Source organism: Strix uralensis, chromosome 4 (genome assembly GCF_047716275.1).
Source record: "Strix uralensis isolate ZFMK-TIS-50842 chromosome 4, bStrUra1, whole genome shotgun sequence".
NCBI classification, from domain to species: domain Eukaryota; kingdom Metazoa; phylum Chordata; class Aves; order Strigiformes; family Strigidae; genus Strix; species Strix uralensis.
This window is the reverse complement of record NC_133975.1, coordinates 31,172,860-31,244,948: the sequence shown is the minus strand read 5'-3', so window position 1 is coordinate 31,244,948 and position 72,089 is coordinate 31,172,860. Positions and strand designations below refer to the sequence as shown.

General features: G+C 42.6%; 1 protein-coding gene across 1 annotated transcript; it reads right to left on the bottom strand.

Annotated features, from left to right (window-relative positions):
- Positions 1-13,352: 13,352 nt before the first annotated feature.
- Positions 13,353-70,726, bottom strand: KIT (KIT proto-oncogene, receptor tyrosine kinase). The gene is made up of 21 exons (XM_074866208.1): positions 70,605-70,726; positions 51,759-51,998; positions 47,894-48,172; positions 44,282-44,418; positions 41,428-41,587; positions 38,401-38,590; positions 37,818-37,933; positions 32,301-32,415; positions 30,901-31,094; positions 29,719-29,825; positions 29,500-29,626; positions 29,134-29,238; positions 28,936-29,046; positions 27,145-27,295; positions 25,249-25,337; positions 24,779-24,906; positions 21,085-21,207; positions 17,718-17,829; positions 17,521-17,620; positions 16,765-16,870; positions 13,353-15,607 (listed from the first exon to the last, which is right to left on the bottom strand). The coding sequence occupies exons 1-21, from the start codon at positions 70,669-70,671 to the stop codon at positions 15,482-15,484; spliced, it is 2,883 nt and encodes a 960-aa protein (XP_074722309.1). The 5' UTR covers positions 70,672-70,726; the 3' UTR covers positions 13,353-15,481.
- Between the last annotated feature and the right edge of the window lie 1,363 nt (positions 70,727-72,089).

Genomic DNA, 72,089 nt, shown 5'->3' with positions numbered 1-72,089 from the left:
GCTTTTGAAGACGGGAATTAGTTTGTAAAGTCACAACAGCCCAGAACATCAAAGGTCAATGAGCACCTCACTTGGGCTCTTTTCCCAGTTCTGAAAATGTTCTCTCTGCATCACATGAAACTCTGGTGCTCAGTGAAAAATGCCTGCCCGGTTATATATCCGAACTTGTGAATACAATGTCCTGTACATAGCACAGTGCACTATACTGTTTGCATTCATTCAATCCTTTTCCACTGGAAAATTGACTCTCTGGCTTGGGATATGCATGACACATAGGAAGGATGTCTGCGATCACTTACACAAATGTCCATATCCTTCTGTTTTTCCTGCTCCCTCCTTACTGTCTCTCATCCTCAACCAAATTGCGTCTTAAACTGGGAAATTACAAGCCACGAAGTATTTTCCATCAGTTAGAATTACATTTGGGTCTCGAGTATCATAAAAGCCAGAAAAAAAGGCATTTACTAAAACCTTTTTCTCTAAAAATGTATTAATAATGCATGATCATACTTTGTAGATAATGCAATAATTGCTTGCTTGATTATGTAGCCAAAATAATCATTTTCAGAGATGTTTGATTTTTGCCTGGTGACTACATTTTGTATCATTTTCAGGGCAACAGATGCTCATCTATTTGTTCTGGTTCAAAAAACAGCTCTAAACTGAAAGTGAATTACTGTAAACCTTCCACAGGCATCTAATTTTAATTTAAAAATACATGCAGCCTAAATGGGCTTATACTCAGGAGGGAAAAATCCACACATAAAGTCCATGTTCAGAGAAATCAGTGCACTACAATTAGCTTCACACCCTGCCAAAACGGAAAAATTACACACCCAGAGAATATGCATTCGCACACATGTGCAAAAACATGTGCTGTCTTTCAAATCTGTTTTTTAAATGGTGAGTCTGCTTCTTTGCCCCAGCATGTCAATATTTTATGTTTTTCAAGTACATGACTATTTCACTAACTAAATGAAAGTAAATAAATAAACTGAACAAATAAATAAATAAGTATAAATAAATAAATATAAGTAAATACATAACTAAATAAAAGCTAATAAATATAAGTTGTGATCTTGACTAGGCCAAAATGTATTTGAAAACCTGTTTGGGTAATTATCTGGAAAGTAATGAACTATGCAAAGAGGACCAATACAAGCATACACGTAGGGATAAAAAAGTACTTAAAAAAAAAAAAGAGAAAAAAAATTATTATATTTCCCTAAAGAAAAGGGAAAAATCCAACACTAGAAAGCAGGGCAAAGCTGCAGCTGGTTAACTTATCCGCTTCACTTTTTGGGTTGTTATAAAGATACTCTACCTAAGGTTTTCAAAATTCATCACCTTTGAACTGACCAACCTTGTCCAGACCAGCCTTCTTTTTAAGTGTGTAGATGTGTTTTCACTGCTCGAATCCAAGGGCAAAGCTCTCTGCAGAAGAAGTTTTCCACTCATGACCTGATGCTGTGCAGCAAGAGCATCAAGGAGAACACTCTGCCATTGGGTAAAACCCACCCAGAGAGGATATCCATCCTCACACTGGGTACACTGGCACAGCCAGTACATCATCTGGTGAAGCTAAGCCTCTGATACGGGCATTGCTGCCCCAAGCAAGAGGCTGTTTGGAAATCAGATTACAGCATGGACTGTTGATTTTTTATCCTGCTTGGTTCTTTTTAAACAATGGAAAAAGTGCTTTATTTTTTGCGTAGATATGGGTACATTGTTTTCTAGTTGTCTTCTCCCTTATTCAAGTGTATTTTCACCATGTCCAGGCCTGAGGTAGGAAGCAATTTAGGGCTTGGAGAGCTGCGACCAGATGTAGCCAGCAGTGTAAATGGGCTCCCTTCCACTCAACCCCACTTATTAGATCTTCATTTAGGGTGTTGCAATTAGATGAAGTAATGTCTGAGACTAAAAGATGGAGAATGACCTGTTCTAGAAATTATTTTGTAAATAAATGAGAACAAAGCAATATCGCACTGGAGAGGAAAACACAACAAAGAAGTGGCTGATCTGGTTAGTGAGAGGCTACTTAAAATCTGTTTCTAAACAGGAACTTGGTATGGAAAAGGAGAAGGAAACACCCCAAAAGGCACGGTCGGTCATGGCATGCAGACTAAAGATAAGAGCATCAAAAAGGGAATCATTAGAATCTTTGTGTGGCAGGTGGAAGAGGTCAATGCTCAGAAATGACCTTGTGTGGTGGTTTAGCCCCTGCCGGGGTCTGAGACCACGCGGCCGCTGCCCCTCCCCCACAAAGGGAGTGAAATACAAAGCCCCAAGACTGAAATAAGGAAAGGTTTAATACAACAGTGCAATAGCAACACAACAAGCAACAGCAATAACAATAACAGTAATAGTGATAGCAATGAACAGAGCAAAATAGCTACCAAATACAGCAGTTTGAAGCACGATGTACAAGACCACGAGTGCACCGCGCTCCGCGCCAGGAAAATGTGACCTGCCAGGATGTGACGTCCGCATGGTATCTGAATAACCCGGCTAGAGCTCCCCCCCACTGCTGGGGAAACTTAACCCTATCCTGGTTAAACCAGGACATCTTGTACATTTTAGGTGGGAGGCAAGGAGGAGCCGCTCTCCCCTCTGCTCCTGTGGGCGTTTCTCCCAGCCTTTCTGCACCACAGTGCCTCCTCCTTGTCCTGCCTCTGCCCAGTCCCCTGAGACCATAAGAAAGATTTCATTAAAAATGCTAAATCCTGGGAGACAAGTTTAAAGAAAATTAAGAAAAAATAGTTGCAATCTATGCAGTTATTAACCAGCTGATTTAAGAGGTGATTTTTGCAGTCATTATCTACATGATTTCCATTTTTAGAATATAATGAAATATGGTTTAAAAAATTTCTTAAATGATCTGCCTCCAGTCACAGCCACAGGTTGCTGTTCTCTGAACAGCAAGCAAATATAGGTTAAGAAACAAAGTAGAAGTCAAGAGCTATGATGCTTGATTTCAACTGGTTCTTCATATGATGCAGCACAAAATCCTACCTGCTAAAGGAACAGATGCTGGTTTGTGTTGTGTCTAAGCATGAATTGAAACCTTCTTTAAACAAAATGTAATGGGAACTACCTCTGTTTCAACAAGTCCCTTAATGGAATGGTACAGGCATCACAATTAGGCCTGTTTTTATTTAATATATTTCATTATTCATGGTCTAGAATTTTACAAAGAAGTCAATTAATTACAGTTGCAGAAAAAACAAAACTGGAAGGTGCATTACTATGCTGCTGCCAGTAGTTAAAGTCAACTGTTTCTTTTCCAGGAAGATTCTTTTCCTTCCAGCCTAAATTATCAGTGCAATTACCCCAAATCACTCTGTCTCCTTGCCCCCAGAGCAACTCCTTCTGGTGGTGGAGGAGGGTGCCATCAACCCCATGAGGTGCCTCCCAAGGGAATCATATGTCTGATGGTGATGCCTGTCTCAGGAGCTGTGTGACTGTTCTTCGAGCTTGCTTGCTCAGGCTGCGCAGACAAAATAGTACAGAATCTGTGCCTCCCAAGCCTTCAGCACATCTATCCTATCTACATTTATCCTTTCTGTATACTTCTTCCCACATACTCCTGGGGCAGGCATGGAGGAAAAGAGAAGCAGCTGTGCTGGAAAGCACTGGTGGGGACATAATGAAGACGATGCTTTGGCAGGAGCCATCCTAGTAACAGTGAGCATCCTCAGGGGCAACTGGTTAGTTTAGCAAGTTGTATCTGTGGACAGTTGGTAAAACAGTTCTCTTGACAGAGTTCTTAAAAATAATCACATCTTTTTTTCATGACAAAAGGCCTCTGGACAGCAGGATGAAAAATACTGCACAAAGGCTAGGTAGAAGAATAATGTGAATTCTGAAGTATTTCTTCTTCTTGTAGAGTCTCCATGGTAAGTCTATCATGCATAGTCATGTCATAATATGCATAATATGCATAAGTCATCATGCATAGACTTATAGCTGGCTGTCATAGCAGCCCTGTACAGCCCACTTTCTATACTTGGGCTGAAATGCTAAAATCTACTGGAAAAGACTTATATTGAGTGTGTCTGCTTGGAAGTGATAGACTTCTTGAAGCCGTACTAATGTTCAGGAATGGTCTTTTCAAGTTCAGCATATACTTAGCTGGGAGAGAGGATTTGGACATTATTAGACAAAATGAACCATATTCATATGGTGTTTATAAAATACATTTGGTTGTTACTTCCCACTGCAGCAGATGGTACCCAAAATAAGAAATGACCTGGAACATCATTACCAACTGCATAAAGTCTGCACAAAACTGCTCATGGAAGTAGGTAAATATTTGACTCATTTTCATTTGAAGAAGACTTTGCTTACTCTCATTCTCTTAGAAAAAAAAGTTTGTGGAAGATATTAATCACAAATATCCACCGTGACACTGGGCAGGATGGAAAGTTAGAATAAATACCGAGTCTTATGCTGCAGCGTACCAACCACCAGTCACTGCTTTGGGTTAAGAAGACACATCCCTGCCATGAGGCAGCTATTCCCGAGGTGCGTGTGATGGATGACTTGTTTCCAGTCTCCCCTGAAGCAGCTGATGGGACCATTTCCCAAGACTGCAACACTAAATGCCACCATTCATTTCCCAGGGAAAATGGCTGAAGTCTGACATGTCACTAGATAAGTGTCCTGGTGTCATAGGATGTGACCATCCCACCTTCCCAGCCATGAGGGCTCTTGAGGGATGCAGATAAGGATAATTATACAAAGATCCAACATTTGAGGGGGTGTCCATCTCTAATACTTCCCTATTTTTGGTATCATGCATCATAGATTGCTGGAATTAGCAGCCAAACGTGCAATCTCCCATTTCCATTGGCTTCTGCCACTGTCATGAGTTATGGAGGACAAGGACAAGGACAAAGCACAGGACTGATGTGGTGTCAAGCCCAGTGCAAAGAGCAGTAGGATGCAGCTAGGGAAGAAGCCTGAGCCCTTGCAGCAGCTCTTGAATCTGAAGCTTCTAGTGACCATCTGCAGCTGTGTTTGCACATATAAATGTCCAATGCAGACTTGCCTGGTTTTACTTCATTTGCTCTTACTGGTTGACCCTTGATGGTGACTGCCCTGAAGGATAGCAGCTGCTGTCAGCAGGGGCTGATCCAGCAGTGCCCAGGGCACGGGAGCCCTGACTTTCTCCCAGATTCTGGGAAAGCCTTTTCTCTTCCGTCTAAGTTTGCTCCCTCTCCCGCGATTGCTGTAACCTGTCTATATAGATGATAAGCTTTGAGGCTGGATCTCCCCATGCTTTGGGTCTTTGTTGGGTGTTGTGACACCACAGACTCCGTTCTCATTACATCTCTTACAACTCAGCCTTCACTCCTTCACTCCTGCAAACTGCTGCTGTGTTGGTTTCCCTTTCCACATGAGTTCATAAGAAGTCTGCCCCTACTTCCCCACTGGGTGGGAAGGACCTTCAGCTACACTGGGTTTCATGGGAGGCACAACCACTTGCCCGTGTACTGGCTGCTTGTCTGGCTGGCCAGCTGTCCACCCCCTGGGAAGGATCCTTGCTGCCCTCTCAGGCAGACTCAGCCCAGCCCAGCTAGTCAGCTCCAATGTTGTGAAGTTTGGCTTTCCTCCCTCCTCTTCTTCCCACTTCCTGATGCCTTGTGCAATTTCATATTTTGATAAGAATTTGAGCCTAGACAAATGTGTGCCAGTGTGTAATTCAAGTTTCATCTGCCACCAGAAAAATTACTCTTTTTCATTTAAAATAACCATCTATCTAATGGTCGAGCTCTTTAGTAGTTATAACTGGAGAAAGAGCCATCCCAGAGAATAATAATACTTCAGTGCAGGAAAGCTGTTTTTAGCCTGTTTTCTAAAACTTCCACTGAGCCCAGAGGCTGTTTTTTTGTCACAGAGGAGAAACAAAACAGTTTTTGTTCAAGTTCCTTGTGCAAAGGAGCAGAGACATTTCCTTCTCCAGCTGATATGTTGTAGATCAGCTTTAACCATATTTGCAGGTATCGCTGCGGTTAGGCTTGTACGTAACCACAGATTACAGTTCGGGTGCCAATCTAGATAGCTCATCATATGACTGTAACGATCTCATGGTGCAGCTCAAGTGGTGTCCATGGTTTTCTGTGCCATCTTCTTTGCTTTTGCACTGGCTGCACAAAAGTATAAAACTGCAACTTCTACGTATCTGTTCTTCCATTGGAAGGAGAAGGCTTGGGTGAGCAAGCAAGGTCCACTGGTACTCGTTCGCAGTCCTAATTTGTGCATACCTGTAGGCTTGGGTGAAAATTAGGCTCTGATCCAGAGAGGCTTTTGATATCAGAAGAAGTCTTGAAAAGATGACGAATCTGCACATACTCTCTGGGTTGGTGACAGCGGCTAGGTGTTTCTCTGGCAGGCATCAGGCCAGAAAATATCCTTGGTGATACTGTGATGCTATTTCTGAAGATATTTCTCTTCTAATATAAGTGATTTAAGATATTTCTCATGTAATATAAAAGTGGCTCCTTGGACTGTCCAGATACTTGATGGTAGATGAAGGGGTTGAAATTCTTACTTTCCAACTGCTTAACAGATATTTTCTTCATTATTTGTAATTACATTACTAACAGCCCTGCACTTTACAATGCAAAATACTTTGATCTTCTATCAGAACTGTCGCTTTTCTGTCCCCAACTCTGAACTAAAGGTAATGTGTGAGGAAGCAGGTGTGATATATTTAGTCCTAAATAATTTTCTGCTATGAAAAATGTGACAAAACACAGTTCCCCTTCAGCCTTCCCTCTCCCTCCCCTCCTTTCCTTCAGGGAGTGATGTTTTTAATGCTCTTTGCTTTGAATAGACAACGCGAGCAGGTCCAAACCACCATCATGTGGTCATTTGCACAGGCGTTGCTCAGGACAGAGCTGACAGTGCTGCTCTGATCCCTAGGAGGTAGATCCGTCTATTACTTGTGATTAGAAAAGTGTTGGGGTGGTGATCGGCACCCATGACCATCACACGGCCTGGAGATACTACGTAGTTGCAACAACAGCTTACGAAGATGATTAAAAGGAGATTTGTTCCTAAAGCGGTTTAAAGCAGATGCCAGAGGTGCTTGTGTCAAACAGCGCCGCCTGCCTCAGCAGCATGTTCGTGTGCAGGACAGTGCTTTCTGCTGCTCCCCTACACTAACAAACACACATACACAGAACCCAAGGAGCGAGCTGGAGCCTCCCTGATGCTACAAGGGCCTTGGGCAGTTTGCCTAAAAACAGGATCTTCCCCAATGTTGTACTGCTAGGCCTTCATAGAAAAATAAAAAATATTAAACACAGCAAGAGCCAAGGTTGGTGAGGCAACTTTATTAAGGAGCAATTAAAAAAAGCAAAGAAGCATTAAATATCGTAAAATATTTTTCTTTCTTCCCAGCTCTTTGGGACAGAGGCTTTAAGGAAGCAGGTAGTTGCTTCCTGCTGGAATCAACTCACAGAATAACAGCAGCCACCTGGGAGGCAAATCCTCTGAGTTAACTCCTACCACTCCTAGGCAAATTCGTGTCCCCTGTCAAGTGCTGGTGGTTTCTCTGCAAGGAACTGGTGAAATATAGTGCAGATGTTCTCCTTGACCCTTGAAATGTCATACATGGCCCCAAAGAAAAGCTGTCTGGTGAGCCCAGGGCCAGCACTGCTGGGGATGCTTATCCCTGTGCTGGGATCTCAGTACTCCTGCTGCCCTGGGTCCTGCTGATGCATCCCTGAAGGGGCCGTGCAGCAGAGTGCAGGCAGCACAGTGTGACATGCAGTCGCTGGAGGGATCTTGCAATAATATTTTTATGATAAAAAATAGTTTTGTTTTGTTTTTCCACTTAACTGGCCAAAATCAGCTTGGCTCTTTTTGCTGCAACTTTACAAGTGAAACCCAAACAACTGCTGCCATTCAAAGGAGCCTGAGAAATACTAGGCGGTCTCTAATGAGTTGACAGGCAAGGGCTGGAGGGGACGCAGAAAGGCGATGGTCAGCCCTGTCCGCCGGGCTGCTTCTAGAGCTACCTCCTTGTAACCCAGGGCTCTACTTCAGCACAGAGGCTCCCCATTGCCAGGCTCAGGCACTCCTCATTGCCACTCTGAAATCTCCAGTGGCATAACCATGAGCTTTTGAAAAGTAGTTATAATCGTGGGATTCTATTAATTTCCTTGGGAGATTTTTGCCAGTACTGCTCATCTCATATTTGTATACTTTCTCCATGCCCCCAAATGCCAGAAGCTCTAAAAGAAAAGAATGGAACTTCCAAAATGAGTTATATAACTAATTGTAGTGAAGCAATTTGATTTTATCCTGCTTAATTAGTTTCATCAAGATAGTTCAAAGGATGCTGACAAACACGCTCTACAAACATTTGTTTCTGTTATTAAAAGAAAAGGTATTCTAAAACATACTTAATTTTTCCCCCTTTTAGTATCTTACTTCTCTCAGATTGAATAACTAAAATGTAATTACACCAGTAATTTCCTTCTCTTCCCTCAAAACAACATCACTTGTGAACACCAGGATGAGTGAGGACACCTTTGAAGGCCTGAGTTATGAAGGGATAAAGCCCATGTTTCTTCCTCTGCTGCTGCTAGGCTTGGCCGTGTGCTGGTACCCAGCCCAAGAGGCTCGTTGCATTTCTTCTGGTCTTAGCAATGCAGCAACTCAAGGCTGTCCTCAGGCAGGCAGGGGACTGTGACACTATTTACTGCTTTTGGTGGAGCAATTGCCATTTTCGATCTGTTGTTTCTGGTCCAAGGAGAAGTCTTTCCCTTGGTGCTTTTGTTCAGAGACATCCTGTCTAACAGAGTGAGTTGAAACCCAAAACATGTTGCACAAGAACTCTGGATATTTCCAGATAATACTAATCTCTGAAACAACATGACTAGCTAATGTTTGGTCCCAGCAAAAGAAGAAAAATGCAAACAGCTTTTGAATGAAAAATGACTTAATGTATAAATACAGAAATGTTTTCATACCATAGATGAGTTTGGGAGGTTGCTGCTGCCCTTCTAATATTTTCTTTTAATGCACTGAATGGGCTGGAGACTTAAGGAATGTCTTTCACTCCTTTCCTCCCTGGCCCACCAGGCAGCTTAGACCTGGGTCGGCTGACCTGCTCAGCAGCCCTCTCCGCCCACGCTGAGCAGGCAAGTCAGATGCCGCATGTTATTTCAGTAACCAAAACTGAGTACTCAGATGTGCCACTAAGCCAACTTCTTTTTTGATGACCACACCAAAAACCCCCACAACCACATATTAAGAGCAAGACCCCCTGCCTGGTAACAATACTCAGACCAGCCAAAAGCACGTGCAGTGTAATCCACAGAAGAAGTGCAGCCAGCCACTTGTGCTGGTACTTCTCAAAATGTACATATTTAGGGGAAGTCAAAGATTATTTTGCACCTTCAGCAGCTGGAGAAAGTATGGGGGCAATTTGCAGTACACACTGATGCATATTGATCTATAGGGGAGGCTAGACACTGTGCCTTCCCATGTGGCGACCTGATGGTTGGATAGCGTTAAACCTGCCACGTGAACCCCTTATCTGATGCTGCTGACATTGCTTAACAAGGAGCACAGGCTCAAAGCCCAATGGGCCCTTCAGGGTCAGATGGCTTCTACTGCCTGTCACAACCTAGCTAAAATGATTTCCAGAGCACAGACAGAAAAATCAAGTCACTGGAGCTATCTCTTCTAGTAAATCACCTCTGCTGCCTGGTTGGCAGCTGACAGATAATAGTGATTACCAAAAAGAGTGACCGATAATCAATTTATGAAATATGGTCGATCTTTCAGAAAACATAGTTTCAGAGCAATTTTTGGACATAAACTTATTAGCTACGGAGTAATCTTTTAAGGAATTAGTGCTCAGGAAACATGGCAACTGAAGGTCATCTGTAACCATTATTTATATTTACAGAAGTTTCTGGAGCTTCCAGAGAACTGCTGAGTATTTTTTCATATTTTTGTTATAGCTTCAGTTCTAAACTAGGGGCTAAAAGGTCTATGCAACTGCTCCTTGTCTTCTGTTGAGACTCAGACCTCCCCAGACGACAAGTAGGAAGTTTCCTAATCCATGTACAGGAAGAGCAAAACATTTCATTCTCTTGGTTTCAGCCTGCAGCTCAGTAGAATAAAGGATGCTGTTGTCTGCCCTCTCCAGTGATTGCTGTGAACGTTTCGGTCCAGGGTGTGACTGGTCATTCCCTGGTGACTTGGCCAGGCACACCGTGTCTCCATTTACAGACAACCTCCCCAAAGACCTATACAGCATACAGATGTGAAGGAGAACCTGGAACAAAAAAATCTGGTGGTAGTGCTGCATGTGATACTGGTCACTAACTCCATGTATACTGTTGTGTTTCCATGATTTTTCTTATTCTCTCTCACAGAGCCTACAAGTATTTTCTTCTCTAGCTAGTAAAGAGAACGGAGGAAGAATCATTCTGTAGTGTTCAGTACAAGGGTGGGATTTTCTTTTCTACTTCTGGCCAAATGAATGTTACAGATGAGATTTTTCCAAAGTGCCCTTGCTGATTGCAGAATCACGGAAGTGTTGAGGTTGGAAGGCACCTCTGGAGGTCATATGGGCCAACACCCCTGATCAAGCAGGGCCACATAGAGCCTATTGCCCAGGACCATGTCCGGATGGCTTTTTAGCATCTTCAAGGATAGAGACTCCACAACCTCTGGGCAACCTGTGCCAGCGCTCAGTCACCCTCACAGTAAAAAAAGCGTTTCCCGATGTTCAGAGGGTGTGTTTCAGTTTGTGCCCATTGACTCTGGTCCTGTCACTGGGCAGCACTGAAAAGAGCCTGACTCCTTCCTCTTTGCACCCTCCCTTCAGGTATTGGTCCATGATAGTCCATGGTCCATGCTGGTAACATGGTGCTCGCTTTTCTTTATATCTGGGTACAATAATGCTTTGAAGGACAGCTAAAATACATCTTAAATGCCTTCCTGATGTGTTTTTCTATGTAAGCTATTGCTTAGAACTGGCACAAGAAAATAATTTGGGGGGAAATGTTCCACGTGACCATGAACAGGAATAGAGATGGTAATCATTGTGAGCTTTGTAATAAGAAAATAGGAGAAAGATTTTTTCAGAAAGCAGAGATGTTGTATTCTAGGTTGCTTCAGAAGGGGAAACATTTCAGGAAAATAAAATTAATTATGTGCTAACTGAATAAATATATAAAATAGCTCCTTTATCTATGCTAAATGAGAATTCATGAATTATTTGTACCAATTCAGATACTGGGATGCCTCAGTGTGAAGTCTCCTTTGCTTGAATAGGAGGGTGGACAAGACAAGAGAAAAAATGGTTCAAAATCAGCCACTATCTTGGTATCTTCTGAAGCATTATTAGAAAATGATGGCAATGCTAACTACGGCAAAGCTTGCACCTCCTGGAAGCTTTTATTAGTTTTTAATTTCCTTAATTAGTTTGAACAAACAAAGCCAAGACCTGGTGGAAGAAAAAAAGAAAAAAAAAAAAAAAAGCTGTTTTTAAAAGGAAACTCTGAAAGAGGGAAGATCTTCAAGAAGGTCATCTGTTGACAGAACTGAAATGTTTACAGATCAGAACAGTCGAGGTCTGTGTCTCATATGAGTTAGTAGGAGGTTTTGGTAGGATAGTTCTAGAAACTTTGGCTTGCATGCTCTGTACCTACTATTAACCACACACTAACCATGCTGATGCAAAGCCTTATGCAGCAGAGGAACAAGTGTGAGCAGGTGAGTCACAGATTTCAAACCTAGAGTAATTAAAGCAGAGGGTCTCCCATTGAGATGTGTACCTGCTCAGCAAGGGAAGTATTACATTTTCTCTTTATGACTACCCAACCCAGGCAGCACTCGGTATCTCATGCTGCTGCTGGTGTGCAGGAGGGAACAAGAGTGTGTGTGCATGTGTTTGAGTGAACATCAGCGTTTGAGTGGCTCCAACTGCCTCTGCAACCATACCCTTAATAACACTGAGATATTTTTGTTCATTTTTAAATACTGTTCATGATATATAGAGTGCATCAACAGTCTACAGGATCAATCTTCTAGTTGCAGTTTTTTCCAGAATAAAGCTGCATCCAAGTTTCTAAGTATCTGTCCCATATATTCACAGGTAAAGATGTTTCATAACAAATAAACATTAAGGTTTTGTGGTGGGTTGACCTTGGCTGGATGTCAGGTGCTCACCAAAGCTGCTCAAAGCCCCTCCTCAACTGGACAGGGGAGAAAAAAATGAACGAAAGGTTCATGGGTGGGCGGAGACAAGAACTGGGAGAGATCACTCACTGATTACCATCATGGGCAAAACAGACTCAACTTGGAAAAAGTAACTTGATTTATTGCCAATCAAATCAGAGTAGGGTAATGAGAAATAAATCTTAAAACACCTTCTCCCTACCCCTCCCTTCTTTCTGGGCTTAACTTTACTCCCAATTTTCTCTATGTCCTCCCCCAAGCAGTGCAGGGGATGGGGAATGGGGGTTGTGGTCAGTTCATCGCTTGTTCCTTCTCAGGGGAAGGACTCCTCACACTTCCCTGCTCCAGCGCAGGGTCCCTCCCACAGGAGACACTTCTGCATGAACTTCTCCAACCTGACTCCTTCCCACAGGCTGCAGTTCTTCATGAACTACAAGTCCTGCCAGCAAACCTGCTCCAGCGTGGTCTCCTCTCTCCACAGGTCCACAGGTCCTGCCAGGAGCCTGCTCCAGCACCGGCTCTCCATGGGGTCACAGCCTCCTTCACGCACATCCACCTGCTCTGGCATGGGGTCCTCCCCGGGCTGCAGGTGGAGATCTGCTCCACCGTTAACCCCCATGGGCTGCAGGGCACAGCCTGCCTCACCATGGGCTGCACCACGGGCTGCAGGGGAATCTCTGCTCCGGTGACTGGAGCACCTCCTCCCCCTCCTTCTTCACTGACCTTGGTGTCTGCAGAGGTGTTTCTCTCACATATTCTGACTCCTCTGGCTGCAGTTGCACTCCCACTGTTTTTTCTCCCTTTTCTTAAATATATTATCACAGAAGTGCTACAACCATCACTGATGGGCTTGGCTTGGCCAGCAGTGGGTCCATCTTGGAGCTGGCTGGCATTGGCTCTATCAGACATGGGAAGCTTCTAGCAGCTTCTCACAGCAGCCATGCCTGTAGCCGCCCCACTACCAAAACCTTATCACACAAACCCAATACAGGTTTTCTGGCACACATTTGCAAAAATGTTTCAGAATGCCAAACTTGACCTCTGTGTGGCCAGACACTGAGATTTTCCTTCAACCCATTAATTTATTAAGACTTACATGAAAATACTCCATCTTAACATAGTACACATTGGTAGCATTTGAATACGTATTTACAGATTTATTTGAACTTTTCTGAACTGCAATTCTACAACTGATCAACATATCCATAAGTGTTTCATAAACTTTCAAACACTTACATATTTATACATATAGTTTTTGCATATATATATATAAAAAAATATTTTTGAGACTCAAGGACTGAGAATAGTCAAAAGGACATTATTGCTACATTTCCATATTTACAAAAACAATGCATAAACCCATTTAAAACACCAAGCCATTGCAAAATAAGTTTCAAAAATCCCCAAATTATAAAAATATAAATTTCAAGAACGAAAAAACCCAAACCTCTTTCAGCTAAGTGTCCGTAAAGTACCGAGACATCTATAATTATAACAACTAGTTTGTCTACAGTTGCTCTGAAAGCCAACACGTTACAAAAGAGCTTTTATAGCATTAAACTGAAAATGCTCAACAATAAGTATGCATGAGTGCCTCCAAACAACTGGCTAACTTTGGAAAGGTGCAACAGCCTAAGTAAGTTCAGTGCAAATGGCTAATTTTTGACTTAACTCTGAAAGACAGATTCCTGTAACAACCAAATGCACAGTCACAGAAGGAGCGTGGTATTCAACATAACGCAAAATATACTACCAGTGTGTGTATTTACAATTACCTTGCATTTGGGCAGTTCGTTACACATTTAAATTGCATGTAAACTCAACCAAAATCCTGGTAAAGTATAACTTACAGAGTGCTTAAGTGCATTGTAAATAAATAGGTGCTCAGCTAGTACTCTGCCTCTGACAAATGCTTCTCTCAATGCCTTTACTAATTTCTAGGTGACAGAAACAAAAGAAGAAGAACTAGCAGTTTTACCAATGGGAAGAAGAGGGGTTAGAAGATACCTGAGCACAACCCTGGGCTCAACAGATACCGACCCCAAAGCCTCATGTCTGTCAAACAAGACTGAAGGGATTCTTTCTTTTATCCCATTTATAAATTCAGCACTTCCCAGTTAGGCTCTTCTTCATTATGATCTCTGGACTACTACAGGAAGATGGAACAACTTGGGGCAGGGCAAAACAGCCCTTTCCAGTTAGCACTATCCAAGCCTGCCTGTGGGAAAGATTCACCTGGGTAGGGCAACATAAAGAAAGGGCCCCCCAGGAAAGAGTATTTTGCTTCTGCTCTTGCTTAGATAAGATGACTCGTTAAACGGCCTCTCTTCCAGACACACAGTTTACTGGCAACAGCCCTCCTCCTCTATTCTGACCAACTTGGCAGGGCCCACCCATCTTTGGTGAACACTTTTGGACATAAGTATTAGCAAACAAGCTGAAGCCCTTGGGCTCCCAAGGCAGGGCGGCACAGGAGTGGTCAGACTCCATGGTGGTGTGATACCCAGCGATGAGCAGCTCCATCCCTGGTGGGGAACAGGCCAGTGGGAAGTAGTGCATATACCCATGGAAACCTTGTGACCGGTTTGCAAGGCTGACAGCACAGGTGGGAAATAAAGACAAAGATCCACACTTTTCTCCCCTCCTCTGGTTCAAACCCCAGAGCTCCCAGGAGGGTTGCTGCTGTGCAGACCAACTATGGAAGGGACTCAGACCCTTCACCTCTCTTGCTCAGGTAGATACAGCACCCTCGCTGGCCTCCAACCTATGATACCTGACTGGGAAAGCTTTGCAGGCTTGGCTGGACATGGAAAGGGGTTTGCAAAGCCATTAGGTTCATATTAGTTTATTTCTTAAATTCAGCAAAACACTATTAACTAGAAAATGACTGTATGCCTCCCAGGCACAGATCCAGAGAAGGATCACTGCAGATTTGGTTTAATATGCAGTCATCTCGTTCCACACCCTGGCTCAGGATTTCTTTTGTTGGTTTTTTTTTTTCTTCAGATCTGGCTCTTTACTGCAAATACACACAATATAGCAAAATATATATACAGCTTCAGTTAACATTGCAATGATGCCTGTAACCGTGCTCAGCAGATTAAGTTTATGTGTAACAGTGTGTGGTAAAGGACAGTATTACAACAACGTTTCAGCTACACAGTGGTAGTAGTGAGTAAAAGTAAAAGAAATTATTGAAATTGTCCCTCTCTCACCCCCTGCACAATACAAACAGTTAATACATCTGGGCTCCTCTTCTTCCAGATGCCACTCAAACATCTTCGCGTACCAGGAGAGGCTGAGTAGATGAAGCACTGCTACCCACCGAGTTAATCCTCACTGAGTGATCTGGAGCGTTTCCTTGACTGGAAGGTGGACTTGAGAAGTTCGCATAAACCTGCGGAAGCCAAAGACCAGTGTCAATACTCTGCAGACCGCTCCTTCACGCATACTTGAAGAGCTCTCCTTTCCTAGCTTTTTCCCACTGTGTACCACACACCACAGTGGAAGGGTTCTAACACAGGTGTTTCTTTGAAAACCTAAAGAGAGTTTCAAAAGGTCTTGGGCATAACTACTCTTTTAAAGAATCAAGAACCTCAATCTCAGTTATTAACAACACCACAGCTTCCAACCACATGCCAAATTTCAACGGAGCTTGAAAAAATGCAGCTCAGGTTATTACTAAACTCCCCCAGAAACCTCACTAATACTTCCTTCACATTCTTGCTGTTGTTTCAGTAATGTCTCCACCTGCCAAAAATACGCTGCAGGATGCAATCGAGCACCAGCAGCTTTCAGTTTCCTCTTTTCTCAAATTGTCAGGAAGCCATGTACTCTGTGCCCAAACAAGGCATCCAGAAGGTAAAAGGAAGCTTTATTTTTACAGCAGGTTTTAAATTTACTTTTTTAAACCACACTAACACACAATGTTATTGCGAGATAAAATCCACGTTTCTGATATGCCTCCAATTTTTCTTTGGACTGTCTTGTCCAGTTACCCTCTCAGTAAAAGCTTTTACTAGGGAACGGTTGAAAGCGCAGTTAATAGTTTGTCACGACATACCTCCAAGGTCATATAAACAGAGCTAGGGGAAGCAAGTGAGAAGAGGCAGAAGAACACTGAAAGCTCAGACCCTTTATCCAGAAAGCTTTTCTAATAAAAGCTAAATATACTTCAGTTCTGAGATTTTTCCCAGATTAGTAAAATTTTTCATAGTTTACAATAGGATGAATTTATGTGGTACCATTGCATTTTGTGACATCAAAATTGCTGTTCCAGGTCTATTTTGAGTAAGATACATTAACATGCAAAGAATCTTCTCCAGCTGGTACATTTTGGGTATGGGCTTAGACAGCTACTGTCTAACGGCACAACTAAGCAGAAGTGAGTAGCTCTACCACTACTAGCCCTACCACCCAAACTGACAGTGCAAAGCTACATAAATAATAGTGGAAAATTAATTAAGTGCCTGGGCTCCTTTCTTCTCACAGCTCTAGTCTAAAATCTTGCTTGAAACTGCTTTAACTCCAAAAACCTGATAACCCATAACTTACCCGGGGGGCATTATCTGAAAGCTGCTGCTCTATCAGCTGTACAATTTGCTTAAATGTGGGTCTCTGTAAAGGATCAGCATCCCAGCAACTCTTCATTATGTCATACCTGCAAAGATACTGAAATTAAGTACCGCTCATGAGGAAATTCTTAGAGCTCTTACCTTGCCTCCATTATTATTTGAAAGAAAAGTGTGACCCACTCCCACAGTTTACCTTCTTTAAAGCACTTTTAAGAATAGAAATAGTGCTGCTAACACCTGTGCTTGTGACAACAAAGAACTCAATACTAATAAGAGGCTCTGGACACAGTTTTTGACAGCTTGCTAAGTGCCAATCCATTTACAAAACAGTCAATTAAGGATGGCTCATAAAGAAGATCAGTAGCCAGTCCTCTTGCTGTCAGGAAGTACAGCACAAATGCAGATGCTGTACAGTCTGGTGATACATCTCAGTGACTGCTTTATCTGAATTAAAAATGTTTAATTACGTTCTGTGATCTGTCAATAATTTATTGACACAGAGCAGATGCCATGACAAAGTGATCAGATGGCGCAAGGCATGAGTGTATTTCATTGCTTGTAACAACACAGGCATGTATTCTGTTAGTTAGAGTACATGAATTATTTAAAATGTGAAAAGAACTTCGAAAAAAAGACAATGGAGCAGTGCAGTGAGCCTTAATGTATGAATGGAAGCTTCTCTTCTTTTGCATCGTTGATGATGTTTGGTGATTATAGGTGCTGGTTGCTCACTTACATTTCAGGTGGTGCACACTCAGGGCTGAACATCCGGTATCCCTCCTTGATCATTTTATAGAACTTGGAATCCACAGGCATCCCTGGATATGGGCTGCTTCCTGTTGAGAGACCGTATGAGCAACATGATTTCTGCATCCGCAGTAAAACCAAGATGAAACAGAAATACCCTGAAGTACAGATCTTGAAGGAGTTTACCTAAAGAAAAGAGCTCCCACAGCAATATCCCGTAAGACCAGACGTCACTCTCAAAGGTGTAGACGCAATTGAAAATACTTTCAGGTGCCATCCACTTCACAGGAAGACGAGCCTTTCCAGGGAAAAGGGAATAAATTAAGACAATGGACATAAGGCATACAAAATTTACAAGATAAAATTAACCTTTTCTACTATTTATGTGCTTTAAATACTCATTAAATCAAGAAATAGAAGTATCCAACCAAAAATGGAAATCTCAGCATTTTAAAGTCTCCAAGTGATCTGTCTTTCTGTGGATCTACCAAACTCATGCAGTTCCTTGCACTCTGATTTTCTGTATATGGTGTGATTCCCTTGGTCGTGTTTATAAGGGATGGCAGGAAGTCAGAGCAAAATAATACCTATGACCATGGCATGGTTCCTTATGCAAACATGCAAGTCTGCTTCCATGGACTGGCTACCACAGGCACACAAATGAGATTCACATAGTCAAGATGCTTCAAGGCTTTAATCAACAGTTAAGACATTTGCTTTAGCTCCTCAGTGTATCAGAAAAAAAATGAAAATTCACGTGAAGGATGTATCTATATATTGACATACATATTTTGGGCAGGAGTGTTTATCTGCTTGAGGGAAGGAAGGCTCTGCAGAGGGATCCTGACAGACTGGATTGATGGGCCAAGGCCAACTGTATAAAGTTCGACAAGGCTAAGTGCCAGGTCCTGCACTTGGGTCACAACAACCCCATGCAACACTACAAGCTTGGGGAAGAGTGGCTGGAGAGCTGCCTGGCGGAAAAGGACCTGGGGGTTTTGGTTGACAGCTGGCTCAATATGAGCCGGCAGTGTGCCCATGTGGCCAAGAAGGCCAATAGCATCATGGCTTGTATCAGAAATAGTGTGGCCAGCAGGACTAGGGAAGTGATCGTTCCCCTGTACTCAGCACTGGTGAGGCTGCAGCTTGAATACCGTGTTTGGTTTTGGGCCCCTCACTACCAGGAAGACATTGACGTGCTGGAGTGTGTCCGAAGAGCCACGAGGCTGGTGAAGGGTCTAGGGAACAAGTCTTACGAGGAGCGGCTGAGGGAACTGGGGTTGCTTAGCCTGGAGAAAAGGAGGCTCAGGGAAAACTCTACCACTCTTCACAACTACCTGAAAGGAGGTTGTAGCAAGGGGGGTGTTGGTCTCTTCTCCCAAGTAAAAAGTGATAGGACAAGAGGAAACAGCCTCAAGTTGCACCAGGGGAGGTTTAGACTGGATATTAGGAAATATTTCTTCAAGGGAGGTTTAGACTGGATATTAGGAAAAATTTCTTCACTGAAAGGGTTGTCAAGCATTGGAACAGGCTTCCCAGGGAAGTGGTGAAGTCACCATCGCTGGAGGCATTTAAAAGACATGTAGATGTGGTGCTTAGGGACACGGTTTAGTAGTGGACTTGGCAGTGCTAGGTTAACAGTTGGACTTGATCTTAAAGGTCTTTTCCAACCTAAACAATTCTATGATTTTTCGTAAGTTTGTGTGGGGACAGGCATCCCTTGGGAATGCTTACTGGAGCAGAAGAAAGGGCACAGAAATCCTTTGGATTTGCTTCCACCTTCCTCTCCCTGCTTTGCCCTTTCCTTGTCTGACTGTAGGACTCTGTAAGGCTTCTGTCCTAAGCATCTGTCCTGCTGTGGGAGAAACCAGATCTCTTCCTCTTAAGTGGTCTTGCAAAAATGTGTCCGAAGATATATTTCAACCATACTATAAAGAAAAGCCTTGATGTTTTCTAAGGAAAGGAGACCCAACAGAAAATGAGATAAACAGAAAGGAAAAGAAATGAAGTGGAGGAAAGGCAGCATGGGCTGGCTCACCAGAGAGACAGCCAGAGTTATTTATTTCCTGAACAGCACAGACATCACACACTCTTCCTGGCCAAGCCCCCAGCTGCTGTCAGCAGCATGGCCTCCCAGCAGTGTCCATGGCCAGTGATGCCCCAGTGCTCCTGATAAGCTTTAAGATCAGGCCAGATGCAACTAGACACCTCCTGCAGCCACTGCTGCCTCTCTCCCCAGGCAGCTGCAGCCTATCCTCCTCTGACCCTTTCAGGCTACGTAAAATCCTGTTCTCAGGCAACTCAGGAAATTTAAAGGGTAGCCTAGACAAGTAAAACTTAATTACTTACTGCCCACTTTCCTCCTAAACTGCTGGTCTGCACTTCCCACTCCCAGGAGCCTTGTCTGATCAAGCAGCTCTTGACCTGACCGTGAGCCTGAAAGCAGTTTTCTTACACTAAATGCCACTCAGTATTTTGCCAGGTCAGCCATTCCTGAATTATTTCAGCTCTTATTGTTCCCTAATCTCAAATTCTAGGCACCCAGTGGTGGCATCAACATTGGTTTTGAAAACAAGCAATAAACCCAACTCTCCCATAGCCTAAAATAGGGATGCTCTAGGTACCTGGGACATCAGGGACTGCTGAATGACAGCAGAACAGTGGAGATATCTCAGATACCTGAGGTGCCATGGACTGACTGAGGTTAACTGAGCATGGCAAACCACTTCAGTGAGAAATACTCAGGTGTGGGACTTTCCCTCTTCGTCAGTTTGCCCAAAGCCAGGATGGGCAAGCTTCAGATCATGTGTTGTCAAGTCCCTAACTAACAACCAGCCCCTGACCATGAGGCACTCAACTGGGCTGGGGAAAAGGGCTGCCTTGTTGAACATGGATCTTCTCTCCCCATTACAGGGTTTGAACTATAGGTTAAAGCTGTATTTGTTATACATACAAGGTTAAAATCTGTATACTGAATCAGAGAAACCAAGGCTTTTTTGCCTCCCACTATACCCTGATCAATAAATTTACATTTCAGAATTCAGTTTCCATTGTCTGAGTGATGCTTTATAGCAAACAACAGGATGCAAACCCCTGATTATTTAGGTATTTTTAAAATAAACTATTTCAGTAATTGACAAATATAACAATGGCCAGAGAAAAAAAGTTTCAAAATAATTGTATGTAGGATTGGGCTACCAGAATATTCCAATGGCAAAACTTGCAATTACTCACAGAGCTGCAACTTTTAGTATGTTCAGATATAACAGAAAGACTGGGCGTTGTACTGGTGCAGCAAAAAACATCTCCTCCACTACAACATACATTCAGATACCAGCATGTTTTTTTCCAGTGTAACAACATGTGTATACCAAGGGTTTTTATCAGCACACACATCTACATCAGCAATCACCCCTCCTAATGTTCCTGACCAGCAAGAATATATATCATAACTGAGAAATTTAGATTTCTGCCTGAGACTTTTCTTTCCAAGTCAAGACAACAGGAAATCCCCTAACTTAGAACAGGTGGATAAAATATCATATATACTTACATTTCCTTTGACCACATAATTTGAGTCATTCCTTATATCTCTTGCCAGGCCGAAGTCACAGATTTTTGTTATTCGACCATGAGTGAGAAGAATATTTCTTGCAGCCAGATCCCTATGAATGCACTAAATAACAAACAGACAAACAAAGCTATTTTATAATATCCATATCAGGCTGTTGCTTGGATACGTGCTTACTTAGCAATATTAGTTACTGCATTATGCATTTTATGGCAAGCTGAAAGTCATAATGAAGTTATGTGTTAATAAGCTTACTCAGATGATTAAACATTCTGGTGTAGTATCTTTACTATCATGACATTGATTCACATGGTTAAGGTTGTCTATGCATTTATTTTAGAAAAGACCACTTGCAGTCACTTTGAATTTTCTAATGTTTCCCATTTGCAGCTAAAGTTTAATATACTTTTTCTCTGACTTTTTATCAAAAAATCACTGGCTTGTTTCCTAACACTGGACACATAAGGGGAAAATGTGGTTTGTTTCTAAAATAATTCCAACCTTTTATTAAGTAGCTATTGTGGTTGAGGAGAAGGTGTTGAAAAGCTGAAAATAGGGAAAATTATGGTAACGACTTCAAAGCACACAAGCCAGGCAACTGAATTCCATTTCAAAAAAACTCGTCTGGAAGACTTGAATTATTAAGTACCTAGGAAAGTTTTATAAGCAGGCCTAAGTATTTGAAAATACTGGAAATTTTCACATGCCAGTATTTTCAATAAATAGTCATGCATTTAGTGACCTAGCTAGCTTATACTCCAGTTTTCATTTGAGAAGTGTGCATGTGTTTGTAACTGCAGCTCCAGAAGGGTGCCTCAGTTTCCCAGTAGCTGCATTTTTTTTGTATGCAGCTGTGGAGCCCACATGCATTTGTTAGAGAATGGAGGTAGTTCTCTAACAAAATGATCTCTTTTTCCATCTGGTAAGGAGAGCATTAAGCTCCTGCTTTACTGATGGTATATAGTCAGCAGGCCACAGCTTTCAAAAAAATAGCTGAAGATGGTTCATTTTTTCTCATTTTTTCCTTAAAATACAAAACTTTACAAGTTCCCTACAAAAAATGACTTAAAAAATCAAGAATTATACAAATCTAACTCAGAAAATGATACCTGCAGGTTGCATAAGCAACTTAGTCTCTGTCTCTTTTGTATGCTTACATGACAATTATTGTCTCAGGGGACTCTCCTTCCCCTCCCAGTCCAACATATTCTTCACTTTGCATATGAAAATTGCTGCACTTGAAGCAGTAAAGTGAAGGAATGGCCAAGCATCCACCATGGATGCACAGAGGCTGGAGCACCTCCCTTATGAGGACAGGCTGAGAGAGTTGGGGTTGTTCAGCCTGGAGAAGAGAAGGCTCCAGAGAGACCTTATAGCGGCCTTCCAGTACTTAAAGGGGGCTACACGAAAGATGGGGAGGGACTCTTGATCAGGGACTGTACTAATAGGGTGAGGGGTAATGGTTTTAAACTGAAAGAGGGTAGATTTAGACACTGGGGCAGGTTGCCCAGAGAGGTTGTGGCTGCCCCCTCTCTGGAAGTGTTCAAGGCCAGGCTGGACGGGGCTTTGAGCAACCTGGTCTAGTGGAAGGTGTCCCTGCCCATGGCAGGGGGGGTGGAACCAGATGACCTTTAAGGTCTCTTCCAACCCAAATCCTTCTATGATTCTATGTCCCTGCTTTGTTCCTCCAGAATCAGTGCAGTTTGCAATGAATAAAGACTTTGTTCATTGGAGGAAGCCCTGTCTTGTGATTAAGGCACCGTGTGCTTAATAAGAGAATTATCCCCCCAGGACAGGCTCTTATCCTGACTCCTGCACAGAGGCACTTTTATGCCTCTGAGCCTTGATACGCAAGTTGCAGAAGAACAGCTGTGTACTCTGCACTGCTGGTCTGCATGGACCTTCCTTCTCTAAAGGCGTGAGGCATCTTATTCATCAGCCCCACTACTCTACATATACTCGCTGGAGCTAAGAGCGTGTATATACACAATGACTTAAGAAGAACAAGCACAGTAACGTGTTAGTGCAGTGCAACTTAATTCTGTGATAAATCTGTTAATTCTGCACTGCCAAAGCGATACTGCATGGTACTTCCCAATCTCACAGTGAGGTGGTGTTACGTTCATTGTTGCCTTTGCTACTCAATGCCACGGTGTCTGTATCAATGGAAGGATTATAAAGAAAACAGTCACCAGGAATGATGCATAGTGAATCCTGGGGCTATTCTATAGGAAAATAAGAAGAAATAAAGAATATGTGTGCTGAGCACTGGATGTCCTGAACATTGAAGGATGCAGGATCCTGGTGAAAACCATTAAAATCTGTAATACAATGTGTTTGCCTGTCAGGCCTGATTTGAAGCTATTGATAGATGAAAAATAAACTAAAGGGTTTGGAAAGAAGAACAGTGGGGGAAAAAAACAAGTGCAAGAGCAAGTTTTAATGTGGACTTCCTTTGGAACAGAAGTAGAGTCACACTTCCCATTACTAACACATTTTCCTTAAATTGCGTAACTTTGGTTTTACGCTCTATCCAAGGTGCACCTGTACTATCCTGTGTCTATATTAGTTACAATGTTGACATGCTAAATGGCATTTTTCCAATAAAATGTAAGAACAACTATAAGAAGATCATAATTATGCCATACTCAAGACTTCTATTCTTTATAAATCTCTTTCTGTTATGCAACACCTCTCCTACAAAACCCAGAGTAATGTCTATTACACTCAGGGTAGCCAACAAAGATTCTCTGTGGGTCTCTAGACTGATTTTATCTTTCCAGAAAATTAAAAACCAAGACATATCCTGTGCATTAAGCCATGCTGCTAAAAAAAAAGCACACAATGTGATAGTTCCCCTGTTTAAAGAAGTTCTGCATGAGAGAAGTAGCAAGTGCAGCGTTAAAACTCAAGCAAATAGATGGCTTTGCAGCTGTCTTCATACTGTTCTTTAGTTTGCAAACTTTCCAGCAGTGCCACAGAGAATAAATCTTAAACTCTTGAGATTTAATTGTTTTAGAAGGTGTTCACATGTTGGGTTTCTGGTTCTTTCCCGAATTCCATTTAATTCCTATATAGCAGAGAAGAGTGAAGTAATAACTCCTTGGGGTTCCTATGGGTTTCACTGCCTCCAAAGTCACAGTAGTTCTCATGAAACTATCTGTGTGCTCCAGGAAACGAAGGAAGGGCTGAAGATCAAATCCCTAAGAGGTACCACCCAAGCTAGGCAGGGTTCAGCTGCACCTGCTGTCTCCCAACACATGACATTATCAATCAGTGGAACCTCGGGGTGCAGCAAACATACTTCGCTGCAACTCTTCTATGTCTCTTGTCTTGGTATTTCTATAACTAGTTTCTGTTCATGAGCAAGGCCACTTATTCTACTACGCTGTACTGTGGATATGCAATAGCACTGCTTCACGTTGACTACTGTGCACCCTATATTATGTTTTATGGGATATAAACCATCACTTTTGGCTAATGAGCATAGTATAGAACTCCTACATTAGCCAAAGCTTCAGGTATGAGAAGGAGCATATCACTTTGCAGTGCTTGTTGAAAAGAACACAGAAATATTCAGCATTTAAACATGGATCACATTAAAACACTGAAAGTGATGGTAAAGGAAATCAGAACTCTACTGGTTCTGTCTGGCTCTGAAAAATTCTTAACTTACATTTTTGGAGGCGAGGAAGCTCATGCCCTTTGCCACCTGGTAAGAAAAGCTTAGTAGATCTTCAACATCTAGAGCAAGTTCATCATCTTCTGACATAGAAAGGGTAACATCCTGATCGGTGTAGGATCCTATGCAATATAAACAACAGCTTCTGAGTGCAGCAAGTGCAATCATTTAGAAAGAGTTGTCTTAACATTAAACAAAACAGTGATCTGAATAAGTACCTGACTAGAGTCACATAAATAGCCCATCACCAAAAAGCAAAACCGAATCCTGATACACCATTTAAGTGTGGAGAAATACAAGACACTGTAATTTAGCATATTGTTCTTTCTCAAGCCTTCTCATATCAATTAATGAGTTTTCATTGTCTCCATCCATGAGAGAAAAGTATGATAAAACAAAAAATCCATGAAGCCCTTCTCTCTGCACTCCCAAGAGCAAATAGAATTCCTTGCCACTATACTCACCAGACTTCACTGGTCGTTTTTTATCAGCTTTTGGGGGGACTGCATATGACACTCCTGGTTTCATGTCCATGTACTCATTGGCAACATCACTGTAGAGGTAGCAGATTAAATGAAACACAGTTTAGTGAAAAAGGTCTCAAAAGCCATCCAAACAAAAAGCCAAGGTTATGCCAACCTTCTGAATATAATGCTTTACAAATGACCAATAGATTGGAAACTCATAGGTGTGTGAAAAAAATGAGGAAAGGCCTGTACAGAAAGAGAGGTTTGTCAGTACAGCTAACAATACATTTCAAAGTTTGGAGTTTGGCTCAGGTGAGCAAACAAAACCTTTCATACATATATTGTTTATAAAGACTTTATTCTCTATAAATTAACATGCAGATGTTTCACAGGATCTGCTAGTGTTTCCTTCTTCTGCTTAGGCCAACTTCTACCAGAATATTTCAGCAACTCAAGTGGCAATTGCAATGCAGAAGACAAATGGTAAAAAATGATAAATTCAGAGATTCCCAAGTTCCATAGGGTATTCGTATGTATTTTGAAAAATCAGCTGAGGCTTGGGACAGCCATCTGCTACATTTTTTAAGTTTAAGTTTTCTTATTGCTATATATAATTCAAATGTACAGATTTTCATACTATATGTTTTATAAATATAGTTAGGCACCTTTAGAAATGATGGATATGTTTTGGCATTTTTCACTTTATTGCCATTAGAACTCATATATATAGCCCTTCCTTAGCCTGAAATATCTGTTTAGTTTATGAACAATAAAAGCAACCACAGAGCTAACATGGAGAGGAGTAATGAGATCACCACTATCTTTAGTCACCACCAGAAACATATCTGACACACTTAGCAGCTGCAACTTTACAGTGAATACTAATATGAGAGTTATGGTAAATACTCCACCATTAATACCTCAATTTACAAAATGTGCTCAAACAGTGAGATTCCTTCACTGAAAAGAGGGAACACTTCCAATGGCAAATCACAGCTTTGTGTTCATCACCTCAGTGGTCCCAAGCTCTCTGGGGCATCACCAGCTACTCATATATTACCACAGCACAAACAGCTTCATCAGTACTATGTCTTGCTGGGACAATGGACTTTACCACCTCCTAAGGGTCTGCCTCGTTCTTTTGTGTCTGCCAACACAAAGTAATGGTCCCACTGGGGTAATAAATAGACTAAAAATAAAAATTGGCAGGTATTGTAACAGCCTCTAGGTTTTGGTAAGTTATGTCTCCCTCACTTCACAAAGGGAAGGAGTGAGCAGGAAATCTGCTTAGAAACATACTTGGAAGGAGCTCTGGACTGGTATCTAAAACAGAGCAGTTAAAAATATACAGATGAAGTAACTGGAAAAAAACAAAGTACAAGAGCAATTTCAGAATCGTGACATGGGCCATGTCATCATAAAATCTAGTGAGCTATCGGTGGCAGCTTGCCTCTGATACTGTAAGGTGATAGTTTGATTTTGTAAGAATTCATTTCTGAAGGCAGGAATTTAGGAGAGTTCAGAGTATTAACATCCCAACACTGGGGGAATTGTCATTCAAGCTGCTAAATGAGCATTGCCAATGTTTAACAGGAACGATAAACACAAACACATACAAAAACTGAAGCCAAGGAATTGCATGAAATAACTACAGGAAATTTGATAAAGAAGTAAAACAGAGAGTGCATATACAATCAATCGTGCTCTGTTAGAATAAACCACCCACTGTATAAATCGTCTCTTTAATTAAATTGTTTCCTTGCACAGCAAAGAATCTTCAAAGTCTGCTGTTATGAAAGGTTTCTCCACATCTTTTATCCCTAATAATACTCTGACATCTCCTCCTTCCCAATCTTCTAAAAACACGAGTACATTTCAGAAGGTCATACTTACGTTGCAGGCTCTGCCTGACGCAAAAGGTTCTCATAAACTGCTGTTTCTGCATGTTCTTCATGTTTTGGACAAATAAATGAATCTCGTTTCCGTCTCAGAAAATTTAAAAGATCACCATAGCAACAATATTCTGTAATGACCAGAGTGGGACCTGTAGATGTACATGAGGTTGAGAAAGCACTGTTTTTAAAGTAGAAAAACTTAAATAAAGATAGCATTCAACCAAGCGCACAGGCTGGACTATTAAAAAATCACACTGCCTAGCACTGTCTGGATGTGAAAAGTTATAGAAAAGTAACCCAGCATCTTCCTTTTCACAGATCAGCAACTATGGTCCAGCTAAAGCCGTGCCGCTCCCAATTAATTTCCCCCCCCCACCCCCGCCAATAGCATTGCATTGTACAAAAATTAAACAAATAAGTCTTTTTCTCTTTCTTCATGTGATAATGTTTCTGGCCAGACACATCTGTTTGATTTTGCTCACTTCCTGAAGGAAGTTATTTGTTCCAAATGTTAAGAGTAATTCAAGCTTCAAACATTAATCCTTTTGATTCACTTCTGTTTACAGTAGAGCTTCACACTCCTTCAGTAATGTTTTGGAAATGATGTAGAGTGTTATATTCTGCAGTGTAATAGGAAAAATCATTCAAACAGAACAGCCGGCTGCGACAGAAAACTACATTGCACAAGGTCTTAGAATATTAAAATGAAATCGGAAAGGAGAATCAAGTCATCTCCAGCACAGATGTTTATAGATCAAATGTATGTTTTCTGAGTGAATGACTCCAGCTATGGCCCTTGAATATGTAATTGCACAGCGTGTTATTTCATCTGTAAGGTTATTCTAATGTACCACCGTTTACTAACCTCACTAGTTTATTTCCATTTTTCTGCAGTTGAAAATTTTAGCTTTCATAATAGCAAAAGCAGTGTTTGTGGCGGGATTTTCTTACAGAGGCTACATTTTTTCAGGCCAGTGAGTCTACTTTGTCGACTGCTTAAACAAAATCATTTCATCTATTTTTAAATCATTAAATGTGAAAGTGAGAAATATCTTGCCTCCATCTAAAGCTATGAATTTTTACAAGCTTCTTTTCTTTGAAAAATGAAGCAAAAACTTAAAGTGCAAATCTCTGTGTAAGAAGCAATACCATCTTTCATATTAAAATGCACATAAATTAAAAATACAGGACTGCATCACTCTGTATTGACACTTCAGCTGTTTCATAGCTTTTACTATGTTCAAACCCCAGCTTATTAAGTTTGTGAAACATTTGGGTTGTGCAATAGTTTATTTGGAAAATTCTTTTTCTCAACTTTCTGCTACTTAGAATTTGTAACTTCAGTGGTGCCTTAACAGATACATTTACAGTTTAAACAGAAGGCTGGAAGACTATACAAGACAGGCCTGTTGACTTCACCTTGGATACCAACAAGTAACCAGTTCACATATCTTTTCCTGTTTGTGAAAAATAGCGTGGCTGAGGAAAAAACTTATGCTGTACATTTTGTGTCATCTCTCAAGAAGAAAGTGCACAATGGTTCACATGACAGAGAATAACAGCAACCTTCCTACTCCAGCTACAGTGGTCTCATTACTGCTTTTAGCATAAACCTAAAATCTAGATTCAGAAATTCACAGGTGATAATCACGATGACCTGCAACCTGCCGAAGCAAGAAATGTATTTAAGATTTCTATACTTAGCAGCGCTGGCTTCTTCTTCACAAGGTTCCTGCTTCTGGCAATAAAAAAGGAACAGAAATAATCAATAATCTGTTGATAACCCCACCTCCAATAGTGCAAGCTCCAAGCAGATTCACGATATTAATGTGGTTTCCAAGGTAACTCAGCACTTTAAGCTCTGACATCAAGGCTTCTCTTTCTGTTAAATGGGCACTTGCTGCAAAAAAAAGCACAACGTTCAGTACGTAACATACTGACCAGAAGGAAGCAAGAAAAAATTGTACAGTATATTAGAGCAACTTACTTTTCAACATCTTTACTGCTACTGTCATAGCAGCATCAGATTTAAATAGACCATAAGCAGTGGCTTCAACAACTTTTCCAAAAGCTCCAGCACCAAGGGTTTTACCTAATAAAGCAAAACAAAAGATTCTGTAACACCTTAGGGCACTTCTTCCTGAAGGGTTCAACATTTTATTTTATGATATCAAGGAATAGGAATTTATTGTAGATATGCCTGCTTGGCTTTTGTCCCAAGGTTAAGTATGAGCAGTTATCACTATTTGCATTATTGGACTTCTTTTGGACAAAGCCCTGCTGTGCTTGACCAGTCTCATATGAGACCTGAAGGTTTCACCTTGCAGATGCAGTTAAATAAATCTAAACTAACCAAAACTCAACCGGTTTCTAGGAAATTCCCATTTGTGATCATAAGGAAGTTGCGTTGGGTCTATGTAAACATAGTTGTTTCCATTTATTTCTTCAACAACTTTCCACTGAACTTCGTATTTGGGTTTCTGGAAAAGAAAGAGAACGGCTGTCACTACCAAAGCCTCCACAGGCAGCTCACACACTTTCGTGACTCAGGCAGAGTGGCTTCTGATTTTACCTGCAAGTATATGTACACCAGGATCATGACTATGATGCACATCAGTCCTGCAGCAACTCCAAATGCGATTAGTAAAGGGGTGAAAAGGGTATGGGTACGGATTTGTTCTGGAAAGAAACAAGAGAAAATTCTGCTTAAATACTGAACAAGAAAAACTGTATTAAAAAGATGCAGGTGAAAACCTTTCCTTAGTTCTTCCTTGTGAAACACAGTTTGGGGTTCTGACTTTCCCAGATATGCTACAGGTATATCTGTGGGGATCAGAGCTGGCAAAGAAACCATCCAGTTTGTTGCATTGGGAGTCTCTGCTTCATCAATTCAGGAGACATAACACCAAGATCAATTAAGGCAAGGGGTTTGCATGATCTCAGTCAAGTTAGGTTCAGGAAAGAAGCTTTCTTCTGAAGTCCTAATTCCTTCTCTTTTTTGCTCCTGCCCCTCCCAGTATGATGTCTACAGCACAGTCTGTACAAGTAGAGGTTGTGCCAAGTAGCAAAGGAATACCATTCCAGTAAAACCCATCTGCCCCAAATCTGGCTTATTTGTTTATATGTTATATCTGGGTGTAACAAAAAAAAGAAGCAGCAGAACATTTGATTTTGCAAAGAAGAGCACAGATTTACAAACACATTTTGAGTCATCTATGTTCTAGTGCTTTTTTTTCCCCCACAGACCCACAAATACTGCTACAAAACTCATAAGCCCTTTTGCAGTATGTTGTTGTTACTTCTTTTACAACAGCATAGCCCTTAGGCTCCAGGCAAGTTCAGGACTGCATTTTTCCTGAGACATTGTAAAAGCAAAAAAAATGCAGTCTTTCCTTGAAAGTGATGGCCTAAATAGTCAAAACAGACAACAGGAAAAGAAAAGGGAGAGAGAGGGGGAAAAGCCAGTGTAATGCTGTAAAAAGCCTATGTAAAGAAGTGGTTGTCCCTCTGCTGCACAGACAGAAGAAAACCAGCTATCTACTGCACTGCAGATCTGGAGCCATAAAGAGACAATACCACAATATTCATTGAAAAATTAAAGCAATGCTTTGACAGGCAGAACAAGTAGCGTTATCATATGCTCAGCCACAGTACTGTAAACTTTCTTATGGCAAAGGTAAACCACTTAAAATCCTCTTACAGAAAGAGCTAAACGGCACCCACGTTTTATGGTCTCATTCACTCCAGCCTTTACCTTTAATAGCAAAGTTGAAGAAAGCAGAGCTCCTGTCCCCATTGCTGGAAGCCTCGCAACACACGGTGCCGGTGCTCCTGAACATGCTGGCGTTAATGGTGCTTTCAACCAGGATTCGTTCAAATGATGGCACTGATGAATTTGTGTAACTGATTTTGACATCCATGGGGGATATTGTTGGTGAATCAAAACACCTGGGAGAAACAATACTGACAGTTACCTGCCATGGATTGCTACCTGGAATGGATGACAGGTCCTGCTGTTGAGGCAGACAATCACTGCCAGACCATGAAATAACTAAACAACACTGCTCTGCAAAGGGGTTCATCTGAAGATCCTATCCTCAAAACTTAGCCTACTCACAATATCTCACTGTCTTCAATGTAATGGGGGAAATGGATACGTACACCAAGCCTGACCCAAATGGACACCATGAGGTCTTTGAATTTGCTTTTGGCTAGAGATACCTACAGGTCTGTAAGCTCGTTATGGGTTTTGTACCATTTAATCTGCATCTCCAACTTCAGCTTTGAGCAGCTGTGGTCTATTACCTACTCTTGAAAACTTTCCCTAACAAAAAAATCCATGATGTACATACAACACCATCAAGCTTATATGCAGCCAGAAAATAGCGAGTTCTGTTCTCTCAAGATGCTGCCTCCCCTTCATATGTCACATATTTACTACATGAGCACACAGTTAAGATAAAAAAAAAGTGCTATTTAAAAAAAGATTAAGGAAATAATAATTGTTTCAGGCATAAAACAAATTATGCAGGTGGGAGACCCATGACTTGCTAGTACAAGATCTACAACCACGGTGGAAGTCAACCAAAACCTTTAAACATGCTCCACAGATGCTCACTTCACAGTGAAACTCTACAATTGTTTTAGAAACATGGTAACTAGACATCAGGTTTTATTCATAACAACTCTGGACTTGTTTACTTGTCATATGCTTCATGTGAATAGAAATCTAATTACTTTATGTCTTGAAAAATTATATCATTACACAATAAAACAAAAGATAACAGCCATATTCACAAGTGATTCTCTATCTGTCACTCTGTGAAATTGCATACAGAATGTGTGTCATCTGGGGGCAAATCAATATAAACCTTAGCGAGCCTGCAGCAGAGACAAAGTTTGGCTTTTACTTTTCCGCAGCAGAAAATGCTGGTTATTCCCCTTTCAAGGATGGAATGCAAAGGGGAATAATGAAACATACCCCTGCCTTCCCGCAAACGACTGCAAATAATGCAATGACAAAAATTATGAAAACAGTGATGCAACATTTGAACATAACTGTTACCGAGTCATTTTATGTTCTTAATTTTTAATTATAAATTGGGTGTATTGTATCTAGAATAACCTTTGGAGACACTGGTTAACTTAACTCACCTCTGCTCAGTTCCTGGGCAAAAATACCAGTATATGGTAGGGGCTGGGAATCCAGCTGCTACACACTGGAGAATACCATTGCTAAGTATATCCAGAGTGAGAATCTCCGGTTTTGCTGCAATAAACAAAAATGAGAGTCACACATCAGGGGAACACAGAATTTGCACTCCCATTTGCTCTTCACCCCAGCAATTTATGCGCATCATCGTCTGTCGAACTCCTCAGGTGAACAGAGCTTTGCATGTTCAAGGGTCTCGGGGTCTGAAATGGTGTCCTGCTAGCACTGACCATCTGTGAAAATATCAGTTCTTACACTGTATGCTTGGGCTGGATTTCAGAAGAATACCTTACCTTCACCAAGTATTTGGTTTGATGGAAGATCCTAAACCAGCAAAGCTTAGATAACCCAAAGAAGTGTGTGTTTGGAACAACACTGCAGTTCTCATCCCTGCACAGCGTGACTTTATGTGCCTCTAAAAAGGACAGTTTCTTCACAGTTATAAGCATACTAAATCTGTCAAACCACATCCCTCTTACATCTGCCCTGCGTATTAAGTATTACCACCGCAGCCAGAAAAGGAACTACAGTGCAAGGCAACCAGTGCAGACCTCCCCATCCCCACAGAGGACATATGTCTCTCTATGATACTGCTACTGAAACGCCCGACTGTCTGACTCTCTGAAACATTGCACATAGAGGAAGCTAATATTTGGCTGAATATATTAGCTTTCCAAATGATAATTTGTGATTGCTTTGGTAGTTTAGAAAGCAACCCAGCCAGACAATGCCTCCTGCCATGTCCTGCAGTCAGTTCAGGAGCTACTGTTTCAGGTATGGCAGGAAACCAGAGCAATCAGACAGACTTTACAGTCATAAGTGTAATGTCATAGGCTTCAAACAAGGGTACCACCAACACAGCAAGATGGTTTTCTTGGTGAAACTTGAATTAGACGCCTTATTTCCCATAACTACCTTAGATTCCTTGCAAAATCACCCAAAAATAAGTTAATGGAAAAACCATACTATACTGCCAATGATGCTGCTCACCTGACAGGTACAAGTTAAGAGTTCATCATCAGTTAATACTTTACAGAAATGTAAAATGAACTTCTAATATTCTAGAAAGCAGTGAAGCTACATAGACTACAGTGGGAAAATGCAGATGTATTTCAGATAAAATCCACGTACAAAGACTGCACAGTGTTAGTTTTTAATGAATATTCTACTTGCTGATTAAATTAGAGGCAATAAAGCACACGTATATTCTCAATCACATAGCATCTCCTCATGACTCACGCTACAGGAACCAAATGTTCTTTCATTTCTAAATCCGCATGTTGTGTTTTATGCAAATGACCAAGAACCAAACATTGTTGCAAAATGTTGAGATGGATTTTCAGCATTACTCATTTGGTGAGGAACTTTTTGAGAGCACACAGCATCTCACTCAGCCTCAGTGTTCATGGAATACACATAACTCACATTTCAAAACTCGTATCAAAATGGTTGGATTGCAAAATTGTAATTCGCTAATCTACTACCCTTGTGCAATTTGTTTAGGTGTATGCAATTTTTTAGGCAACATTACAACACAGTGTAACTCAAGAAATGAGAGAAATGAAAAGTCAAATATAAGAGGAATATGAACATTAAGCCCCAGAAAAAATATCGTGCCAGAGTTGGGCTGCATCTACCATCTTCTGACTTTGAGTGATGAAACAAAAATGTCCACGTTAGTAAAAACCTCGTGCAATAAAAGCTGTCTGCATGGCCACAAGTCCACCCTGCAGCAACGGAGGGTGACAACAGGCTGCGCAGGGTTAACGCATCCAGCAGCCTGGGCAGAGTGGTCCGGCCCTGGGGCCATGAGAAGCAGAGCTGCAGCAGCATAAGAACAGCTGACCGGAGAGCAGCTCTACCAGTGATATGCCTGATGAAGTGCTTTGGCCCGAACAGCCTCCCCCCACCAGCATGGAGGGCTCCCAAGCCTCCCTGGCTCAGAGAAGTTAAGGGATGCGTTTCAATTGGGTGTGTTTCACTTGCGGCAGCAAAGAGCCCCCCCTCAGCCAGTACCCAAGGGGACTGAGGTGGCTGCTACTGCCGTGCCTGGTCACTGTGCCCCTGGTCCCTGTTTGCCGGCTCAGGCCACCCACATGTGTCAGCACCTGTACCCCTTTTCTGGCATCCAGAGCATCTTCCTCACCCACCAGCGTAGGTGCTCCAGGTGATGCTGGAGCAAAGACAGAATGAGTTTTGCAAACAGATGCCAAGTTGTCACTGAGCATCTTCTTTTTAAAAGAGATTTTACTGTGCTAGATTTTATAACTTTCACTTCCTAATTACCCCTGGTATCAGACAGGCTCTTAATGACTAGACTTTGTTTGCTGTTTTGGCTTTAACCCTTTAAATATTTAATGTTTCATTACACTGCTTGGGATATTGCATATTGCCTTCCATAATCAGTCATCAGATGTCTTAAAACTTCTAATTTCACTACGTTTATTAACAGCTTTTCAGCTTTTATTAATGTGGATTCTGAATATATCAAATATGATTTATAAGAGTTCAGTCCTATTTTAATTCAACGCTCTGTACAATAACAATGTGCATTTAATTGCTTTCTATTACCAATTTCCTTTTCTTCATTGTTAACAAAGTGTATGTCTACAAAGTAACACTTAATAGGTATTGTCTGTTAGCGCAGTCAAAGAGAGAGGGACCTCCTCCTGAAGCTACGTTTTCTGGGTTGGAACAAATCTTTTCATAACATCACAGTGACTCCTCATTTGTTTACTGCATAGTCTAATGACAGGAAAACCACTGAGCTTGGCTTCATGTGATCTATAACACCACGACCAGTTTTCTCTTTGCAGCATGAGCCCCAACCGCATAGATAATATTTTGTTGACTATAATTAAACCCAGAAATTATTTTGCACTAAACTCAGATACTACCTGAAAGATTCCTCTACTAATTGCTATACGCACTGTACCTTGCCACTCTGGAGATTTCTACAATTTCTTAATTGTAACTCAGTTCAGCATGCTGCTTGTCAAGTTGTAATTTTCTTTTTGCCTCCTAATTTCAGAGCTCCTTCCTTACTTACTTTATGTCACATTTACTATGAATTTCTACTACTTTTTTTTTTAAAGCAATTTAGTATTGTTTCAGATTAGCATATGCAATTGCTAAATGTTCAAATCCAAGGCAAGTATTTCTGCACTGGGTCTTCTGTACATGAAGCCTTTCAGCAAATGCTTCAGCATTGATTTTTGTTTATGTGAAGACATTCTCCTGATTATGAATCCTGTTTTACCTGTTTGATTACTTTCTGCTGATTACTTGCCCAAGCCAGACGTGTAAACATCACGAGCTACATCCCAGCAATTTATGCAAAATCCTTGCTGACGACAATGTCAGGTCAGGACACACCATTAGATCAGGATCTGCCCACCCACGCATGACTCACCTTTGGCAGTTACTCTGCTATGTCAAATAATATGGTATGTTGTCATGCAGTTTGTGTTTCATACCTGAATGATGAGCATTTTACAAGCCACTGAAAACAGGTTATTTGTCTTAAAAACAAACCCCTAGAAGGATCAATCTATTTCATCTCCTCTTTTCAAAACAAAAATATATTTGCAGGAGCTTAGTCAAAATGCCAAAAGAAACGCTTTTTGAGTCAAGTGTGTCATGCTTGGGCAATGGCTGCAGTCAACCCAAGGCCACAGTGCATGGTAATGTGAGCTTTATGAGACTGCCTAAGTGCCCTCATTGCATCCCAAGACTGATTTTACTACTTACAAGACCACTAGTTGAAGCAAGAGGAAAGAAGACTTGAACACTACTGGTTGTATGGATAAGCCATTAAGAACTAAACTGTCTATGCTCCCTCTTGCCTTGGCCATCCTGCTTCACCATGCTCTTCCTAGTCTGGTTTCCCAACCATGATCCACATGGGTTTTCAGCTTTTATCAAGTAGCATGTTTCTCAGAAGTGGCAACATGGAGCTCTGCACCAAGAACTGACACCTGATGGTGACAAAATTGTGGGTTGTTTTTTGGTTTTAGTTCTTCTGCCTAGACTGCTCCCAAGCAGCCTGCAGAGCCTGGGAGAGCTGGGAGGACCATGAACAGCCCCTTGCTCCAAGCACACGTATGATGCTGCAAGTCAGAAAACATCATCCAGTGAACTGACGCTCATGTGAACTGACAGTTCCACTGGCAACCTGCAATTTCTTCCATTGCTTCCCAGAAATTAAACTTCTGGCTCAACAATTTGCTCTGCTCATCTGTAAAATAGTAGAATTATCCCTCGTGACAGTAAACCACACTCATCCACAGAGACAAAGGACATCTGAGGTCACCAGGGGCTTCACCTCAGAAATCACAGCTAGGAAACGAAAAAGGCACAAGAATACAAATGACAACATTCACAGATAAAGGAAGAAATGCCGTGTTCTGAAAGGAGCCCAAGAAGACATTTCTAGACCCAAAGTATGGCATTGCTAATCGTGACACTACAAATGCTGAACTTCAGTGATAAATGAGAATTCAGAAATTAATATCTAGGATTTTGTGCATTTGTCTCAACAGTCCTCTGCATAAACCTATGCCTGGAAAAGGACACATTGCTGCTAAAACAGAGCAGCACACATAACTGTATTCGCAGCACATTTACTTACTTTCTATACAGTTCCTCCTGCTGGGCTTGAAGGCATCATAGTCTACCACACCTTAGTTTCTCCAGCTTGCCAGCAGTTCCCTCCTGGCTTAATTTTCCTTAAGCATGGCCTTTAGTAGCTGCCAATATCTGTCTGCTGAGAGTATGAAATGCTCTAATAGGATGGCTCTTCTAAGAAGGACAGGATTTCCTGAAGGTTTCATTGAATTCATTTTGAAGTTTAGCTTTTGTCCTGAAGAACGCTGTTTGGAACTGAGACCAGTGCTCTTTTTTAACAAGCATGTCCCAAAGATAACAGCACAAGTATTTGGAAAGTTATGCAAATTTCTCTAAAACAATGGTGATCTATATTATTATACAGAGGTATTTAGATGCCAAAGGCACAAGTGAATAATTCTCCTGACAAACTTTCAAACTCTACATCCAACTCAAACAAACTAAAGACAGTTAATAGCTTAACTTGGCTGTCAAAAATGCCAACTATAACCCTGTATATCCTGCTTCACCTCAAATTATCAAAGGTTTATGATACATGGTTATTTTTGAGATTGTGTTTCCAGGTGCTACAGTTTTTTTCCTGGATAAAGCACCTAGCTGGTAACCTCTGGAATATGTTCAGTACAATGTAAGGTCACGCTGGATAGTAGGTCGATTTGTGTAAGTACTCTGTACTTTTGTATCTTGACTTTTAAATAGTTTTCCAGCATGTGCTTCACCTCAGAAAGCCTCTCATATGCTGAACCACACTGTGACATCTTGTGCATACATTATGTTGTATAAAATACAATGACTGTGATAATGAAATATTTCAAACTGTTCACTTTACTTACTTTTCACATAGACATTAAATGTTACAGAGGAGCTGGCATCAGAATTGGACACAAAAAATGTGTAAATGCCTCCTTCTGTTCCTTTTAATCGGGTAAGGTGAAGTTCACTTGTATAACTGTAAAGAAAAATTAAGCATTACTGATGCTCACAACTTGCGGTGAACAGGCAACTGCTACATGGAAGCTGTGTGACTTACTAGCGCACAGTCTTCTTCTGCACACACTGTCCATGCAGACACTTCTGCATTACGACTGCCCTTGCACTACAGCGTCCAAAGGTTTTGCCACTTCTAACATCCAGATGTGTGCCCAAGTGACAGCTCAGCACCAGGCTCAGACCCTGAGCACGCACCACCACCTGCTCCTTTTCTCACTGAGCAGGGAACCCAGATACATAACCCAGGACACACGTGTGTCGTGGTTTAATCCCAGCCAGCAACCAAGTACCACATTACCGTGGTAAGCCACGTGTACTACAAGGTGTTTTATAATCACAATTTTCTCGCCATCTCCACTTTCCTCTTTCCAGAGCACACTCTAGTTCCAGAGTGAAATCAATAGCACTTACAGTCATTTATATTACCTGTTATTGCCCACAGTCTTGAACTTGACATAATGGTCTGATGAATTCTGTAACGTTTCGTTCATGTACATCCAGACTTCTTCCTTCGGTTTTGGATATGCCTCATATTCAACTGTTAAATTTCCATTTTGTCCTGCATTTATATCTATTGTGGTATTCATTGTTGCAAACAAACGGACAAATCCTTTAGCTGATGACCATAAGAAGAGAAGAAAAACAATTTCAGAACCATTTAGAACACTGTCAGTACTCTAACCACAGTTAGACTACTTCAAGATCAGTGATCAAACATCCAACTGTGAAACAGGAAACCTTATCTACAAAGCAGAACTTGAGCTCTCACCTGCCAAAACCAAGGCCACTAGCTATATATATAGCAATGAGGCACAGGACTTAAAGCAGCCTTAAGTGCCTTAACAGAAATAATTCCATCTTCTGGTGATAAATACCCTTGATTTGCTTTTGGAAAAATGCAAGCACATGTTTGATTCTACTCAAGTATTTATATTTTTCTAAAAATCAGAGTCGCTAACTGGCTGGTACAAAAGAAACACTACGAAAAAAGCAAGATAAATTGATCATTTATGACAATATACTAGAGTATTTAAGGTTTCTTTGTCAAGTGTAATTAAGAATGACATTACAAATGAAGCCATTAAAAACTGTAATTAGAGAAAAATGTGCTAAGTCCACAGGCCTGGATACCAACTGTCTTAAAACTAAGGCATTTCTGTTCATCTACTGCTGGGTCTTAATCTTTTATTTGGCAGATTGTATTTATCATTGTGCAGTTCCTTTCCAAAATATCATGTGGAGCAGTATCCTTACTGCAGTGGTTTTAATTTCATTAATAAACTCATCAGCTTCAGGATTATTCACTTTGAAAAGACAAATTTTTCAGTCCTATTACACAAATTCATATGGGAATTATCGGTTTGACAGGCAGATTGCAATTACAAGGAAACACATTTACTGAGAGAGCTTGAATTTAGACCAAAAGTCAATCTCCGATCTCTGCTTCTTCCCACTTTCTAGTAATCAAACTGCTGTGGCCAGCTGGGCACCTGAGCTTGGGAAAACCAGAGCCAGTGGGGCTTGGTGAAAGCATATGGAGCTGCCAGAGCACTTGACAGATGCTTTGGAGAAGAAAGGATGAAGTAAACTCACAGGAGGCAGGTACACTCTAAAATGCTCTCCATCATTAGAAAAGAGAAAATGGTTTTAAATCTGGAAACTGAAGATTTTTAGTTCCTTTGCAGAGCTTTTTTCTATTTTCTGTATAAACACAGGAACCCCTATGCAGCCTAGATTCAAAATCAGACCCAAGAACTTGTAAATAAAATTTTATGATTCTGCTACCAGTCCCTGAAATACAGTTCTAGAAACTGTTTACAGTTAGATAAACTGTTTTAAAAAGTAGTTAGGAAATTTACAAAAAATACTCATTTTTTCTTGTAAACCTTTTGGCTAACATTAAAGCAACATTGATTTAGGATCTGATATAATCCCAGGATCTCTCCAGTACATGTCATACACCACTTCCCAGGACCCTGGGAGCTGGCACAGTTCAGGAAAATACAGTCAGTTTGACAATGAATGGTGAAAGGCATGCAGGAAACAGAATTTATTTTAAGTCAAATTTGAGAGGTTGGGGAGAAAACGTATCTCGAAAAAGAAAGATTTCAGCTTTTCTCTAGCATTTTTTATTAAATACAAACTTTGCACTTTACTAAATACAAACCTGTTACTTTATTGTCTATTTTTCATAATGCTGTGCTTTATTTTAGTCTCCAGACCTTCCAAAGTCAATCCTTTTTAAAGCCACATTTGCATATGTAGTAGTCCTAAGAATTTCTGTCATTAAGAACTTCCCTCCTCTTATAATAAAAGCTTTCATACTGTTTTCCTTGGGGAAAAGATTTTCTTTCATACTTCACACTGATTCACTCTTTTACATATGAATTTAGTCTCTCCTGTAAAAAAAAGGAGGGGGTTATGAGCCCTACTCCCTTGAATGCAAGGTTAAGGGCACTCAAACCTCTGCCACTCTGCTGAAAATCTGACCTGCATAGGTCAAACACTTCCTTTTTCTTTAAGTTACCAGGGAAAGCAAAACAAGCAATGCTGCAGGAGTACCTGTGCAGCAGAAAACAAGATTTGAAAAGGAAAAAGGATCCAAGGCTACACTTCCCTCAGTTACCTCACCCTTGAACGGTAAAGAACTGAAACGGTTGTAGCCAACTACACAAACTTCTCCAGAATTATCTTATTAACTATATGAATGTCCTTAATTGTCCTTCATTTATCAAATGAGCAGGTTTCAGCAGCTTTAAAGTTCAAAAGGCACTGTGTGTCACCCAAGTTAATATACAGGAGACTCTAAGCGAGTCTGTTATTAAACAAGAGGACGGAGGCAGTTCACTCACTGTTAAGGGACAGGATTCAAAAACCTGTGGAAGTGCTGGATAGTAAGTTTAACAGGGGGGTGAGCTCCGGAACAATTTCATGCTGTCTATGCACACTTCAATGTTCCTCACAGCATTATTTTAAATAGAGGTACATATATAGTGTCTACGTAAAAAACACTGACATGCCAATGTCAGCAAAATTTCCTGTGCTTGGAAGGCAGGTATTAAAGATACGCTTTGCGCTTGTGCTGCCAAATTACTTAAGTGTAGGGATAGTACCAGGCAAAGGTAAATTACTTGCTTCATTAAGACTGGATTAAATTTAAAATTAAACCAGGAAGGATGAGACAAACCAGAGAGATGGAAACACTGTTAGGTGATTGTTCTAATATCACATTCTAATAACGTGCAAAGGGTTATAGAAATTAAAGTAGTCATACACACCACAACACTTCCTGAGCTATCCCATATGGTACCAGTCAGCAATAACCTTTTAATAAAGCAACTTCACTCATTGAGATTTGGGGAAAGGAAAGAGATGGAAGGGAAGGCTCTCCAGTGTTCTCACTTTCCACATCCCGCTCTTAGAAATGTTAAGATTCCTACGAGAACTACTTACCTAGTGCTTTCAAGGTTACTGTGGCATTGGTTTTTCCGAAAGGGTTTTCTGCTTGGCATGTGAATTCTCCAGAATCATTAACTCCCACTGAACGAATGTTCAATGTTAATTTCCTTTCGTATCCATAATCACCCAAATTTCTGCTTTTGCTTGTAACAATCTGTTGGTAAAAAACAATTAACATCTAAAACACTGTGTATGCAGCATCTTTCCTAGATAAATTAAAAATAGAAGTAATTATAACTTTGCTATATTAATATTCATCACTTTAAACCGGAATAATAAGCCAGCATGACAAACCTGTCACTAGAATCTCTCCATGCAAAACAAGTGTGTGATCAGTTGTCTTTGGGAGATAATGTCCTCTCCTAAGTCCTATCCCATCCTCTTATTCTTCATGTTTTTCCTCCTCAAGCTCCACTGTAAGGCAAGAGAGTGTGTGTCTGTCCGTGTACATGTGTCTGTCTGTCTGTTCACCTGCCCCAAGAGAGCCAAATGGGAGAGACCAGGCCTAGCCACAAAGCTGAATCTAATTCCTTCAAATGTTTCAATCGTATGAAGAAAAGGCTGTTGTGCCCAAGGTCAAACTCAGCTCGCTCTGGCTAAATTTTTAATGCTGATAAAGGTAAGGAACCAACAGAAGTTTTTATTTGCACTAACGTTTCCAGTTGTAGGGCTTGATACAAAATGATCACCGCGTCCTGACTTTCCTACTGCTCAGAAGCTGCAGCTATTGTAAAAAGTCATTGCAACTCTGCAGTGTGGTTGACCACTGAAGTGGTGCCTAAAAATCACTGAACTCTCTAATGGTTGCAGTGCTTCCCAGTGAAAATTTATGGTGCTGGAACTTCATTTTAAACTGGGTTGCTCTATGTCCCAAGTCCACAGCAAGTCCTGATTGCAGACATACTGCAGAGAGACCTGCTGGCAGCAGGTTTTACATGGCATCCTTCCTCTGGTACCTGCTCTGATTCCTGGTCTATAGCAATCTAGATTTATTAATCTTGAAGGCAACTGGAAACTTCATTCTCTTTTCAAAGCACTAAGTATATCATGACTCTATGCCTATGTATGCACAGAAAAAATAAATGCTTTGAGATATTGACTTCAGTTTCTGTGAGAATGCTTGGTGTGGTTGGAAAGACTGTTAAATTCACATTGATTAATCCAAATGCAGGCCTGGACTTGTTACGATTTTCTAGTAGAATGATTTCACTTCTTGAAGGTTCCAAGAGCTTCTAGATAAATCTCATCTTCTCAACACAATTTTGATTCCTCTTGAGCTATAATAATCGCAAATAGAAGTTTGTTTTTTATGGATGTGCTTGCTTATAACAAGTCGTCTAATTTTCAAAAGTGGTGATAACTTCAGTCATGCAAGGACTGAAGTTTTGGGTTTTTTTCCTCTCACCTATTCAGGACAAAATGTAATCCTGCATCTATTTAAACATGATTTTATGTATTCTATTTCAGTACAAAATTTAATTTGATAGTCAGTATTTAAAAGATAGCATCCCCTGCTATCTATCAGAAAGGACAGAAAGGTCAAACTTATTTGGTCAAAAATATTTTCCTCGTGGCTTTTACTCATAAACTGAAAAGTGGTAAAGCACAAAAACTTAAGGGAAGGCCCTAATTTCATCACACTCTAACAAAGAAAAGGGAAGGGAAACGAGAGAAGAAATGAAGTTTCTCAGATGAAGGACTTGCAGTTGACCTTGGCACAGGACCAAAAACCCCATCTGCATGTCCCACACCGCCTTCATGTCACTTAGACCTCCTCAGCCTTCAGAGCTGCGAGGTAGGATTTCTGGAGCAGGAAGCACTTAGCAAGAACAGCTTTGCCAGAGCTGTTGGATTAGCTAAGCATGCTATGCCCAGCCTCAGGGAATGGGCCTCCTGTGCACTATCTGCCTGAGGAGATGTGATTTATCCAAACATCACAGCATCACAGAAGCCTTTTTTTCCTTACACACATGGCCTGTGAATTACATATTCTGGTCACTGCCACTAGCATTAAAAGACCATCCAATTAGCACGGGAATATATATGGCAGGAGTTACTAAGAGGTCTTCACAAGGGCTTTTAATTAATTTAAATTTCAAGGTATACCCAGAAGACCAAGAAGTGGCCTTAAAAAAACCCAGAGCCTGCTGCTCATTTCAAAGGCAGAGCTGGCAGCACGCTGACTGACCAGGGGAGGGGATGTCTCTGCCCCTCATCTGCAGAATAGCCGTGCTGCCCGTAACGAACTCTCCTGGAGCACTTAGCCTGCCAATAATTTAATTTGGTGATGCCAGGCAGTAACTTCATCTATCACTACAGACAGAAGCCAGTTCACTGGTTCATTTTTCAGAACTTCCTCAGTTAGTGAGGCACACCATGTAATTTAAATGAATTAATCATTCCTGCGAATGCTTACTACTATTCCTGTCACACACAATCCCATGCTAATTAGCAGGTATTTTACTGTTAATGATAACGACTAGAATATGTAATTTGCAGTCCATGTGTTGATATTTGCAGCTCCCATTGATTGCAATGTGATGTGTAGGCACTCCGTGCTTCCGTATTTAGGCAGCCCAACAGAAGTCACCTAAATTTCACACTGAAGAGACAAACTTTAATTTCTGTTTAGGAAGAGAAGCCCGTGCAGATGCTTTTCCTCCCAGCGATCCGCATGGGCACGGGACAGCTATTGCTGGCCCCTCACCAGTCTGTGGGATGCATTACCTTTGGAAATACATCAAATCCAAAGCGATAAAGGATCAGGTATCCAAGACAAGCACATGAATGTCTACAGAGAGTTTGTGTACTGTGCTGAGGCAGACGTGATACAATTAAATGAACTCACCCCATTTTTGTGAGAAATCCAACTAGCTTGTACACTGCTATCCACATCTGTGATTATGCATGTAACTTCAAATTCTTCCCCTTCTTTGAGAAGCTCGTAGCTTTTGGATAAGGTGATGACAGGAAGAGTTTTGTGAACTGGAAAACAATTTAGAAGTGCGTTACTTTTCATTAGCTTCAGAGTTTCCAAGGGGGGATAAAAATCAACAGTCATTAACTTTCCAATAAAATTTCAGGCCTCCAAGAGGTATTCAAATTTCTTGAACGTATTACACAGTTGTTCCTTTACAACAAGCATATTTCTGCTTCAGTCTCCCTTCAAATTACACCTGAAGTTAGATAATACTTGTTAGAGCATAGCAACTTGCATGAAGGAACTTCAGTGATGTTGAACCATCAATGAGATGATTCATTCCATGACAGTGATTAAGAAGTTGTACTTTGGAACCAAAAACATGGTGAGGACCAGCCACTGAAGAACCACAACCTAGCATTAACTGCAACTGTTAATTACAAAATACTACAGCGGACAAGAAGTACTGTTTGACAGGTCCGTGAAAAGCCCTTGATGGACAGCCTAGGAAGGACAGGTACAGCTCAAGGACTTCAGCATACCTGCCCCTGAAAGCACCACAACCTCTACTCATGGTGATGGTTCACAGAGGTGGCTGGAACCAAGATCACGGACAAGTTCGTCACCCAAGAGGCAGGTGATTACAAGCAGCTGTGGGCTAGCTGTACCCCTGTTCTGCTTTGGGGTCTCTTTTGTCAACAGTCCTGTATATGTCAGGACTATGTGTCTCTTATCTCTGCAAAGTTTTTCAGATCCCCCTTTGTTCCTTTCACAGTTTTTCTGTTTTCTTCATCCTTTCTTCAAATTTTCCTCATTTATGAGACTCCAATGGACTACACACTAGAGCTTTTATGCAGGAAGACTCACTTTCAAACTGAATGCAACATATATCAGATAAGGTTTTCCAGACTCTTCCTGCCTCTGACACAGGCTTTGTAGTTGTCTTAGGTAAATTATATGAAACTTAGGAAAACGCCACACTTTTCAGCCATTCATACATTAACAATAACGTTTTCCTCATGTTGCTGTAAGTGGCTAAGGAAGAGAACAAAGAAACATGTTTGCTCTCTTCAGATATAAAGGCTCACATAAAAATCCCCTCTGGCATTCAGCAGTACCCAAGAGACAGGAAGAAGCCAGTGCAGAAGGCGTGCTGTGTTCTCACACGCCAGAAACATCTATGGACAACCAAAACAAAGCCATAAAGTCACAAAGCCCCTCATTGTTTTGCGAAGGGCTGGACATAAACACTCCCTGTCCTATCCTAGCAAGGCTGGTGTACATCTGAGTATGCCTTCACAGCTCCCTGTTTCATGGATACCTCTTCTGTTTTTCTGCACCAGAAGCTCAGGCCTGGAGGTCTGAGTGCCACAGTTATGATTACAAAAACATTGCCCACCACAGGGTCTCTAACACACTTAAATCTTCAGCCAAGGAGAAAGTGGGAATTTTACCTGGTGAACTGAATAAGAACTGAACACTACAGCACAGTAATTATAACACTGAGGACAACAATGCTGCTTTGCTGCTGATGGCCTTCAGCAGAGGCTCCACTTACTACACACTTCCCCTCAGATGGAGAACATGGGCAGAACCCCCAGGTCTCACCAGCCACCTATGGCTGCCCACCATAAGTGGGCTACTGGCAATGGATGCCAGGTCAGCACCCTCCCATCTGAAGTCACCACTGTATTGAGCAAGTACAGATTTTTATCCTGTAAAAAATGAAATACTCCAATACTACAATCTGCACTCTCCAATGTCAGAGAAATGTCAGTTATGCCAATCAACTGCTTGCTTTCTTTGGCCATCACTGAAAAAAATGTTGAAAAAAAACTTGTTACAGAACAAACAAAAGAGACAGCAAGAACGGACTTGATTTTTATCATCAAAGGAGAATGCCAAAGATACCTGTACTAATTAAAGTTTTGTTCTCTTCTCTTTAATTGAAATTTAGTATTCATTAAAATTCACTGTAACAGAGTTTCCAAATCACCAGAAAAAGACTTCTTCAATTTGCCACAGCAAACTGCACACTTGAGATGGCCTCCGCTGCCCACCCCCTGCCCCACCACCGAGGAGAACAGCACCAGGCAGGTCACACAGCCCCAGCCATGGAGCCAACATCAACACGTCCCCACATCACACCACGGGGCAGCCCTCCTTCACCAGCGCTAGGGGCGGTGCTGGTGGTGGCCTGGCCTCAGTTCCTAACGCCTGGCATGAAACAGGCAGCAGGGAGGAAGCCCACCAGCCCACTGGCCCGAGCCATGTACCCCCTCCTGCGGCAGCAGCCTCAGCAGCACCAACTGCGATGGCATCGCTGACGGCTGGATGCCTCTGAAAGCACAAAGACAACCAACGCAGCCCCTACCCAGTGCTCTCCTTTCAACAACAAAAACCCAATGGGACACCTCAGCTACCTGAACAGAAATGACCTCGCAGTCAACAGAAACTCCCTGTGCACAACCTACGCATGTGCACCGACAGGGCATGCTCCCTCCCCAGACTTTACTGCAGCCTTTGCATCGTGCACACGCTTTAGCAGAGACACGCTCTCGGCTGCAGCAAGGGGTTACCTCATTCAAAGAGCCCCAGAGCTACGTGCAGAACAAACTCATTTACTTGCCCCTGAGGAAGTGCCAAGCCAGCCTGGCTTGCTGAACTGCTCCCTCCACTTCTCTCCTGGGTATTTATACAGCAGATTAACGACACACAGGGTGACTGTAGGCTCCAAAATGCCCAGACAAAACCAGTCTGTAATGTACTGCACAGCCAGGCATCGGGCTTCTCCTCCCCAAACCTACCTAACCACCCAAACCTACGGCACAAAGGTAAGGCATCATCAATGGGTTTGCAGTGGAAAGAGGTGCATCTGGCAGCTCAGCCACAATGCACTCATCATGAGCTGGGCACACGGTTGCTGTTGTGACCATCCTCACTCATGAACATGGAAACAAACAAGGGTCCTCTGCTCCCCCAAGCTCTGCCTCTCCATGGAATCACTCTTCTTCAATGCCATCAATCAGTTCCTCCTGCTGTCACCTGTGGGCAACACACATATGAGTCAGGCACCCAAATCTCCACCTTGCCTGCACAAACCTGTCCAAACCTCAGGGTGCTGGTTTGTCCTCAAAGTTTAACAGCATAACCCACATTTCTTAGAATGGTGAAAAAAACACCTGGAAATCACCCAGAACAGAAAATCAAAGAGATCACAGCCAAACCTGCTCAGCACAGCCACAAACCAAGTGTCATGAGACCAGCCTGTGCCCTGACACAACTTGCCCAGAACAAGCTTTCTAAGCTGACCGCCTTCCTTTGGACAGCCTGCAATGGCCACAGGTGCCACAGAACAATCCCCTGGTGCACAAGACCTCTGGCTTTGAGTAGAAGATGACTCCAAAAGCCTCTAGAGGAGACCACCACTGCCAGTCACCCCCTGACAAGGTGAGGATACAAGGTAAGACTTCCCATCAGCTCCTAGGAGGTAAAGGGTAGAATCAGGTGCTCTACAAGAAGGCAAAAATCCTGTGTTACCTGGCCTCACATTCAGGAAAATGTGCTCCGATATTTTATCAACTCCATTGTGCCGGGCCAAGCACTGGTAGCAGCCCTTAAACGACCTCTGTACGTTCTTTATAATGATGCCTTTCTGAGGATTGGGAATGAACGTCATATTTTTGGGGAGACGTTTGCCATCGCATTTTCTCAGTGTGAAATTTGAAACATCTGGATCTGTTAGCGGGCACACTAGCACGATGTCACTGTCTTCTTTTCCATAGATCAGAGAATCAACAAGGAAGAGCACATTTGGATCTGTGAAGAAACACAAAGACCTGTCAGAGAAGCTGACATTGCACAGGGAACTTCTGATGATCCTAACTCTGCAACGGGGCACTTACATCAAAGAAAGTTTTACATTCAGCCAGTAAAACTGAGTATTACCCAATTCATGGTTACCAAGAGACATTAAATTTTGTCCTAAAGGAGCAGCAGAACAGGAGGTGTGCAGTAGCATTCAATACCAGACACACTAAAGAATCATGTGCACTAAAAATAATCTTACTACTTTTGTATTTGGAAATGGAGATTATTTTTTGCCTTATTTAGTTCCAAAACCCTCCACCCCCAACAACAGTAAACAGATTTTCACAGACCATTAAAAGTAATTCGCTTTTAGCTAGTGGCAGGGCTGTAAGGTTTCATGCCCACAGGAGGATTTTGAAGAAATTTATGAGCAAATGGAAGTTGAAAAGCCCCTAAATTATGGTTTTCACTTCTGTAAAAGACATATCTAAATGAACACACATTGCTACCAGAGGAAGCACCAAACAACTTCTCTTTCTCTCTCCCCTCCCTGAAAGCAGGGGTTATTTTTAGCCTCCTTAGAAAAAAACTGGGCATACCAACAGCATATCTGATTGAAAAATCATCGTGTAATCTTTCACAAGGTAACTTTCCTAAAGCATTTCATCTTGGCCAACCACAGCACGCAAACACAGAGTACTCTGAATACTTCTATAACCAAAGTCGAAACCCATGACAGGTGATGACCTTGAAATGCTAAGAACCTGCCCGTTAAAAGCACAAAATAAAGGATGGTGTGGTGACAAACATGCTGTAAAAGCTTATTTCAGCTCCCATCTGCCCTCCCTACAGAGTAGTATGAATTAGAAATGTAAAAACAGAGGGCAGAGTTTGCTTTCTTTTTTGGAAACTGGCTTTGTACAACTTGAATGATTAGAGATAACAAACCATGACTTAACAAGGAAGACTGAAAGAATTTGGGTAAGATGATGAACAATGTGTATTCAGTTTAAGACAAGAAGTAACAGGCTGAAAAAGAAGCATGGGACATTCACATAACCAATTAGGAAATGCTAAGTCAAAGGGTGCTCATCACTGAACAGAGAAGTTAATGGCTGGTTTCTAGCTTAGAGTCAGGGTGTAGTTTTCACCTCATTTGATATTGCTGCCCAAGAAGCCCCCACAAACTAAAAGCTTTGAAGCATCAGTCTAGAACTAGAGGATGGAGACTACTAACAAATGAAAAGCAAACCATGTCTGAACAGAACCAAAGCATGATGTTTTGCACATGAAGATACTTAAGACAAATGCTATGGACAGCTGTCACTCCTGAGCTGGAAGACTATGAACTAGAAGAGCTCATCTAAATGTCCCTGCTGACAGAGGCTTAACTGACTGGTTTCCTCTCAGTCCACTTTTTCTCCATTATGGACAGAGCCAAGATATCTTGACTATGCAGAAGGTATGGCTTCCCAAGAACAAAAAGACATTTTTGAAAATAGAAGGAACAAAGACCTGTTTCACTAACAGCTGAAGTTGCAGAGAAGGTCTTGGCTGGGGTAAGCAAAATTGCTGAGGTGCTCCCCTCCCATCTTCCATCCCCCTCTGGAAGGCTGACATCATGGTGAGAAGACACGCAAGGATTTGGTGTAGAGAATCCAGGCACAAACAAGGCTGCTAAAAGTCATGCTCTTCCCTTCACAGCTTTCCATCCCAGGTACATCTTGGGTAGCACTTGCTTTCTGCGCATACCTTAGGTTTTCAACACAAGATGCGGTGGTGCTTATCACTGCTTGTGCCTGAAAAGACTTGAGATCAAAATCAAGAGATTTTTCTCTCTTATGTAGGTGTCTGAACCAGCTTCATCTTCACTAAACTTGTCTGGATAGGGACACAAACTGCTTCTATAGATACAAGACAAACACTTTCTGTCAAAGCAGAAAGGTGAAAGAGGTAAGCACCTACAGTATGTCAACACTGTGACATTCTTGGTCACAGAAGCATAGAAAATTTGGTTTTAGTAGATCAAGATGGACGTAAGAGATAAACAGCTGCCACCACTTTATGTTCCATTTGTGACTGCGCAGATTGAGGTTCCTGGTCGTGTTCTCTCTTCATACCCAGCTTTACAAGCAGAAAGCATATGCGGTGCTTGTGGCAGTCCCACAAGCAGCTGAGCTCATGGTAGCATCTTCAAGGTGATGCAAGATGTCATTTAGACACAGTCTACTGCAAAATGATGGCCAACCTCACAAACATTTTACTGCTAGGAACTTGTCAAAGTGAAGCTTGCACATTTTTCACACAATTGAGACAAATTAACAACATGTTGCATGAGGGCCACACAACTTCACTGATGCTTTGGTAATCATGCTCCGTGGGAGGGTTGCCTGCTTTCCTGAGGTGAAGGAGTCAGTCACATAATGGAAGGCACAAACACATCTATGATCACAGCTGTCTGGGATAAGTACCATCAGGAAAACAGGCATGGTAGATAAAGTCAATAATATAGGTAACACACATGCCAGATTTCCTTTAGTCATAGTCTCAGAGAAACACAGAAGGTCAAGAAAACTCATCTGTGGTAGCTGCATGGCTATTTGGACAACTCAGGAGCGATTAAAGGAGCACTCTTTAAATTGTGTGGCCACTATGTCAGGTATCTTCCTTTGGGAAAATATTCTTCGCTGTGCTGTGCTGGTGTCTCCCTGTCTTGGGAGAACAACTTTGCAGTAACTCTCAAAGGATTGGCAGGGTTCAGAGGAGACTCTTTGAGACAACCCCTACTGGACAAGGAATGCTGTCTCCAAGAAAGTAGATGCCATAGTACTTTTCTCCATCAACAGGGAAGAAAGACCACCAGCGCTATGTGAAGGAGAATCAAAGTAACTGTCTTCCTCGGAAAGGAAAAGGGAATGCCAGGAATGGTAAACTGTCAGCTTGAGGGCAGATCACAGATCAGGAGCCAACAAAAGAAGAGAAGAAATTTTTAAAAACACTGCGTAAAGAAGAAGGGTACTAACGGATTGTGAAAATGTGTCAGAGTAGAGGCACTTTTTTCCAGTCTGATACATTTCTGATTAGTCACGAGGTAGATCAGGAGCTGGAGGCAGAGGAATCATTGCTGCCTGCTGGCTTAAGCCTGAGAGCACAGTCTCAAAAAGCAAAATTCTTTAGCTAACTGACTCAATAAATGAAGAGCTTGGGGCCAAACCTTACCTGACTCCATGCTAATGGATGGCATGGAATTAAAAAGACATTTCTACATACTTCTTGCTTCCTCACAGCACAACTGACTCATACAACTAATTCAGGTCACTTGGCTACCTTCCAGAAAGAAAGCTGAGGTATATTTCACCATAAAAAAACATGGATGTAAAAAAAAACTCATTCAGAACTTTGCTCTGGCAACAAAGGCCATTGCAAGCAAAGCTGGGAGTGAGTTTTCTTTCTACTGGACAGGGAAGACTTCTACGAGACTGTGTTCTCCTTCTGTACCCCAAATTTGTCCCCTCCTCCAGCATTTACTGTCCTATTATTTTGGGAGTGGGAAAGTGGGGTGGAAAGCAAAAATAATGCCGTCATTGATACTTACCTTTCACAAAAACATAAAAAGACGTGACAATAATCCCTTTGCTTTTGCATATATATTTGCCTATGTCTCTGACTGTTGCATTTTTGGTGTACCACTCTTTCTCATTGGAACTCTTTGCTTTTGCCGATGGGTCAGAGTTCTGGAAATTCCAAGTCACAGGTCCATCCTCATTGCACCTCAGCCTTAATTCCTCCCCTTTATTCACAACCAGTGAAGATTCTTCATGGGGCAGTGAACAACCTGGGAGAAAAAAAAAAAAAAGCACAAAATACAATGCCTGTCAATACAACACTCTCTCTTTTTTTCTGCAACAAAATTGTCATTTATAGTTGTATATATGCATTTAATATTTTGGGAGTTATTTCTTAAAAATACTAAGCCACCATGGCACTGTGCAATTCTACAGACACCTTCTGGGTTGCAAGACCTTCGTCAGACAGAGCAAATAACCACTGCAGATGGAAATTAGCCTTTGAAAAAACATTTGAAACTAGTTTCAGAAGCACCAGTTTCTGCAATGGTTTGGCTTTTGAATGGGAACAGACCCAAGCTATTTAAAAATTAAATTCAAGAACATATGAGCCTGATTCTACATGGCAGCACTTTTAATCATTCTTTGTCATTTACTCAGTATGTTGCCAAGAACTGAAGTTTCCTTGCTCAACAGTTATCTTTTTTTAACTGCTCTCTCATGTATTCAGAAGCTTGACTCACACTCTTATATTAGAAGTGTCCAGTTCAATGAAGACATCAGTACATGCTTTCCATACTTGCTTATTTCTTTAGTTGAAGTGCTAATTCGTCATTTCTTACCTCCAAAAAAATTTCATGCCAGCGCTACCAAATTAGTTTCACTGAGGCATCAATCTCCCAATCACCAAAGCTGCTCTAAATGACCTCTTAGCTTCTTTTTCATGGAATATGCCATAACACAACTTTTTAAAAGTTCTCAGAAAATAAAGCTGTGTAAAATTAGCAGCTTCAAGTCACAATTCCCAACCACTTCCCAACTTACACTGCATACCTGGAGAAAGAAGCACATTCAGGCTTCTCTGGCTCAGCTGTAAAGATAAGTCAAGCAGGGGGGTGCTGAGTTAGCATACCCCTGATGTGGAAGTCTTAGTGAACCTACAGAAGGGGAGTTCATAGGTGAAAATGAAGATAAATTCTTACTGCTATGGACCTACTTGAACATCATGAGAAAATATGAGAATATCAAGGTGGTCTTGAAGGAACAAACTCTTCCCCTTTCAGAGTAGCTCTTCAGTCCTACAAGCAATCCTCATCTTAGAATAACTGCTGTTAGCTAATGTCCCTCTCATGTGAAGCACAGTTGTACAAGATTGTACAACATCCATATGTAGTAGCAGAGTCATGCCACTGAAAATACTACTTGCATTCAAAAACACACTCTGCAGCTCCGTTCAGAGCCTGAATTTCCCTACCCACACAGATGACAACAGACGTTCAACCAAAACAATCGGATTAATTAGTTGGGATGAGGTTGTATGCTCCAGACTTAATTCACTCACCTCACAGCTTTAGTTCTTCTTAAGGCATATACCGGATTAAGACCAGGTCAGGTAACTGCTCCTCTTCCTGACAAATCCACCACAGAGCAGGAAGCAAAGGATGGTCAGACCACCTGCAGAGTCTAATTAATTTGTTTGTGGTCTGGGTTTTGGACAGAGCCCTTGTTCTTTCCCCATCTCCCTCAGATTAAAATTTATTTACCAGTGCTAATCACAACAAGCAGTCATTTTTCCAGCGTCACCAGAAATTTTCCAAATGAGGTCCACTAACCTTGCATATACGCTTCTGTGACCGAATGCATAAACAACCACCACAGAAATAATAATTGCCAGAAAAAGGGAGAAAACCCCCACTTTTCAATTCTGCTACCTCAAAGCGCAGGTGTGAGCCTGAGCCATGACACAGCAGCTCAAAAAAGGAGAGTGCAAGTCTAACGTCTCAGGAGACCAGGTCCCAGCCAGCAGTGGCTCGGCAGGCAGGAGAGCAGGAAAAATGCTTTGTCTTGGACCCAGTGGTGCCTGACAGCAGGGTAGAGGCAAGGAGAGCTCTGATTTGCACACCCCCTCAGATCAGTGTCAGCACTTCTGGCACCTGAAAAGGCAGTGGGCAAAGACATCTGAGAAGGTCTCATGAAAGACCATGCAGGTCCTTCATGGGGACGTCTTTGGAAGACTTCTCTGCTGCTTCCCGCAGAGCATAGGGTATTTCAAGTGACAAATGACATGAGCTGCATAAAACAGCAAAAGTGCAATGTGGTATGCCCACTCTGGCACTAGGTCCTCAGATGAGTCAGGGAAGGCTGGGAAAGCAGAAGATCAGGACATCCTTCACTGGCATCACTCCCTGCCTGCGGCGAGCAAGGTCTCAGCCTGGGCCCTGCCAAGTGAGGTGGGCATGTAGCCGGGATGTGACGGCCCCCACTGCCCACCCCCTGCCTCACCACCGAGGACAACACCAGGCAGGTCACACAGCCCCAGGCAGGTCACACAGCCCCAGCCATGGAGCCAACATCAACACGTCCCCACATCACACCACGGGGCAGCCCTCCTTCACCAGCGCTAGGGGCGGTGCTGGTGGTGGCCTGGCCTCAGTTCCTAACGCCTGGCATGAAACAGGCAGCAGGGAGGAAGCCCACCAGCCCACTGGCCCGAGCCATGTACCCCCTCCTGCGGCAGCAGCCTCAGCAGCACCAACTGCGATGGCATCGCTGACGGCTGGATGCCTCTGAAAGCACAAAGACAACCAACGCAGCCCCTACCCAGTGCTCTCTTTCAACAACAAAAACCCAATGGGACACCTCAGCTACCTGAACAGAAATGACCTCGCAGTCAACAGAAACTCCCTGTGCACAACCTACGCATGTGCACCGACAGGGCATGCTCCCTCCCCAGACTTTACTGCAGCCTTTGCATCGTGCACACGCTTTAGCAGAGACACGCTCTCGGCTGCAGCAAGGGGTTACCTCATTCAAAGAGCCCCAGAGCTACGTGCAGAACAAACTCATTTACTTGCCCCTGAGGAAGTGCCAAGCCAGCCTGGCTTGCTGAACTGCTCCCTCCACTTCTCTCCTGGGTATTTATACAGCAGATTAACGACACACAGGGTGACTGTAGGCTCCAAAATGCCCAGACAAAACCAGTCTGTAATGTACTGCACAGCCAGGCATCGGGCTTCTCCTCCCCAAACCTACCTAACCACCCAAACCTACGGCACAAAGGTGTGTGAAGGTCAAAGGTAAGGCATCATCAACGGGTCTGCAGAGGAAAGGGACACATTGGAGGTAGCAGTGCATAAATTAATGTCATAACTGACATACTAAATGAGTGCAGATCTGTCAAACCATGCACACCTCTGTGATGTGTGCAAATGCTGACGGGCACTGCAGCAAGAAACCCTACCCCTTCCAAAGGCTGGCTCTTTAGTCCTACAAATAACCATCGCTCCACGCCCCTCTAATGCATAGCACAGTATTGCACAGTTGGACTGGATGTATAATAGCCATGCCTGAGCTGGGGGGGAACACTCCTCATACCAACACCACTTGCATGCAAAAACACACTCTGCAGCTCCGTTCAGAGCCTGAATTTCCCTACTCACACAGATAACAACAGACATTCAATCAAAACAATCGGATAATTTGTTAGGATGAGGTTGTATACTCCAGACTTAATTCACTCACCTCACAGCTTTAGTTCTTCTTAAGGTATATACTGGATTAAGACCAGGTCAGGTAACTGCTCCTCTTCCTGACAAATCCACCACAGAGTAGGAAGCAAAGGATGGTCAGACCACCTGCAGAGCCTAATCGCTTGGTTTGTGGTCTGAGTTTTGGAGGGAGCCTTCGTTTACTCCCCATCTCCCTCAGATGAAGATTTATTTATCATTGCTAAATCCAACAGGCAGTCCACCAGCACTTGTTTTTCCAGCACCACCAGAAATTTTCCACGAGGTCCACTAATCCTCTACACAAACTCACATGACTGAACACATAAACAAGCATCCCAGAAATAATAATTGCCAGAAAGATTAAGAAAAACATAATTTCACGTTTTTATGCAATGTTTATGACTCTTACCTACTCCTTCTCCTAGCACTCATTCTACCCATTCAGGTTAGGAGTTCAAAATTTTGCAACACTTACTATCAGGACTATCTAACAAGTTGTTGGAAAGTTTTTAAAGGTGGTAAACAACACAGCAGAGCATGACTCCATCCAGAGCCACAAGAAATCCATTACGTACCGGAGATGAGGAACAAAAGGCAAAGAGGGAACAAGCATGCTGTGGCACTCCACAACAAAAGCCACGATATTCCAGTTGAAACCACCACTCGTATTTCGAGACAATCTTGCTACAGTTCCTTTTACACAGCCTACAAATTCTCAGCAAAACAATTTACAAATTGAATTAATGCCTCATGCAAAGCATTCCCACAATGTAAAGGGGTTTTTTTGTTGCCATCTGAAAATAATGTTTCTTCAAGAAAAGTATGGCAGTGTAGGACAAGAGGTTGTAAATGCAAGGACTATCAAATGTGCTTGGTATTACACACCTAAATATTGCCTGTCTTTAAAAAGGAAGAATTAAAATGGTGCTTAGAAAGATGGGAAAGACTTTGTTATCTTCTTTTTAGAGGAATAATTAAGTAACAGAAATCTGAGAGTTTAACCAACAATTTGTAATCCAGTGTACTAATCCCCACAGCATGTGTCCATCTGCTATCTCTTGACCTTTCCTCAGACTGCTAATGCCTCACGTCCGAGACTGCTCTATTTGTACTGCACCTGAGGCATGACAGGGCTCTTCCAGGCCCACTGTTGCTCTTGCACGCTCCAGTAACACCAGTCATGAGCATGTAACCATAACCATGACACTAATGCTAATAATTCAAGAATTGGTTGTGTTGACAGAATATACACCAAGCATGGTAAGAGATCTCTAAGTGCCAAACTCCACGGGATATGGCATTTGCTGTCTCCTCCCAGGGCTCCAGGCAGGACCATGACTCTACCAGTCACCAGCAGGATTGTAAACTCTCTGAGCAACAGGATGGAGGAACCCATCATTATGTCTCCACTGAAGATTTCCAGGTGTGGGTGTTATTCTGTTATCTGACCCACACCTGGGCATGCCTCTATCTCCTTACACCTTGGAAAAGAAGGTGGACCACTACTTCAGTCTTTGGCTGAGTGTCCCCACCTCTGAAGTACACCTGACCACAGGGACCCCACAGGACAAGGGGAAGAGAAGAAACCCATCCTCTGCCCCTATGGCTGATCAGTGGAGACAGATGATCACAGACGGTCACAGACTTTGGATCCTGCTGTGAAACACCCAACACTGCCCATAAACCGCATGCCCAGAGCATCACATTGGGGTTTTGGATGACCCTCTAGAGTTGGCCTCAAGGACAACCAGCAGGTAGTTATTATATGCTAACAACATATGCTGATAATGGCAAATATTTAATAATTAACAATGAAAAAATAAAAATAAATTGCAAAGCTCCGAGTTAGAAGCCCAAGATACATTTTGGATGTTCTAAATTTGTGTCTCCCAGAGAAGAGTACTCCACTACCCTAGCTTCTCCTTGTAATATAACAAATCTGAGATAAAAACTACAATGCTGGGATCACTTGTGAACAAGGCTGTGTAACTGAAAAAAGAAGCAGAATACATGAATATATTACAAGCAGCTTCCTAAGCCCTAAAAATGAAGGGAGAAGGAGGAAAGAGGGGGAGTACAGCAGTTGTGACTTCTGCATGAAGAAGGAACATCTGGAAAACCAGGCTGAAGGAATTAGAAAATGAAACAGCTCTAGATAATACTGATAGGAAATGCAGGTCAAATTGCAAGGATATGATTAAAGACAGCAGAATGTTCCTGTAACAATTAAGGGATGTGCAAACAAAAAAAGCTTTGGATAAGGAGTGCACCATCCTGCAAAAAAAAAATATGGTTTATGCTGGAGCTTTTCAGCCTCAACCACAACACTGCTGTAGCACGGAAAAGCACATCAGGTGCAAGTCTGTATCACGCTCACAAACAACTGGAAACCATCTTCAGCTGCTGAGCAAACAACGGACGTGGGACTGGCATGGAATAAGATGCAGAGTCAAGCACTGTGGATTTTATTCCCAGCTCTGCCACAGATTTCCTGCGCAACTTTAGGCCAACAGGTTAGTCCCTCTGTGGCTGTTTCCTCTTTCAACTCTTATCTAAACATTAAAAGGAACAAGAAGTTTGTGGCAGCTCTATAACACAACAGATTGCTTTCAAAGAAACAAAACCAAATCAAACCAAACCCCCTGTGCCTTATCCCACTCACTTCCACATTAAACTTATCTCAAACATCTCCCAAGACAGGGGCACAACACAGCTGCACCGTACAGCCACAACCTGCTCACATCCCGTAGAGCCTTTCTGCGAAGTCCGAGGGACTGGCAGCGACCTGCCAGCAGGTTCATTGCTACCCAGCAAGAGCAAATCCCCCTCCCTGCCTCTCCCAGGCTGGGACACACTGTCAGGACATGGCAGGCTCCTCTGAGCTTCTGCCTCTTCCCCCTGTGGTTGTCCATAACCTTCGTAATCATCAGCAGTCCCCATGTAAGCTGACAAACACTGCACAGCGAAAACAATGACCTGACCATGACCTGATCCTGACCATGATTTCTAAACCAGTTAACGTTTTTCTATGACAAATGCACTGAGAAGCTAAACTTCAAGGGACAAAATGCCCGTGACTTTCGTGTAAGATTGCGGTGATTGGGTACAATTAGAGAGGCTTTCTTTTCAGTGCCTATTCATTCGGGGCACTGGGTTCATTTCAAGGGTTATCACACAGACCTCACTCACCACATTTTTCAGTTTCTCATCTACAACAACATAAGAGAGCAGAAACAAGAGATATGCTTTATCAGTTAAAGTAGTGGCACTGTTGTAGATGCAATGGTCCAGGGATATCAGCAAGACATAGCTTGCAGGGAAGTAATATCCTCTTTCAGTATACCCAGCACTGCTGGAAAAATGAACATGTTTTCAGACACACAAGTCTCCTGCAGATCTGAACGAACAGCAGAAGCTAAAACATCTCTTTCACACAAGCGCAGAAGTCTTAGCCAGAAGCCTGCCCAGTCTTCCTTACAGTATTAGTTGGTGTAATTGAAGAGTACTGCCTTTCCAACTCTGTCTTTTATTTGTTAAAGTCACTATGACACTTGACATATGCTACGATGGAGATTAATTTAAGACCTTTTCAATTATATTTTCTTTGTCCTGCCATTTCATGCCCCAAGGAAACAAATAAAGTGCCAAACTCGCATGTTAATCACACTGAAACAACTTTAATTTACTCTGATGTATAAAATCTCCCAGATTTTTCGAAGGAGAGATGTTATCATATGCTTACTTGTTTTGTTCCACTTCACTAAACAGACACTCTCCCTTATGCTAGATGAAAAGTTTAGCAATGGCAAATGTCAATTTTAAATGATTTGATCTGAAAGCTACATCAGATCCCATTTCAGCTAGGCTGCGGGGGAAAAGAAGGCTAGCAGTATAGTCTCTTACTTCACGAAAGAAACCATCCACACCAACACCCATGCTAGTGTCTTCTTCAAAGACATAGACCAAAAAAGACCAAAGACGTGATTGTCCCCTGCAAGGGTCACGGACTCTTAGCATATATGAATGCCATAAACCCTTGCTGACAGAAATGATGACCAGGTCCTCTGTCCCAACTTCATCTTGGAGACTGAAAAATAATTTAACTGTCACCAGGCATGTATTACAGGGTCTAGACTGATTAGGCTTCCCTGCAGAACTAAGTGGTTTGTTTCTAACCCATGTAACAGAGTCAGTGCTATCTGCTGACCAACAGACTCTTCGACACCATGCATTTCCCAAGCAGAAATGCAGAGCTCCTGCACTTGTGCTTGCTCTGAAGTTTTCGATCCTCAGAGGCTGCACGTTACTAAGGAAAAAACCAAGGGAAAGAATTAGTGGGGGCTTTGACATTTACCCAGCTGCATGAGGGTAACCCCTGCCTTCTCTCCCAGCCTTCCCCCCCTGTAGACCCTTCACCCTGCACGGGAAGGGGGCAGAGGAAGGGCACTGCAGAGGGCAGAAGGCAGGAGCTCAACAGCCCAGCACTCAAAGGCACAGCCAAACCAACTCCAGGCAGTGTAAAGGAGAAACGGGTATCCCCCAACACAAAGAGCAAGTGTAGAGCCAGACAGCTGATTCCCACCCATGTCAAACCCAAGAGAGGAAGTGGAAGGAGGCTGGAACAAAGGTTGTCTTTATCATCTGTGGAGGCATGAGCATTGGGAACCACAGAGGCAGCTGGACCTTGGCTGTGGCTGTGAGACACCCCCCCGCCCTGCAGCGACACCCCTTGGGAAGCTTTCAGCTCCAAGGTTTGGGATCGCTCCTACATGGACCTGCCTCACAACACACCTCACACCCTGGGGACGGCACTCCACAGGACAAGTAAAAGGCACTTGGTGCTTACCCCTTGCAGAGAAAACACCTCAGGTGACTGAAGAGACACCCAACTACACCTGAAGAGAGGTTATGCACCTCTCCAAAGGAGATGTGGCTAATCAGAAACAGCCAGCACCAGAGGCAGGTGGCAAGCAGACAAATCCAGCCAGCTCTCCAGCCCCCGCACATCCCACTCTCCAAGACCTTCACAGGATTTTCAGGCAGGACAAGCGTGAACACCTGGGCTGATCCCCTGATTGTGGGTGGAAGCCTGCAGAGGGTCTTATAGCAGCAATTAGCAATGTAGCTAATCGTACTTTGCGTCCTTATCAGAAGCAGGTTTAGCAGAGCAGATTCTGCACATGACCTTCTCAACATGTGAGACTTGCCCTATACATGCAAACGCAAGACTCCCTCAAGGCAGGGGGCTGGGGGAAGTAACTGCACCTTCCAGAGACAGAGACGTACCTTCTTCTTGCCACAGCCGCTTTGTCTTCCCGTGCTGGGGTGAGGAAACTCCAGCCATGCAAAGAGGCCACCTTTCCTGTCTACCAAGCAGCTTGCCCTTTCTGACTGGCATGCCCCACTCTGCTAATACAGCTAATAGAGGAATTTGTCAAAGGCAGACATGTAGCTTAATATAATTCTAGTTTGGCATGCATATTAAATGGCCACAGCAGGATTAGATGCCATGATTCCTTTCCATGCCTGGGTATGATACCTTTCTGAATCCTCTTTTTCTGGGAAGTCATGGCTTTGGGGCTTTTTCTGTTGTTTTGGTGGGTCTGGGTTTGTTTTTTGAAGGAGCACCACATTTACAATAGCAGTCCAGTCACTCATCTTGAAGCACCATGATCAACAACCTATTCTAGGCAATTAATTCATTTTATTACAGCACGTTGACACACTATGGTCCCTTATACCTAAACTTCCCACCACAGAAGGAATCTACAGGCAATGGCAAAACCAAACCCAAAGCATGACTGACCTATCAGGTTTTTTTAAACCTGAATGGTCTAAGCTTGAAACAACTACCTGCTAATTCTTATTCAAAGAAAAATACATAGGACAGATAAATATCTATGTATGTACACACACGAGCAGAATTTGCAAAAAAAAGAGCAACTGTTTGCCACAACACTTGTCAGCATTGAGATTTATACATTTAGACTGATCCTTATTTCTACTGAATTATTGCCTTCTTCCCTCTAATTTCCAAAACTACTTATTAACCAGCTGTTCCCACAGTTAGTTTTATCAGCTGTTAGACACAAAAATAAACAAATTATAAAGTAAGTATGGAGAATGATTAGAAGGAATGGAAAAGAGCACTAATGCATAGCATATTCAAATTCAGCTGTCATTCATCCAGTCTATTCCTTTAATGGCTTTTTCTTCTCACTTCTCTTTGCTGACATTGACATTAAAAGGTGCAGCATCTTTCAACTTCCATTTTGAATGAACGTTCCTTGTAATGAGCAACATGAGCTTGAAAGCATGTTTTCAGAAATGCAGTGAAAAGGTAGTTTTAATGAAGAGAAATGAGAAAACTGGAGAACAGTGAATTGTTTTGCAATCTGAATTAATGCCTATCTGGAAAAGGCTCAACTGAGGAAGGAGATGTAAGACTTTTGGCAATGCGAATTCTAATTATTTCAAGTCTTGGCAGTAATTTTATCAAATAGTAGCAATTTCATTAAAAGGTGCACTGGTAATCATCTACGTAAGGCCTCCAGAGGGGAAAATATACCAATAATTGCATAATTACGTTATCATTGCTCTTATGATGGACCACATTAAATACCACAAAGAGGAACACTGCTTTTTACTTTCTCTAGATATTTAGTTCAGTACTTTTTCCTAGAAGATTACAGCAATAAACAAGACTTTCAGATTAATAAATATGTTCACCAAATTTGCAGAAGACATAGCTATCTTTTATGTCCATATTACTTTGTATTCTCTTTTCCTTCATTGAAAGAACTGATAGATTCATGAGAAAAATGATGGTTTTAGTAATAAGATAGCTGAAGTATTTATATAGCTCTATTACTGAGGTCATTGCATCACATCATGCATCCACATGGCACACGGATCCATTTAAAAAAGCAGGGTTTGGAGTATTTGCATATTTGTCCACATAAATTATCTATTCAGTGATTTTTAATAAGCCTGCAATAAGTTGCATTTCCCTTTTTTAACTAGTACACAAACTTTGCTACTAAGACGTTGGTAAAAAATTCTTGTAGAAGCATTGTTTTACAGACAATACCAAATCTAATAAACATATTTTTAATGGGGGACCCAGTATTAGAGAAGTATCTTTGCGCATGCCTTCTGAAACTGTGACTAGGTCAACTTCTGGAAGATTCATCAACATGTTCTTCTGAATCTCCCAGGGTGAATACATCTTGCCTCAGGTAATCATGCTAACAACCAGCAAGATCTGTCACTGATGTTGTCTTGAAGTGCCTTGAATACAGAGATTTGGATATAATTCTGACAATCCAGTTTCACTTCCCCAGTCTTCTGGCAAGGAGATACATAACTCAGCTGTTGAGATTAATCTCCAATGTAAGCAGAAGTCCCACTTGCATTTTTTGCTTGCAAATTGTACTTGTTTCCTAGTTCAGTAATAAGCCGTCACAAATTGCATATACATGGCATATATATAGGTAGCTGCTTATTGAAAAAGTGGTCCTCCTTCCTACCCCAGGAGAGACACACAAGATAGCATCGCACTGTGAGCACGGTCTGAGTACCTGCCTACACAGGGAATCCCATTTCAGCATCATTTCTGATGTTATCTAGTTTGTGGGAGTAGACCAGAAATACAAGGTTTACTTCTGCTCCTTCCATTTGACCTCTTTTATTGTGCTGCATACCTCAAATCCTAGGTATGATGATATTAGCATTACTGCAAAGTCAGCAATTTTACGTATAATACCTGGAAATCACACGTGCTATGGAATAGGAAACTTCAACAGCTTGTGTTACAATGAACACCACTGGGAGGAAGCTTTTACTTTGTTGAAGATAACATAATTTCTTTACAAAGTTAGGCTCATCAGGCATAGAAAGCACTTCTATACCATATAAAATAGCAAACAAAGAGGAAGCAAAAGTAAAGAAAAGAATCGGGTAGTCACTGAGCAGCAGAAAACAAATGCCTCAGTACCAGGTCTTAGTGCAGAAGAGCATCTAAGGCATACAAACAGAACCACTTCAGGTAAAAATACCCTATTAAACTGCATATTTAATTTAATACTATATTAAAAGAAAAATGTAGCATTTTTACAATGCACATTTTCCTTTTAAAATGTAAAAAAATATCCAACAGTAATTTTGAAAATACAACAACATAAATTTAAATTTACAACTCCTGTAATCATTAAAAAAAATTAAAGACAAAAAAATTATTCAAGCCATTTATTTGCTGCCAACATTTTAAAGATAATCAAGGTACTGAATTCATGGAAGTCAGTCACTGAGCACCTCCAGGCAGGTTGTGCTGCAGCAATAAAGCAGCCTTTGGCATCTGGACTTTCCTAGCAGGTGCAGAGAAAATATTTTCTTTATTTCAGTTCATGCAGTACAACTCAATTAAGCAACCAGTCCATTCAAAGGGGAGCTACTGATCAGGAGTTGAAAAAAAAGCCATGAATGTTTCTTTCCATTGCCATTCTACGAATAAAAAGAGGAGATGGACTAGTTCTAAAATTTTACAGCATAGTGATTAGAAACCACCAGTTTTGACTACAGATAGGCCTTTCAGACATTAATTCTTTATTTCAAAACATTTCTCAATGAGTTTTTTCTTCTGAATTGGCTGGCTTCTATGTGCGGCTATTTATCTAACGGAAGAACATTTCAGAATTCTCGTTTCCTTCATTGTAATCGATGCAAATCATCAGTAAAAAATCAATTATCTAACACAAGAAACGTCAACACTTTCTATTTTCGTATTAAAACATACACATGAAGAATCAGAATAAGTGTATATATAACAAGCTACATAATTGCTTAAATACAGGCACAGTGATTAATCAAAGTAAGTATAACATTAAGTGCAAAGGCTATATTTAATTAAAACTCTATCTCAATGGTAATAAAGGAGGTTAAACCTTTCTTTACAAAATGATTAAGTACAAATGCAAAACAGTTAAAATGAGACTTACTGTTGGCTGATTTAAATCACAATTAAAATCAGATTTACAATGCTTTGAATCAAATTGAAGCACATAGTATATGGGGAGCTAACTATTTTGTTAAACCTGGGAGCACTGCGTTTCTTATCTGGAGTCAAATGTCAATTTTACACATCACATCTGGAGGAAATGCAAACAAGTTGGAGAGGGTTGAGAAGAACAAAAGGAGAGGAGGAGTTACAAAAGATGCACCAAAAGGCTGAAAAAGGTTTATCATAGGAAAGAGGAGTCAAAGATGTTATATTAATTGTCAGCGTGTAAAATGTTATTATAAAGAGGATGGTGATCAGCAGTTCACTATAGCCACCAGATCAGGAAAAAAAAAAAAAGGATGGAATTAAGCAACCAGCAAGGGACATTAGGTTAGGCATCAAGAGAAGCTTTTCACCTTTAACAACTAGTTATGTACTAGAAGAAATGGGTGGTAGACTCTGTACCACAAGTCTGCCTTAGAGCAGGTTAGACCAAAGTCTACCTGGGAAGATCTGCTCCATCTGACGCTGGGGTACACCAGATAATCTCTGCAGGTCTCCTCCAGCCTTACTCTTACAGTTCTGTGGGAGCTTCCCAAGACTTGCTGTGTCTCTTAGAAACCCAGCTGCAGGAGGCAGCTGAATGTGTGAGAAAAGTCAGATTTCATTCAGCAAAAAATGAAGTTTCCAGTCCTGACGGCTCCAGACAAAACCTTCAACATGTGACATCAGTGCAGCTATTAACTCCTGAACAAAAAACAGATTAAGAGAGCCAAGTGCAAATTTTTAATCTCATGATACCCTTCAGCGGGAACCTAGTTAGATCTGAATGGCCTAGGTATGTGAACAAAAACACTTCTATTACACAGCTCATTGGGACCTTCTCTCCTGCCCTGAAACACGCAGGCTCTGCATGCCAGGTTATAACCAACAAGTTTGATTTCTTTTTCCCATGTGCCTTTTGCACAAAGCCTTTCTTTAAAAGAAGTCCACTTCATGTCATGAGGAGCACATTCACCCAGCATGAGCAGAGGAGCACTACTTAGCTTAAAACAGTTACTGATGGGAAAAGAAAGGAGATGCAGGGCTAACCTGGCATTTGCCAGGCTTCCAAAGAACCTGTAAGACATGCATCTCTCTGACTTCCAAATTTCCCTGCCAGGGTTTTCATCTCTCCTTAACTTATATCAATCCATGCATGCTCTTTATCACTTAGATTTACAACCGTCAGTGCCTAGTTGACCAGCAAATTCTTCTCCGTATCAGATTATTTAATGATTATGTTACATGATTACAGACTCAGCCGTCAAGATGACAGCTAAAATCATAGACGTTTAATGCTGTCACCTCCCCAGTGACAAAAGCCCCTGTAGCTGATAATGTTACTAAATGATACTTCATTTTAGTTGCAATTTCCAGGAATGATCCCTATGGAGCAGCCCAGGAGTTGCATAGCATGGTAGCAACATTAGAAACTTCTCTGTTGTTTGCATGCCTGTTTGCTGTTAAAGATAATATAACCAAGAGCTTTGCATACTGTACAAAAAAAAAAAAAGTCGGTTGCAACCTGGAAAAGATCATTAAAAATCCATTTAAAGGTATATCTGAAAACCTACGTTTTCAGAATAAATCAATATAATCCCCAGGAGTAAATCCACTGAGAGATTAACATTTACTGTGCTTTCTAACTGGTATACCGTAGAAAACAGGAGTCGCGTTCTCCCTTCAAACACAGATGTTTACACTCCCCTTATGCTTTTATCACTAACGGCAGCAATCTTGGCTGGTGGACAAACAATACTCTTCAGTTGCCATTAGGTTTGGCAACCAGCCACAGAGACTGCTCACACACGTAAAACTACATTCATTTATGACTGCTTACAGAATTCATTGTCAAAGAGGGTCCTTTTGGAAAAAGTTCTTCTAGTTTCCTAAAAGTCACTGAAAAAGCCAAGCACAATACTTCTGCAGTAAAAAAATATAGAAGAGTAATAACTATTCTAAAATTCCTTTTATGCCAAGTCCTAGCAATCTGTATGTGCATTTTCTTCAGATTTTTTTTAATAAATGTCCAAAAAATGTAACACTGAAATCTGGACTACAACTTTTATTAGACGCCTTTAGTACCAGCTCTCCTCTTTCACCTAAGATTACAATGAACACCTTAAGCTCTATTACGGCTGAAGAGCCTCAACCAGGGGAGCTGAGATTCTGAAGGACAGAAACCAATTTCAAGTTGTTTCATGTGCAAGGGAATATTCAGAAGGACATTCAGAAATTACAAAAAGGCAAAGTTTTGTATGTAAAGTGAGAGCGTACTTACAGTAAATGCAATGCATTAGGATATTAGACCTCATTTCCTCTAGCCATTCTCTGAACAGCTGAAAGAGACTTAAGGAAATGAGTCAAAATCCTGGAAGATGTTTGTACTAGATGAAAAAGAAAACAACATCTGTAAAATCATGTGTCACATACATACAGCAAGACAATGTGCAACGCTTGATCTCTGCAATGGCATTCATCTTCATGGACAGAGAGAAAAAGCTGAAAAGTGGCTTAATCTTGAGCAATTACTGCCTCTCTTCTACAAGATTGATATGAGATTAGATTGGTTGTCATGTACTGTAGATAAATGTACATGTTGTCGAAACTCTTTGATGTTGTGTGGTTCTTGTTTCATCCCCAATTTGTTATTCCTTACCTTCAGATTACACCAGAGGGTTTACTGAAAGTTCAAGCTAGAAAGCAGCTTTCCTTCAAACTCCAAATGCGTAGTATTTGGTTTTTAGTTTGACAGTTCCAGATATACCCTAAAAATCTTTTGAATAGCTTGCACTAACAATGAATTATAGCTCAAACAGAAATCCAAAGAATACAGAGGTATCATTCTAGTCTCTCACAACAGACCAGAGAGAGAAAAGGACAAGTTTCACCGTAAGAAACCCCTACCAACTGGAACATTGCTCAGACGTTCTCCTAAGACCTGTCCTAGCTCGTGTTTACACGTGCTAAAGACATTCCTTCTGATTCCACCTGTGTCCTGGTGCAACATGTCCCTTCTGGAGGTGACTCAGGATCCCTGGATCAATCCAGGCACCTGCAAAGAAGTGTTACTGTTTGGACAATCGACAGGTTTCTGAGAGAGCTGAAGCGAGGTGGAAAGCACACAGAGAGCCAGTATAACCTAACGGTACTACAGCTGCAGTCATCTGTCAACGAGAGGCTCTCTCTTGCAAAATGAGCACATGAAAATGCCTCCAGTCTCTATGAATGGTACTTAAACGGGATGCAAATGGGAGTCTCACTTCTTGCCAAATTTATCACATTCTTTATTACAAAGCCTGAAGATAAATTGCTTATGCACTTGCTGGGAGAGGGTTCCCAGTTGTAACAGAAGGAAAAAAAGTCGAGTATTGAGCAATCTTTGACATTTCCATTCTGCTCCTGGCAGTGGCCTTGGGCCATGTTTCTGCACAGGAGAATTTGCACTGCTGAAGGCAAGGGAGGAAAAGGGAAGGAGAGAGCAGAAACAGCAATTGGGGAGTAGGGAGGGCAGGATACTCAGATGGTTTGAGGGGGTCAAGGCAGCAACTGAGTGACAGCAATCAGAATCCTGATCAAGTTCTATCTTCCTCCTTCAAGTCTCCTCCCTCAAGGCTGACAGGTAGCAGGAAGCATCATGAAAACAGACATTCTTCCCTCTGGGCACAGGGAGAGCCTCCTATTACTCTGCAGCCGACTAAAAAATAAAGGCTGTATTGATGGATGCTGAAAGGAACCACGTCCAGTCTTCCATGACCATGGGATGGAAATGCCACAGACACTCTGGCAGAGTACTGGGGGGTGGGGGACAGGGCAAGCCTTGGGGGAGGACAGGGGAGGCACAGAGAAAAGATCATTCCAGAATATTGCAGAAAACGAGAACTAGGCAATCCCCAAACGTAAGGAAAAGTGGAAGTATATGTTAGGATGCAAGAAAAACAGTAAGGAGGAAGGGGTGTAGACAGAAGAGATGAATGGTTTACCCTCCAAGAAGCTACATTAAGCTCTGTTTTCTACATCCTGCTTCCCTATTTGCAAAACAAATGAAGAAGCTCTTGACCAAAGGCCAAAGAAAGATACTTAATATAAATCTGTATACCAATAAACAACAGGATAGGTCTCAATAGGGACCATGAGAGATCATCCAGTCCAAGCATCTGCACTGAGGCAAACCCAAAAGTAACCCAAGGTCACGCCAGCTCCAGAGCTATCCAGCAGAGCAGATCAGCTCTGTCCTGCCTGTCACTTCTGATGTCCCCCGTGCCCCTGCCAGGACAAGAGCCATCACTCTGGTACACACTCCAGCACAAAACTAGCGCTGAATATTCCTACATGCAATACACAGATGATGTGCATATGTATCCAAAGACAGTTCTCTTTTACAATGGCAAGTCATTTATGCCTACTACACAGTGTATTTTTGTCTACACCGGTTTGTCTGATGTGCCCCAGAGGTGAAACATCTCCCACAAGTGTCTGAACCCTGAACCAGAGGAAGGATCACGAGAAAGGTTCCTTCCTTGCCTCTCGAGTGCTCTGAAGCCTGCATCCCATGTCTTCCAGGAGATGCTGCCAGTCTGACCTGTTTCTCAAGCTTTCCTTAAGGACAGTCTTCATCCATATGATGAAGGATAACCTTCAAGTGCAGGCAAGAAATACATGAAGAAAGTTGGTGGGTATTAATAATTTCAACTTTTTAATTTTTATTTTATTTCGAGGAATAACTCATCGGTAGGAGACTTTCCCACCCCTGTGGCCACAGCACTAGTATTTTGCAGATGTATGTGGGTATTTCTAAATAGGAAAGTCCAGATTTTCAGATACCACACTCTAGTAGAGATTATCAATAAACAAAAGGGACCAAACCCAACAAGCTACCCAAACAAAAACGTTCCTGAATCAACTACTGCCCCCTCTCACATCCCAAAGTAAAGCGCTTGCAGTGAAGAAGCGTGAATTGTCCCTAATGTTAGCTCCTGGTATTTTAGTTTTATGTGCTCGCCGCAGCGCGGGCGGAGGGGCGCGGAGCCCTCCGCGGCTGCGCTGGCCCAGGCTGCCCCGCAGGGCTCTCCTCCGCCGGCGGCAGCCCGCGGTACGCACCCAGCGCTGCGCACCGCGTCCCAGCTTCCCCTTGGGCAAGCAGCAAAATAACCTTCCACCTTATCCGCTTTCAGACTCCGGTGCGCGGGGCCAAATCCCTCCCTGGGCGCAACTCCTCGACCACCAGCAGCGACCTCCTTGCAGTACCTTCCTCTGCAGAGCCCCGAACGCCTCCTGAGCCTACGAACCGTGCAACGACCTGCGCGGCGGCTCCGAAAGCCATGTGCAAAGTTGCTCCGCGCTGCAGCCAGATGCAGTATTTAAAATCACTAGCCCCATGAGGGGAGGCGAGGAAACCCCCTTCTATCAAGGAGATGGAAGGGAACCTTCGAATTTACACCCGACACGCCGAAGTTGTGGCGCTGCCAGACCTCCCGAAGACCTGGGGGGCACTGCTTGCCCCCCTCTTCAAGGAGGAGGATCGACAGTGCCAGAGCAGACGGGCTCTGACGCCTTGTCCCGCGGGGAGCCGCCTGGCCCGGCTCCTCCGGACGGCGGGCACCTAGCCTCCCGCCGGGGCACCCAGCCTCCCGCCGGGGCGCAGCGGGGCACCGGGCCGACCAGCCCGCGCCCCACCCCGGGAGACTTCACCTCTGCCGGGGAGCGCTGGACACCTGACGGCGGCGGCTCCTTCCCTGCCTATTGTTCAACGAGCACTTAACCGCGGGGACATTTTGTACTGATTACCAGATAGTTTATTGTCAAAACAGCCCGGCCCGGGGAGACTGGGGGGGGGGCTCCCTGCCGGCCCCCCCTCCCAGCCCCGGATAACCGCGCACTACAAACAAAGGACTTTTTTTTTTTCCTCCCCCCGGCGAGGCGTCCCGCAAAGGCGGCGCGGGGCGATGCCAGAGCAAACCTTAGGCTGCCACCGCCGCCACCCCCGGCACGGCGCTGCCCCCGCAGAAGGGGCCGCCGGCGCCGAAGTTTTCCCCGCAGCCGCCCGCGCCTGCCCCGTCCCCGCCGCCCCGCGGGGCTCCGCGCCCGCCCGCGCCCGCGGCTCCCACCTGCGGGGAAGAGGCTCAGCAGCAGCACGGCGTGCGCCAGCTCCCAGGCGAGGTACGCGCCCTCCATGCCGCCGCCACCCCCCGAGCCCGGCGCGGCTGCCGCTCGCACCGCCCGCCGCGCAGAGATGCCCGAGCCCCCGCGGGAGGGCTGCGGAGTACAGCCGGCCCAGCCGCGCCACCGCCGGCTCCGCCTCCGCCGCCCGCCCCGCGCAGCGCCGCGCTGCGCTGCGCTGCCCCCCGCGGCGTTCTCCGCGCCCCCGCCCCGCCCCGCCGCGCCGCCACAGGGATGGGCGCAGGTGAGGAACTCCCTCCGCTCCCCTCCCCACCCCGCCCCGGGGAAGGGGAGCGCCCTAGTTTGCCTCGATGGGGCTTACCATAAAGACCCCAAAGAGCCCCCCAAAATAAAATTATTTAAAAAAAGAAAAACCCCAGTGGCCGAATGTGCGCACAGTGCGGTCGCGGGGGAGAGATCGCCCTCACGGAGTAGCTGCGAGAAGAGAGGTCGGGGCTGTGGGGCCGGGTAGGCCCAGGGGTCAGCGGGGGGGGGGGGGGGGGGGGGGGGGGGGGGGGGGCGGCCAGGCTGGGCCCGGGGCCTGGAAAGAGAGGGAGCATCCTTCAAGGGCAGGTCCAAAGCCATTTGTCTAGCTCTGAAATCCTGACTGGTGACTCCTGTGTCACTGCAGATTCTGTGTGTGCCAAAGGTAACGGCACTGCCGAGACCTCAAACTGTGCCCACTCTGGGCCGTCACCTGTTAAGGGCCAGTCAGAGCACCAGAAGTGAGACTTAAAAGTGTATGCTGTGACACAACAGGGAGGATTGAAAGAACTGACTGGTTTGATATGGAAAAGAGAAAGCTGACAGACTTAAACATGGAAAAGATTCTTACAAAGAGGATTGTGAGCAATTGTTTTCATGTCCCCCAAGGGCAAGATAAAAAGTAATCCATTTAGTTCTCAGCAAAAAAAGAAATAGCTTAAATGTTAGGAAAGTACTTGCAAAGAGTAAGGAGAATTTGGTCTACAAATGCATTGCGGAGAAGAGGTTGTGGAATCCCACAGAGGGAGTTTTTTAAGCACCGATGAGACAATTGACAAGGAGAATCAAGGGGCACTTGCTCCTGTAGCTGCAGAGCTGGTGTGGAGTTGCTCTTCAGGCAGAAATAATACATACTACAGAAATCTCTGTCTTTAGCACTGCTTTGTCAGTCAGTGTCACACACTGCTGAGGTGAGAGAAAAGTATATAGGTGACTCGGGTGAAGGAGTCATCCATGCATTCACCAGCCGCGCTCTGCCCGGGTATCCACAGGCAGCACCCGAGCAGGCAGATGGGGGAAGGATGCAGAGACTGTCAGAAAACCCATACCACCACTTCTGGATGTACAGAAAGATGTAGGGGACACATGGCAAAACCTTTACCCGTGGAAAAGCATAAATGTAGACTTCTTGAAACGTGTCGGTACAGATCAGAAAAGTTATTGAAGCT

Coding starts and splice junctions, on each gene's coding strand:
- KIT (XM_074866208.1), bottom strand. CDS start 70,671: ATGGAGGGCGCGTACCTCGCCTGGGAGCTGGCGCACGCCGTGCTGCTG. Junction 37,934..38,400: donor AAGACTGTGGGCAATAACAG/GTAATATAAATG, acceptor TTTTCTTTACAG/TTATACAAGTGAACTTCACC. Junction 21,208..24,778: donor GCTTCCTCGCCTCCAAAAAT/GTAAGTTAAGAA, acceptor TTTGTTATTTAG/TGCATTCATAGGGATCTGGC.